Consider the following 72089-nt stretch of genomic DNA (forward strand, 5'->3'; position numbering starts at 1 on the left):
AGCAGGAACTTCAAGCATTTGAGAGTTTGGTTATCTAAAACTATGGAAAGCCTCAGTCCAGTCACACAGCCTTCTGTACCTAACATTATCTTCTTCCACCTGTACTTGGCAAGGCATCCTTACAGAAAGGACTGCACCCCCTGGCACTGTTTAACCCTTCATATCTTTCACAGGGGGATATCAGGTAGAACCACTGTATCCCTAAAGTGCTGGATTATTTTTATGTGGAGAAAAAAGCTATTGCTCCAGATAGTCTGTCTAGATTCAGGAAGACAAGAGCACATTGCTTGTGAAGGAAACTTTCCAGGTGAGCTTCATAAAATACAAAGCAGAGCAGGTGGGCATTTTGTCAAATGAATTTTTTTTTCAATTGAAAAATGGCCTAGTTTCAAAATCTTTCAGCCAAAGAGGTCAACATTTACATCATCAGAATGGTTATCAATTTTACTTACTACTAAATGAGTGTTCAGTAAACAAGCATTTTGCAATTTCAAAATCTGAAGTTTTGATCAAAATTTCAATTAAACACATTGCAGAGGAATCATGGAGAACACAGATGGGTCCATTTCAACCCTGTGAAATGAAAACAATTTTGAAATTTCAAAATTGTTTTCATTTTTTTTTATTATCTCTCCTACAATTACAAATCCTGATATATATGACTAACTCTACAAGGAGTCCTTTTATACCAGCTGAGGTGGAAGCCCACAAGGAGTTCTAGCTGAGTCAATGGGACTATCCCCATGTGTACAACTAAGCTCATAAACAAGGGTTTGCAGGAGTGGACGTCTTTTTTTAAAATGAAAGTTTAAATTCTTCAGAAATTGAGGAGGACAGAAGTGTTCCACCCAGGACTAGTTCATCCCAGCCTCGGATCTGCTGCTGACCCTGCTACCAAGTGACAGCAGGAGAGAAAAGGAAGTGTTAACAGTACCATGAATCTACAATTTCCACTGTACTGGGAAAAAGAAACAAGTCAGAATAAACTATGAACCACAGGGATTTCTGTTGCAATATAGTAGCTTTTCTCCCAAAAGCAAACTCTTGAGAGCAATAACGTAAGTAATTTTGTTTTTCGTGTACTGAAGTCTTTTGTACAATCTGTAGCACCAGCAAAACTAGCAGAAATCTTTCAATCAGACAGAAAAAGGAGTACTTGTGGCACCTTAGAGACTAACAAATTTATTTGAGCATAAGCTTTCATGAGCTACAGTTCACTTCATCGGATGCATTCAATCACACAGTAATTTTCCTCCTACATTAAATAGGAGCTAGTAGTTTCTGAGCAGTATTTGGGGAAAACTAGTCCTTTGTATACATTAAGTGTCAAACTCCCTACATGGTGGAAGAGGATAGAGTATTATGAAAACTGAAAAGAAATAGAATAGTTTCACTAATATAATATCATCCCATTTTTAGAATACATGATAAGAAGCAGTGTCAAAGGCAAAAGTAGTGATGTGCAGTATAAACTAATGTTTTGGCCATGCAACATGAATCCTTCGATATTACAGAAAGGTTTGAGAGTTGCTTATCTTTCTCAAAAAGAAGAGGAGTACTTGTGGCATCTTCGAGACTTACAAATTTATTAGAGCATAAGCTTTCATGGGCTACAGCCCACTTCATCGGATGCATACAATGGAACATATAGTAAGAAGATACATATATACACACACAGAGAAGGTGGAAGTTGCCATACAAACTGTAAGAGGCTAATTAATTAAGATGAGCTATTATCAGCAGGAGAAAAAAAAACTTTTGTAGTGATAATCAAGATGGCCCATTTAGACAGTTGACAAGAAGGTGTGAGGATACTTAACGTGGGGAAATCACAGAAATCTGATGTCATTCACATTATGGTGAAGATATTCCTCCCATTTGTAACTCTAAAGTTAGAAACACATTGATAAACCAGTTGCCCCAGCCTGTAAACTCTGAGAAATCTCTGGTGCATGAAACTTTTTGGAAAGGATTAGTCAGCAATGATAAGAAACAATTCCATCTTCATGATGGCCCAATCCTAACCTGATGGAAGTCAGTTGAAGAACTCCATGGACTTTCAGTCAATGGGTTTATAAAACCCATGTTAACGTCTTCAGCTATACTTTGACTCTCTGCAATTATTTTACTGCATTACAATCTGAGAACAGGTTTCAGAGTAGCAGCCGTGTTAGTCTGTATTCGCAAAAAGAAAAGGAGTACCCGTGGCACCTTAGAGACTAACAAATTTATTAGAGCATAAGCTTTCGTGAGCTACAGCTCACTTTTCATCCGATGAAGTGAGCTGTAGCTCACGAAAGCTTATGCTCTAATAAATTTGTTAGTCTCTAAGGTGCCACGGGTACTCCTTTTCTTTTTGCGAATCTGAGAACAGAATTCAGCCCTATATTTCTATTTACACTTTAAAGCTGCAGATATTAAATTCCTTCAAAGAAAAAACAGAGAGCAACTCTCCTGGTACAATATTAGGATTTTGAGATTTTGAAATTTGGCTTCCTTCTGATTGGATTGAAAAATCAAAAATTTGGGAGGAAGGAATTTTTCCAGAAATGAATATTCTGATTTTTTTTTCATTTTGGGTAGTTTGAAGAGTTTTGATTTTTTTTTTTACTTTGCATTCCATATTATAAATCTCCTCTTATTCGTATTACATACAAAAATAAAATATTTCAAAATTAAAACTCAAAACATAGTAGATACAGATTGTCAGCAGCAGCAACTCAATAGAGGAGGAGAAAGCATCACTGTGGTGTTTCAAAATGTCTCTGCTCTTGACCTAACATGGCCCAAAAGATCTTACAAGGAGTCCTATTATGCTCTTCTATTTCCCCCCCACTGACAGTATTGCAATCCACAGAGCTAAAATTCATATATAAGTGTTGTGTGAGTGTGAGAGAGAGAGACACACACATGCAGCCAGTCCATGGTTTCTTCAGACTTCTCAGCTGTAATAAAGATATCCTTCTCTCTATTTAGTCCATCTTTTCATGATAACAAGAACTTTGTCACTTACATGAGCCTCTTTAGTCTGCAAAAGTGGGACAGAATTCTGTGGCCAACAACTTTTTCTCCATTACAGCAACAACATGCAAGGTCGGGGAGTGAGAGAATTTAAAATGATATATGTGAGGTCCACGGAGGGAGAAACAGTTAATAGACTTTCTGAAGCACCCCACGAAATATTTGTTTCTGATGTTGTGCGAAGGCACTGAGATTTTTTTATTGCATCCAGCTCAATCTACTCCTGTATAGTCGGAACTAGGGCTGTCAAGCGATTAAAAAAATTAATCATGATTAATTGTGCAATTAAAAAAATTAATTGTGATTAATCGCACTGTCAAAGAATAATAGAATACCATTTATTTATATATTTTTGGATGTTTATTTTTGAGTGCAGTTATTATTTTGTAAATAATTCTACATTTGTAAGTTCAACTTTCATGATAAAGAGATTGCACTATATTATTTGTATTAGGTGAATTAAACATACTATTTCTTTTGTTTTTTACTGTGGAAATATTTGTAATAAAAATAATATAAAGTGAGCACTGTACATTTTGTATTCTGTATGGTAATTGAAATAGATATATTTGAAAATGTAGAAAAACATCCAAAAATATTGAAATAAATTTCAATTGGTATTCTATTGTTTAACGGTGTGATTAATCGCAATTAATTTTTAAATCAATTAATTTTTGAGTTAATCGTGCGAGTTAACTGCAATTGACAGCCTTAGTCTGAACATTTATATTTTCCAGTAAAAATTCCATCAAACTATAAAGATTTGTCTTGTCTTTTTTATACAAAAACAAGTAGAAATGGGCTATTATTAGCAGTATAGAAGAAGAACCTTCTTGACTAATTTAACAAGAACTAATGAGATTCACTGGGTGCAATTTATTAATAATACTCTTAGGGGCAAGTGCTGAAAACAGGTAATAAATATATACAGTGTTCAAAACTACTTTGAGTTTACATTCAACTCCTTTTGCTAAAATGTGACAGCAAAGGTAAAACTCGCACTCAAGAAAAGACAGACTCCATGCATGTCAATGCAACTGTTTGAGAAGCCAGGCACAGAACTAGATATTAGTACCGGAAGAAAATCTTTTGTAGCTAGTGTTTGAACCCTGTAGTAGTTTAGCATTTAGGGTTGTCAGGTGCACATTAAAACCTTAAGAGAAAAAAAGCTAATCATGTGTAAGCTGTAAATGTCTGTCCACTTATTCACTCTAATCATACCAAATTCCAAGTTATTGCAGAAAAGTTTGTATGTGTGAATACTCAATACTTTAAAAATGTGTGAAAATTTATAGAGCAATTTCCATTTGTAACAGAGCTGATGGAAAAAAAATAGAATATCCAATCCAATATTTTGATTTTTGTGATCATCCCAAATCAGGACAAACAGTAAGACTATCAAAACTTCTTATGGAAAGAAAAATTCCAAAAAAAATTCAATTTAGAAATGTCAGTGGTTTTGACTCAATTGAAATGTTTCGGTTTGTCTGTTCAAAATATTTAGTTTTGAGCCAGATCTACATTAACCTCTGCCACCTCAGCCACCACAGTGACTCGTGGGAGTGGTCATTCAGGACCCTTATGTCCCTGTTCTCATCATCCAAACTAAATCTTCCAGAAAGCAACGGTGCTTGTTTTTGGTGAAAAATGGGGGACATAATGCTGGTGTGAGGATTTGTGTGACTTTCTAAAGTAAGGTTTCAGAGTAGCAGCCGTGTTAGTCTGTATTCACACAAAAAAAAAGGAGTACTTGTGGCACCTTAGAGACTAACAAATTTATTTGAGCATAAGTTTTGTGAGCTACAGCTCACTTCATCACATTCGATGAAATGAGCTGTAGCTCACGAAAGCTTATGCTCAAATAAATTTGTTAGTCTCTAAGGTGTCACAAGTACTCTCTTTTTTCTAAAGTAAACTTGAGTTTAACTTCCCTTGTCGCATATACTTCAGTTTGGTTTATAGTGCCATTGGTTATTTTTGCTATATCTCCATCCTTTTGGAATTTTGAGATTTATTGTGAGCCTTCTATAGAAAACTGACATCTTTGTATTCCTTATGAGCTGTGCTGTGTGTTTCTCAGATACAACATTGGATCAGATTTTTAAATCTTCAGTGTCATTCACCTTGGTTAATAATGTCAAGTCAACATATTTTTCCTTGATAGACATTCACATTACACACAAACACCCCCCACTACAATTAATGGAGTGAAAGATTATATTACTGTAGGAGACCTACAGGTTTACACTATACATGGGACAAATGACTGGCTATAGTCATCGGCTTCTGTTATGCTAAGCATTCCTGCATGTCTCTTTTCTACAGAAGTTCTTGTCTGAGCTTCAGAGGCCTTGTCAGCTCAGTAATGTACATCATTAATGCCTTTTTAACCTTCCTTGTTCAAACCTCCAGACAGCTTAATTAAAATCCTTGCAAAGGGCTAATGGAATAAGCATTTCTATCAATGTCTGGCTTAATCTGACTACAGATGCCTGCAATTAAAATAGTTACTTTACAGCATATTCTGGAGAGTTTTCAAATCTGATCAGAAGTTATTAATTTATACATGTTTTCTTTTCGCAGAGATGGGCCAAATTGGAACTCCACAAACTTTGGGTGATGTTCAAATGGCGTGTGTGACCAGATCCATAGATAACTTGGGCTAGTCACCACATTTCTCACAGTTCTATTCTGCTCCTTTCACTTCATCCCAGTTGCCCAGGCCAAAGTTTTCAAATGTCAGTTCCTAAAGTTACCACCTAAATAAATATCTAGTTTAAATATGTGGCCAGATTTTCAGATGTGTTGAACTTGTTGGTGGGACAATTTAACTAAAGCAGTGCATGCTTTAGAAAACTGGGTTGCTTATTTGAAGCTGCCTGAATATGAATTTGGGGTGCCTAAATTTAGGTCCCCCCATTTGGAAATTAGGGCTTTCAGCTGCACAAGATATGAGGCCAATAAGATAACATGTATTAATGAGTATTAAAGGAAGGAAATCACATACAATGGTTAAGTTCTCAGGATATGAAAGAATATTCTCAAGCATTGGAAAGTGGCAAACAAGTAAATAAGGGTCAGTAGACAATTGTGGAAATTAGATTTAGGGGTCTCAAACTTTGCAACACTGAAGGTCACATTGCCACTCATTCAGTGCTGCAGGCCTGTACCTAGTTTACTTATTCACTTTCATCATATACAAAATAAAATCTGCCAAAAAACTCTATCACCTTGATAAAATCAGGACAGATCTTTGAGCACTTTGAAAAGTAAAGGACATAATCCAAAACGGAAGGAAATAGTAATAAATAAGAACGCCTCACAGAGTAATCTGATAGACAAACATATAGAATAATTAAGGCTACGATTTAGTCATGGATATTTTTAGTAAATGTCATGGACAGGTTACAGGGTATAAACAAAAATTCATGGCCTGTGACTTGTCCATGACTTGTACCCTTGACTAAATTTAGTGAGGAAGCCCTAGGGGGCCAGCAGCACCAGCTGGCAGGGGCCGCCAAGCAGCGGCTGCTCCAGCCACCCCCAGGACCACCCACCCACCCACCACTGTTCCAACCACTCTTGGACCACTTGGGACATTCACCTACTACCTAATTAACCTACTACATAATTAACACTGTGGGGTTGCTTTATCCTCACACCACCACCTTGTAGCTTTCAACTCTGTCTGCCATCTCTTCATTACAACTGGGTCCCAAAGATGCTGAATGAGAGGATTGTTATTTGCAAACTGGCTGTTAAACTAAACAAGAAAACCCATCCTTAAAATCATGTTATCATTTGCTTGTTGGAGAATGATCAAACTAATGCAAGGCAATTCTGAGCAAGAGTTGACCTCTAAGGTCTAGTTTTTTACTACAGCTGTTTAGTCTGTAGCAGCTCCACCAGCAGAGAATATTGAGGCAAATAAACAGATTGCAGTGGGTTGGGGGTGCTCTCTAACCCTTGGCTGATTTCCTATTGAACTCACTGACATTTGGAATGGATGGTCTCGATACTAACTATGTAGAAATAGTGCCCTAAGAGGAATGAATCATGAAAAGTAGTTACAAGAGACCTATTAGCTGTTCCAGCCTATGCAGGATGGATCCAGTATATTTTGTAGGGTTTTCTCTAGTCTAGTTGTAAAATATAACAAGCAATTGGGATGTATAGCTCCAAAAACATCTATCTTCCAATAGAAAAATAAACTGGTCTCTATAGGGACTAGGGAATTCAGCAGCTAACAAAAGCAAAGAACGATGGCCTTTTTGTTGCATTGCCACATTACACAAAAATAAGGCAACCCTGCTGTCACTGACATATATAGGCATTAGCTTTTACTGCTAGGCAAGGCTCTTTAAAAACTAGTTGACAAAGTAGGTTTGTCAGAACAACCGAGCCTGAGTAAAGTGAAAATAAATGTGTGCTGGCAGAATTAGAAAAAAGTAATGGAATAGGGATCTAATGCAATTAAAACTTAGCTTCCACTTTGCACAGCAAAGCATGGCAAGCAAACAAAAATTAACTCCACTGCTACAGCCTACAATCAAGATTCACCACCAATGTCATACAGTAAAGCTGTCATGTGGATGACAGTTGTATGACCATGCTACAGACTGGCTGGCTCAGCCATGCCTGTGACAAATCAGCTACTTCTCCCATCTCCCCATCACCGCCCAAGCTGATAGCCCTGTTTAATGATTGGGTCAAGCTAGCAAGTGGTCATGGGATACCGTCAAAGAGATGTGAGAGCTCAGTTGGGAGGACGGAGCTGCAGAAGAGCAGGTGGTTCCTCTGTTAGCCCTGGAGGAGGGTAACTCCGAGGCAGATGGCCTGGGGAATGGCTGAGGAGGGTAGCAAGAGGAAGGCTGGCTCCAGTAATTGGCTCTGTAAAAAGATGACTCCCATGGGGGGGGAAGGTCTGAGAGTCAGCACATTGTAGAAGAGCAGGAAAGAACTGAGAGCTGAGCCCATGAAAGGCTTCTGTTTACATTGCACTTGGGCCTATTGTCTAAATTTGTTACCAGCACATTGCCAAGGAAGTGCTGAGAGAGTTTCCCCAGGAGGAAACTGAGGCAGGGTGATTAGTTCAATGGTGGACCACAAGGGGGTGGTGTGGAGGCTGGCCCTGCCACGTAGAGTCATTGCTATTGTTTAATTAATATGTTGCACTTCCAAAAAACAGCACTATTCAACCAAGCGTCCTGATGTGTTTTTACAACCATCAATTAAGTTTCACAACAGCCCTTATTTTAGAGCTGTTTGCCATTTTTCACATGGAAAGCTTTTGCTACCAAAAATACAGTTTTATCAAACGTGAAATTTTAACAAGAAATTTTCATTTGATAAAGAGTTTCAATTTTCTGGCAGGAAGATCAAAATTAAAATTTTTATTTTGCATCAACACTTCAAAACAAAATGTCATTTTATCTTTTTGACAAAAGTTTTGTTTCATAGATTCATAGTAACTAAGGTCAGAAGGGAAAATTCTGATCATCTAGTCCGACCTCCTGCACAGCGCAGGCCACAGAATCTCACCCACCCACTCCTATGAAAAACCTCACCCATGTCTGAGCTATTGAAGTCCTTAAATCATGGTTCAAAGACTTCAAGGAGCAGAGAAGCCTCCCTCAAGTCAACCATGCCCCATGCTACAGAGGAAGGCGAAAAACCTCCAGGGCCTCTCCAATCTGCCCTGGAGGAAAATTCCTTCCCGAACCCAAATATGGCAATCAGCTAAACCCTGAGCATATGGGCAAGATTCACCAGCCATATACTACAGAAAATTCTTTCCTGGGTAACTCAGATCCCATCCATCTAATATCCCATCTCAGGGGATTTGGCCTATTTACCCTGAATATTTAAAGATCAATTACTTACCAAAATCCCATTATCCCATCATACCATCTCCTCCATAAACTTATCAAGTAGAATCTTAAAACCAGATAGATCTTTTGCCCCCACTGCTTCCCTTGGAAGGCTATTCCAAAACTTCACTCCTCTGATGGTTAGAAACCTTCGTCTGATTTCAAGTCTAAACTTCCTGGTGGCCAGTTTATACCCATTTGTTCTTGTGTCCACATTGGTGCTGAGCTGAAATAATTCCTCTCCCTCTCCTGTATTTATCCCTCTGATATATTTATAGAGAGCAATCATATCTCCCCTCAACCTTCTTTTAGTTAGGCTAAACAAGCCAAGCTCCTTAAGTCTCCTTTCATAAGACAAGTTTTCCATTCCTCGGATCATCCTAGTAGCCCTTCTCTGTACCTGCTCCAGTTTTAATTCATCCTTTTTAAACATGGGAGACCAGAACTGCACACAGTATTCTAGGTGAGGTCTCACCAGTGCCTTGTATAACGGTACTAAAACCTCCTTATCCCTACTGGAAATGCCTCTCCTGATGCATCCCAAAACCACATTAGCTTTTTTCACAGCCATATCACATTGGCAGCTCATAGTCATCCTATGATCAACCAATACTCCAAGGTCCTTCTCCTCTTCTGTTACTTCTAATTGATGCGTCCCCAATTTATAACTAAAATTCTTGTTATTAATCCCTAAATGCATAACCTTACACTTCTCACTATTAAATTTCATCCTATTACTATTACTCCAGTTTACAAGGTCATCCAGATCCTCCTGTATAATATCCCGATCCTTCTCCGAATTGGCAATACCTCCCAGCTTTGTATCATCTGCAAACTTTATTAGCACACTCCCACTTTTTGTGCCAAGGTCAGTAATAAAAAGATTAAATAAGATTGGTCCAAGACCGATCCCTGAGGAACTCCACTGGTAACCTCCCTCCAACCTGACAGTTCGCCTTTCAGTAGGACCCATTGCAGTCTCCCCTTTAACCAATTCCTTATCCACCTTTTGATGTTCATATTGATCCCCATCTTCTCCAATTTAACTAATAATTCCCCATGAGGCACGGTATCAAATGCCTTACTGAAATCTAGGTAAATTAGATCCACTGCATTTCCTTTATCTAAAAAATCTGTTACCTTTTCAAAAAAGGAGATTAGGTTGGTTTGGCACGATCTACCTTTTGTAAAACCATGTTGTATTTTGTCCCATTTACCATTGACTTCAATGTCCTTAACTAATTTCTCCTTCAAAATTTTTTCCAGGACCTTGCATACTACAGATGTCAAACTAACTGGCCTGTAGTTACCTGGATCACTTTTTTTTCCCCTTTCTTAAAAATAGGAACTATATTAGCAATTCTCCAATCATTCGGTACTACTCCTGAGTTTACAGATTCATTAAAAATTCTTGCTAATGGGCTTGCAATTTCAGGTGCCAATTCCTTTAATATTCTTGGATGAAGATTATCTGGGCCCCCCGATTTAGTCCCATTAAGCTGTTTCAGTTTCGCTTCTACCTCTGATATGGTAATATCTACCTCTATATCCTCATTCCCATTTGTCATGCTACCATTATCCCCAAGATCCTCTTTAGCCTTATTAAAGACTGAGGCAAAGTATTTGTTTAGATATTGGGCCATGCCTAGATTATCTTTAACCTCCACTCCATCCTCAGTGTTAAGCGGCCCCACTTCTTCTTTCTTAGTTTTCTTCTTATTTATATGGCTATAGAACCTTTTACTATTGGTTTTAATTCCCTTTGCAAGGTCCAACTCTACTCGACTTTTAGCCTGTCTCACTTTATCCCTACATGTTCTGACCTCAATTAGGTAGCTTTCCTTGCTGATCCCTCCCATCTTCCACTCCCTGTATGCTTTCTGCTTCTTCTTAATCACCTCTCTAAGATGCTTGCTCATCCAGCTTGGTTTACAACTCCTGCCTATGAATTTTTTCCCCTTTCTTGGGATACAGGCTTCCGATAGCTTCTGCAGTTTTGATTTAAAGTAATCCCAGGCCTCCTCTACCTTTAGATCCATAAGTTCTTCAGTCCAATCCACTTCCCTAACTAATTTCCTTAATTTTTGAAAGTCAGCCCTTTTGAAATCAAAAACCCTAGTTGCAGATTTATTTTTGTTAATCCTTCCATTTAGTTTGAACTGAATTAGCTCATGATCACTTGAGCCAAGATTGTCCCCTACAACCATTTCTTCTATGAGGTCCTCGCTACTCACCAAAATTAAATCTAAAATGGCATCCCCTCTAGTCGGTTCAGCAACTACTTGATGAAGGAATCCATCAGCTATCGCATCTAGGAAAATCTGAGCCCTATTATTATTACTAGCACTGGTCCTCCAGTCTATATCTGGGAAGTTAAAGTCTCCCATGATCATGCCGTTTCCATTAGTATTTACTTTATTAAAGACATTAAAAAGGGCTCTATCCATATCCAAATTAGATCCCGGAGGTCTATAGCACACCCCAAGCACTATCGTAGGAGAGGCTTTACAAGTTTTCTTCCCCAATGTAATTTTTGCCCAGACGGACTCTGTCTTATCCATTGCATCGCTTCTTATTTCTTTACATTCTACCTCATCATTGATATACAATGCTACTCCACCCCCTTTACCTTTGTTTCTGTCTTTCCTAAACAGCAAATACCCTTCAATACCTGTAGTCCAGTCATGACTGCTATTCCACCATGTTTCTGTTATCCCTATAATATCTGGTTTCACTTCCTGCAGCAGTAGCTCTAGTTCCTCCATTTTGTTACCTAGGCTCCTCGCATTGATGTATAAACATCTTAATTTTTGCTGTTTGGCCTCAGTCACATTTTGTACCCTATTAGGCACAGTCATTCTACAGCCAGTATAACCTATTAGACTAGTATCCACACCGCCCTCGCTCCTTATATACATTCTCCTACCCACGGCTGTATCCTTTCTTACTTCGTCTTCTTCCCTCTCAATGCTAAAATCTGGCGTGGAGATTTCGTGGACATCTCCCATCCATCTCCCCCTAATTCCTAGTTTAAAGCTCTCTTTATCAGTTGTGCCAGCCTCGATCCTAGAAGTCTATTTCCTTCCCTACTCAGATGAAGTCCATCCCGAGAGAACTGTCCTCTGTCCGTGAATGCCTCCCAGTGGCCATACATCCCAAAGCCCTCCTTATAGCACCACTGCCTAAGCCATCTGTTGACAGTCATAATCTTGTCACACCTTTGTTGCCCTTCTCTAGGAACAGGAAGGATCCCGCTAAAGATCACCTGAGCCTCAATTTCCTTAAGCGTCTTCCCCAGCCTAGCATAGTCTCCCTTAATATTTTCCGGCAACAATCTAGCAGTATCATTTGTTCCCACATGAAGGATAATTAGGGGATTCTTTCCCGCTCCCTTTAGGATCCTTTTCAACCTCAGGTCTACATCCCGTACCTTAGCACCCGGAAGACAGCACACCCTTCTATTCTCAGGATCAGCTCTAGTTACAGGCCTGTCTATTCTTCTCAATAAAGAGTCCCCTATCACATAGACCTGCCTTTTCCTGGTGACGGTGCTATTCTCCAGTCTCTCCCCTGTTCCCTCTGGCTGCAAGTTCTTTCCATTCCTATTTTCCCTTATAATCCTCTTCAACCCATCCTGTATCCTCCTGGGGCTCATATTTGGTGTAGTCTCCCTTGACTCTTCCGATTTTCCTATAGGACTAGCCTCTCTTCTCTTCTTCCTTACCCTTCCACCTTCAACAAGTGCCTGCTGAGCCCCTTCTTCATTTTCCAACTCTGCAAACCTATTCCTAAGCTCTATTTCTCCTTCACTAGCCCGTCTTTTCCTCTGCCTGGTTCTTTTAGTCACATGCTTCCACTGACCACTTTCCTCACCCAGTCTCCCCTCAAAATTCCCCAGCCCTGCTTCCATCCGTGAGTCTGAGCTTTTCCCTTCAGATACCTCATATCTTTGCTCCATCATCTGCTCAAACCCCTTCCTAAACTCAACGAGACTTTCCACCTGCATCTCCAAACCTCGGATCTTTTCCTCCATCAGCTCTATCAGACGGCATTTCATGCAGAAAAAACTCTTACCAGTTCCCCCCTCCAGGATCATGTACATACCACAACTTCCACATCCAGTCATCCTCAATGTGTCTTCCACTACAGGAGTCACTCCCACAGCTGCCTCTGTATCTGTCATTGCCTTCCCACCTAAATCCTGTTAATCTGGGAAACACAAGCCACACCAAAAAGACCACCCCCCCCAGCAAAAACAAACCCCAAACAAGCACCACAATACCTTCTCCTCCAACAGAACTCCCACTCAAACTCCCCTGTTTACAGCTCTGTTTGCTAGCTCCTGTGCCGCTGCAGCTGTCTGTTTCAGTTCCTTGGTTCAAAAAACTGAAATGGCAACATGTCAAAGAGGTAATTCAAAACTAAAATTTATTTTGTTTTGGAACATCCATTTGAAATGAAAAGCTTTTCATGTCCACATTTTCAAGCAGAATTTTTCTTCTATGAAATGTTGACATTTTTTCACCTTTCTGTTATTGATTCAGAACAAAAGCCAATTTCAAAATATGGAAATTCCCCAGAGGATGAAATTTCCATTTTCCAAATATGCAAGGTGTTTTATGATCACTTGTGTATACCGGTAACATTCAGAACTCCAATTTACTACTAGTAATGCATGGTTGGTTTAAATTACGGTCACATTGTGGCTGCCGCAGCTCAACTTTTCAAGGCTCTACATCCTATAGTCCTTATGTGGCTCAGAAGGGGCTACTCCAGAATCAAGCAAGCCCTCTGCTCTATATGCCAAAAAAAATGAATAGTATTAATTAATGCCTATAAATACACGTTTACAATACACTTTCTACTCATAAAGGTGATGTATGTGAGGTGCTGTAGGTTGTTGATCTGTTCCACCAAAGCACTTAAAATCATGGACTCGTAGGACTAGAAGGGACCTCGAGAGGTCATCTAGTCCAGTCCCCTGCACTCATGGCAGAACTAAGTACTATCTAGACTCTCCCTGACAGGTGTTTGTCTAACCTGCTCTTAAAAATTTCCAATGATGGAGACTCCACAACCTTCCTGGGCAATTTATTCCAGTGCTTAACCACTCTGACATTTAGGAAGTTTTTTCTAATGTCCAACCTAAACTGCCCTTGCTGCAATTTAAGTGCATTGCTTCTTGGCCTATACTCAGAGATTAAGAAGAATTTTTTTCTCCCTCCTCCTTATAACAACCTTTTATGTACTTGAAAGCTGGTTTCATTTCCCCTCCCAGTCTTCTCTTCTCCAGACTAAACAAACCCAATTTTTCCAATCTTCCCCCATAGGTCATGTTTTCCTTTAATCATTGAATCAGTTGTTCTTCTCTAAACTTTCTCCAATTTGTCCACATGTTTCCTGAAATGTGGTACCCAGAAATGGACACAATACTCCAGCTAAGGCCTTACCAGCACGGAGTAGAGTGGAAGAATTACTTCTTGTGTCATACTTACAACACTGCTGTTTAGACATCCCAGAATGATGTTTGCTTTTTTTGTAACAGTGTTACATGTTTGACTCATATTTAGCTTGTGACCCACTCTGACCCCCAGATCTCTTTCTGCAGTACTCCTTCCTAGGCAGTCATTTCCCATTTTGTATGTGTGCTACTGATTGTTCCTTCCTAAGTGGAGTATTTTTTATTTGTCCTTATTGACTTTCATCCTATTTACTTCAGACCATTTCTTCAGTTTGTCCAGATCATTTTGAATTTTAATCCTATCCTCCAAAGCACTTAAAGGTCCTTCCAATGTGGCTTTTCTTGTTTTATTTTTTGCCCACCTTATGTACAGTACAGAAGTCCTTGCTTGGGCAAAATTCCCATGGAAATATGAATAAATTCATCTCGCAGTTTTGTCTAAGAAAAGATGGCAAGATTCTAACTTTAAGAGCAAAGGGTGGGAGATGGATCATTGTCCCTGAATCCCATTATAATAAACTCCATTATATTTAGTATCTTTCTTATAAAGGTATCTTTGAAACTTCCCAAATGTCTAGCTTTTATTGATGGTATGTGTTATTTATTATTGTGGGCTTTTCAAACGCTGACTCCAAGAGGTTGTCAACAGTGATTCAGTGAACAGACAAATTAAATGGGAGCATAAAAAAACAACAATTTCTTACAGGTATATAACACTGTTACTCTCAATGCAGTTTACAGGATTAGCAGCTGGAATTACAAACCTATTCTAATATAAAGAATCCCTCCTCAGGTAAGTAGTCCCATTGATTTCAATCATGTAGCCCAAAAGAAACAATAGAATCATAGAATACCAGGGTTGGAAGGGACAAAAGGGTAAAATCAATGGGACTACTTTTATGAATTGTCCCTACTCACATGAGTAAAACTTCCTAGATCAAATATCATAAATGGATAAATTGTAAAAGATACTTAGAGATGAATTTCCCCTTCCCTGAAATGCAACCACCTCTAGATTGGAGGGGAGGAGTGGACAGCAGCTGTGTAACGTCAGAGCAACATTACCCATCACTTCATGATAGGATGTGAAAAGGGATACTACTATATTCAACTGAACTGAGGAGGGTAGGAGGTGGGAGTTAGAGAGACAGAAAATTTGGCCAAAATTTAGAATCATTACCCTTAAAGTGTTATAGGATCTTTAACAGCCACCAGTGATCAAGACTTTGGTTTTACCTACTATTCAAAAGTCTGTTGCATATAAAACTGAAGGAAAACATTAAGTGAAATAATGTAATTGAAAATAGTTCTCTTTTAGTACAAATATTCTACAAAGAACACCCTTTTAAAATACATTACTTTTTACATAAAATTGTTCTGGGTCAGAATCTACTTTCTTAATTTTAAACATGTAGGGTAATATTCTGCTACCCTTACTCACACTGAATAGTTCCTTAGTCCAAGAACAGTATAATTGATTTCAGTGCAACTGCTTCTGCAGTAAGGCTGGTAGACATTTGTCGTTCATACATGCAGTTAAGTAGATCTCTTATCTGTTTTGGTTTGCTGTTAGATCCAATGAAAAGGTATGAGGCTCCAATCCTGCAAACTCTTAATCATGTACCATAACTTTACTACCTTGAGGATTGGGGCCTTGGGGCCCAGCACTAAACCCTTAACAAAATGAGCAATCTGCAATCATGTGAGTAATCCCATTTAATCCAGATGGATTACTTGCCTCAGGAAGGATTTACTGACTAGTAAAATTTAGGCTGGGACCCATTAGGACAGTCTCAGCCAGTATAAATTGTCAGAGAGCTATTTAAGTCAATAATGGAGTATATAACAATCAACTGAGGATATGCCACATAGCATATATCCAGGCTTACTCTTCAGCTGACTTGTGCCATTTGGGTGATGCAAAGCAACTATAAACCCAGGTTTACTAGTCACTTAAAGCCAGCTGATAGTTGTTTTCCATCTCCAGGGCAGCACAAAATGTCTGAGCATACAGGTGAATCTAGCCTATTCTCTATACACTGAACTGTTTCTTTTGGATGATATTACACTTTCCGTTCTGAGGATTGTTTTTCAGACATTCGTCTCTTTCATCTGTAAATAGCTTAATAATATTCAGTATAGATTTAGGGTAGAGTAAGGGCATTTAGATGTTGAAAGATGCAGATAGGCATCTAAAGGGATTTTCAAGAGTACTGAGTGTGCAGGATGGAATTATATTTTGAGGACAGATAGCTGTTGTCCCTGCCTCATTATGTAAGAATGTCATGCAAAAAAATGTGTCTTATACCTGGTTATCAACAGATGTCTTGAATGGGATCAAGAGTGTTTTTACTGGCCAGGAATGAATACACAACGCTGCTTCTTAATAGAAGGGAGTGACACCTGCCAGTCCTGTGATAACCGCTAGTAGAAAGAGACTGTTACCAAATAAGCTGCTCACCTGACTATTGGAAGAGGTGGGAGCACACTCATTTACCTTCGAGGAAAAGCAGTACTTGATACAGTGGCCTACTATTCAAGTTTTTGGGAGGTCAATGCCCTGCCTGATACATGAAGCAAGTCAGTGATTGGCAAATGGAAGGCCAACTTTGTGAGAGATGGCATTCCAGACACAGTATTCACCAATTAGCCTCAGAAATATTCAAGGAATTTGCACTCAAGTGAGAGTTTGATCACCACACCACCTCTCTAGCACACCCACCGAGAAAAGGTAAGGTAAAATCAGCTGTGAAAACAGGTAAGAGACTGTTACACAAGGCTGTTTCTTGGAGTTCAGACTCCTTGTTAACATTTTTTGGCCTAAAGGAATACACCATCACATGGATGCCAAAACCATTCCGCACAGGCACCGATGGGATGAAGAATCAAAATCCTGTTACCAGTGAAGGGAGATGCACAACCAGAAGGATGGGGACTTCATTGAAAGGAGATGGCCAACCATCAGAGAAAGTAGTCACCAGAGCAGAGGTTGGCAAACTAAGGCCCACAGGCCACATCTGGCCCGTGGGACCCTCCTGCCCGGCCCCTGAGCTCCTGGCCCAGGAGGCTAACCCCTGGCCCTCCCCTGCTGTTCCCCCTCTCCCGCAGCCTCAGCTCACTGCATCGCTGGTGCAATGCTCTGGGCGGTGGGGCTGTGAGCTCCTGGGGCAGCGCAGCTGCAGAGCCGCGGCCTGACCCGGTGCTCTGTGCTGCGTCGCTGGCTCCAGCCGGGCAGCGAGGCTGTAGTGCCGCCATCCACCGGTGCTCCAGACAGTGTGGTAAGGAGGGGTTGAATAGAGGGCAAAGGAGTTTGAGGGGCTGGACAAGGGGCGGGGGTGTGGATAGGGGTCAGGGCCATCAGAAGGCAGGGAACAGGTGGGTTGAATGGGGGCAGGGATTCTGGGGGGTGCAGTCAGGAAGGAGGGGGGTTGGATGGGGCGGCGGGGGGCAATCAAGGGCAGGGGCTCTGGGGGCAGTCAGGAATGAGAGGAAAGGTTGGATTGGCCGGCATGGGGCAGTCAGGGGCTGGGGGTCCAGGGGCGGTCAGAGGACAGGGGGGTTGGATTGGGGTCAGGGGCCAGGCCAAGTATGGCTGTTTGGGGAGGCACAGCCTCCCCTAATTGGCCCACCATACAATTTTGGAAACACCATTTGGCCCTCAGGCCAAAAAGTTTGCCCGCCCCTGCACTAGAGTATGAAAAATCAGGCAATGCCCTACTGGCATTGGAGGCAGGCACTCCTGTGAGTATTCAGCCATTAAAGAGACACCAGAAGGAGTGGACTAAAGCAGGCGTAAGGGGTGCAATGGCATCCAGGCCATAGGAGGTGACTACACAAAAGGGACAAGTGATCCGAACGAACAGGAAACACTTACGAGCCAGTAGGCACATCATCCAAAGAAAGTCTATAGAGATCATCCCAGAACAGAAACACAGATCACCATCCCAGAGGCCACCACCACAGGGAAGGAGGAGACTCCACAGAGAGATAGTTTGGTCTCCTCAACAGATACCACACTGGAGTAACCTATCTGTCTCCTTATCACCTGTCTCTAACTCTAGCAAACTGTCTCACAAATTATCTAACTGATGAGTCTGTGGTAAAGACAAGACTCCAACTCAGCTATGAACTTTCTGACATGGGGAAAGGGTCTGGGCATCATTTGTTTGTTTTTAATGCTTATATTTAAAAGTTTGTAAAATAGAGAAGATGTATCATGATCAGTGGAACAGGAATCAGAGGGTGCACGTACCCTGGAGGAACTGTTATCAAGGGGACAACAGTGGAACAGCAAACAAGGAGAGTTAGACTTGAATGACACAGCCATATGGCCGGAGCAGTCCACAGAGTTTAATAAATTTCCACTTGTTCAACTTAACTTGCATTCAGCTTCACCCTTTGCAAATGAAACAACGTGGGATTTCTATGCAGCAATTACATAAGAAGGCCCACAGTCTTTAGAGTTGCCTCTGTGTGTTTTTGTGTGGGTCATACCGACAGTGGCTGTTCTTTTTTGCCCTGCGATCACAGTAGCTCTGCAGAAAGTTCCTACCACATGAGTATTTTCCCACCTTGAACTAATTTTTTTCTTTGTGTTCTGTGGCATACAAGTATGCAGGCTGGAAACAAGAATTGGGGCCACAGTTTATAAATTGCAAGTGAAATGCAAGTGCCTTTACTTCTGCATCTGCAACCCAGAGTCAGATGGAAGATGTGTCCCACTTAGTTCTTTCATGCATCTTCAGTGTGGAGTTTGGATATTAGCAATTTTTAAAAGCATGTGTATTTATGTAAAGGAAAATGGACTATTTTTAATGTAAAAAATGATTAATCTCAATTATTCCATTGGGGTACAGTGTGTACAGAATAAAATTATATTAAAATTAAATTATAAATTCTATATTCTTCATACTTAAATACTGTGCTGCCTTATACAGAGATATTCATGTAATTATTCAAAGGTTTGACCTTCAAGTCATTTGTCCTTTCTGTCCCATAAATTGAATACAGTATTTGACTGCAATATCTCATAGGCTCTTGTACGGGTTAATTTAGTAACTGCATCTAAAGTTCTTTGTAGATATAAGAGTCTACATTTGTTATTATAGGAGTCCTACAGTGTGCAGCTTAATTTTAACTATAGAAATCTATTTTAGAAAGGGGGACTGAGACATATCAATTATTTTCCGTTTGTACCATATCCAAAGTTGTGCTAGTCACATCTTAGGACAATGAGTGAGAGACAAGGTCCCTGCCCTGAAGAGTTTACCATCTAGAGTATCAGTTTTGTGCCATTTTCTCTTAAATGGTAAAGAATGTGTTGTAGGATATTTTAGAAAAGGTTGAGACTTGATATGCATTAAACAGTCTTGAGAAATTATATAAATCAAAATTACAGAGGACAAAATGAGAAGCAGTCTGTCTGGGGAAAACTTTAAGGGGGAAGGATGTGGGTAAAGGAAGATGGATGCAGATCAGCAAATAATTTGTTTAGGCTCAGTCATGAGGTGCTGGGCACCAGCAATTTTCACTGAAGTCAATGTGAGCTGATAACTGCTAATGGGAGAGGGAGGATGATGCAGGGGTTTGGACCCTGGTCTAGGACTCAGGAGTCATGAGGACAGTTCCGTGCTCTGCTGCAGATTTCCTGAGTGACCCTAGGCAAGTCACTTAGGGCTTGTTTACAGAGTGCTGCAGTGTGAACTAGAGGGGTGTGAATTGTAGAGTGTTCTAACTTGTTGCACTCCAACTGCCCTGAGTGGATACTACTGGTGTGAACTAAAAGGTACCTCATGCACATTACAGGGTTGTGTTAATTCGACCCAGGTACCTTTTAGTTCACATCAGCATGGTCTACATGGGGCAGTTAGAGAGTTCCTCAATTCACACCCCTCTAATTTGCATTGGGGCACCCTGTAGACAAGTACTTGGTCTCCTTGCCTCACCACCCTATCCATAAAATGGGAATAATAGTACTTCCATACTTCACAGTATGTGTTGTAAGGACAACTACATTAAAATACTGAGGTGTTCATATAATGTAGTAATGAGGGCCATATAAGTACCAGGGATAGTGGCTCAATAACTGATTTGGGGCCTTTTAGGAAGACGATACGTTCACATGGACACAAGTAGGACTAAGGTATTGTTCTCAGAGGGCCTAATCCAAAGCTGTAGCTCACGAAAGCTTATGCTCAAATAAATTTGTTAGGCTCAAAGGTGCCACAAGTACTCCTTTTCCGTTTTAAAAGACTCGCGCTCGAGAGTAGCCAAGGCATGTAGAGCCGATTGTGCCTTTTGATGAGTCTGGTATATTAGGATCAGAAAGGTTAAACTTTGATTAGATTCTGAAAGTACTGTAGGTTTTGCTGAATTCTTACAACTCTCATTCTGAGGCAATTTATACACATATGCATTTGGAGAAGGGCTTTTGCTGAGCTCTAGCTCCACAGAAATTTATGCCACTTTCACTCTGGAAACTGAGATGATAATGAAGTGAATTTCATGTTCGCTATTCAAAGGCCATTTAGGCTCTTGATTTGATTGTTTTAGCAATATAAACTGCCTACCACTAGAAAAAAATAGTCCAACCTTTTATTCGGCTTTACAATGAGAACCAAGCTGGGGAATGTGTCTTAAAAACAAACAAAACCAGAAACTGAGAAATGAGCGTGCCTCTGCAGCTCAGTGCTATAATAACTTACTCTGTAAAAATCCATGTACTCAGTGTTCTGGAACAACAGGATAAATGAGTTAATTGTAGAGCTAAAAATTGTTTGCCAGATGCTGTCTATTCTGCTACCAACACCTGTTTCAGATCATGCTCTCGTTAATTAGAATATGATGAGCAAGCAGGCAAGTTCAAACACTGTACTGACTGTGTCTGTGTGGCAGATATGAAATTCCCATTTGTTGTTCTCCTCCATGGTCAGGAAGTCATTTATCTGTAATCTAATAGATATGTTTATTATCACAGCAATTTTTTAAAAAGTATTAGTTAGGGCTGCATTTTTGTCATGATAAATTAAGGAGGGAAATCATGGATTTTCCAAAGCCAAGTGTCATCTTAAAAGTTATAGTTTAAAAATATTAGAAATAAACAACTCTGGAGCCTAATCCAGGCTTTTAAATCTCTGCATACATATTAGGAAGAATTCAGTTTCTTTAAAGTTCTCTGCCATAGCCCCTTTATTCACACCAGCCCAAACAAGCTGTAGTGTATTGGATTTGGGTAGTACTGCTTTAAATAGTTTGAGAACCCTCTGGTATGCCTCATTGTCTTGCATTGCAGAAGCCACACACAAACAATATAAACATATACATACACATGTAGCCAGGCCTCATGCATTTGAATCTAATTAATAAACAGTTAGTTGGAGCCCAATTCTGCCCACATGGTTTCCTCATATTCTTTATGTTGTGTAAAGAGCAAAGACAACATGAGAAAACAAACACACACACACACACACACACACACACACACTTTCCTGTGAGCTCCTTGGATACCTAACCTGTGCCCTTTATGATTCTTCCAGGCCCCTTGAATGTCTAACCACGGCTCTTTCTCCCCACTTACTACTGCTGCTGCTTCTAGCTCTGATCTCAGTCACATTCATGGGGAGCCAGGGCCATGAAGACTCCTTCCTGCCCCTTACCCTTGCTGAGGTTTGCAGTGTAAAACAAAGAACTAACAAGCCTGAGTCATGCAGTTCATTTTGAGGGTATTTGGGTTGGGGGTTTGGTTTGAACTCATCTTTACATGGAATTCAGCTAGAGTTTAAGTTCGACTGCAAACTCCTCTCTCCCACAAAGGAGCAATTTTATTCACACAAATAATTATTGAGAGTTCACTTTTTTGGGTAAAGGGTTCACATTTTAGCCTTTAGTAATCCCATACAGGAACCTGGTGTGACACACTGTATCTCAACACAACACATGCACCCACATATTCACCACTATAGGATTATGATATGTTTTATACTGAGTATGCTTTGTGAGGTATCATTTAAAAAGTCATGATCTGTTGTACATTACTGTCCTGTTGAATTGTATGTATTACCACTGTATGTGAAGTGATGAAGTTTTTCTATATGTATGTTACTGAAATATGTTGAGAGTTTGAGAGACACTCACAGCTAGCCTTTCAATGGCAACAAAGGAGCAACTAATATCCCCAAAAGAGATTTACATCAGGACTGGCCAGCCATGTGTTGATGCCCATTAAGTAGAATCTACTACCCTCAGGGGGCCCCTCCTGGAGTCTCCTGAGAGAGCACATACATGATGGGGGTTGTCTAGACCCCGTGACACAGCAAGGATCTTTCCAGCACCTGGAAGAATTAAAAAATGAGGGGCAATGACAGCACCACTTTGCCTCTCTCCTCCCCCATCTTAACACCTGGAAACAAGAAAAAGAAAAGTCTGCTTGAACCGGGGTGAAGGGATGGTCTTAATTAGGCTTTCTAGTTAGTACGAACTGTGAACTGAATTCTGCCTGCAACGTCCAGCAGGGTGAGAAAAAAACTGATTCATTCAAATCTTGCTTAATCTGATCAAGTTCAGGATTTGGACTGCAATTTTACATTTTATTTCTTATGTAACCAACTTTGACTTCTCTGCCTAACACTTAAAATCACTTACAATCTATCTTTCTGTAGTTAATAAACTTGTTTTTATGTTTTATTTTTACCGAAGAGTTTGTCTAAAGTGCTTGGGGAATCTGCTCAGATCACAAAGGCTGATGCATGTCCACTAGCCTTTGATGAAGTGGTGAACTAATTAATGAACTTACGTTGTTCAAGTGAAGGTCTTGAGCAGTGTAAGATGGTACATTTCTGGGGTGCAAGGCTGAGACGATTTGCTGTGTCTCCATGTGTATAATTCATGAGAGGCTGTGAAAGCCTGCATGTAACTTTGGGTGTGCCTTCACATGCTAATGGCAGTGTGAGATCAAAGCCAGAAGGGGCTGCTTGTCACTAGCAGAGCAGTGTGACAGGTACCCTGATCCTGAGAGTTAAAGGGGATACAATGGGCCCAGGTAAATTGGTAAATTGCAGTTGGCAAAAGGCACGTGTTAAAAGGAATCTGGTGTGGGAGGGTGTGAAATGGTGGGATAGTCAGAGGGAGAGGGTCCAGATCCTAGATACCTGTTTAGAAGAAAAGAGCATGTTACATGAAAATATATGGCATGACATAAAAATGATCAATACTATATGTATACAGTAATAATGTTGGTATAAAAAGTCCCACTGAAATATTTATTTCTATTTCATCTCCCAAAAATCTAAAAGCTCTTGGAACCAATTGGGCTTCACACTATATTAAGCCCTGGAAAATATTCTATAAAGTAGTTAAACCAATAAACCTTTAATACCTGCAGCTATGCTAACATATTTCTTTCACTGGTGCAGTTTTCTGAGCTTCTACCAATAATGAGCACAGTGAGTTTCTTTCAAAAATTTTTAGAACAAGAATAGAATCATAGAAGCTAGAGACTGAGATTGGTAATAGGTAACCTTGTTTAGCACACTCCTCTCTCTTTTATACATCTTTTGTTTCAGTACCTTCCCCCTCCCCCGACACTTCTCACAATTGTATCTGCCTCCCTCTTTCTGTGAGCCAAATTACCTCACTCTCATTCTTCAAATTTCACCTTAAAATGCACATTTAAAGGTAGGTTTTCCCACTGTCAGCATCCATTCTGGCTGGCACCTAAACTTCCACAATAGTAACGAAGAAATATGTAAAGCAAAAACAACTTTTAGGATCTAGTCACTGCAGAACAAAACAAAATTCTTTCTGTAGTAGTTATACCTTCACATTTTTAATGAGGTCTCTCCTCGTTCTCTACCAACCTTAGTCATGGTTGTGTAGAGCTGGTTGAAAAACTTTTCACAGAACACTTTTTGATGAAACTACACTTTAAGATTAAATCTAAACATTTCATGGGACTGTGTTGATTTTGGAAAAAAAAAGTTTGAAAACATTCATTTCAACTTTATTATAAAATATTAAATATAATATTACAATTTAATATCATCAATATATTATGTCCTGACATCATCATACAAATTTGATTCCAAATCTAAATTTTACAGAATTTCTGGTGCCTGGTAAATTTTAAATTTTTGACTTTTCATTCTGATTCTGAATAAAACCAAAATTTTAAAATTCTGGATTTTTCTATGAGACAGAAATTCAATTTTCCTTCCAGCCCTATTGTGTTATCATTTAGAGTATAAGCATTATGTTAAATGCAACCTCATGGAAAGTCAATGGTACTTAGCCTGCTTCACTTTTGAAAATAGGATATAGATGCTTTTGAAAATTTTACCTCTAGGATACAAGTACTTCAGAGATGGAACCTTGTCCTTTTCTCTTCCTATGCAGTGCCACTCTGTAAATAATTTCCCTGCCCCAAAGGGTCATTTCCCACACCTGACATTCTCACGTGCATTGTCCAGTCGGGTTGCAGATCTACCAAAACTTGCTTAGTGCCCCAATCCAATTTCCATCGTCACATTAGGTTTGTAAATCTCTCTCTAGAAGTCAGTGTCTCGTTGTGAAACTGAGCCAGAAAGGGTTAAACAACTACCAGGCTTCATGACCCAAATCCAACCTTTAGAGACATACTAAAAAAGTATGTTACTGGTAATTAGGGCCATTCCATGTTAGATAAACTAGGGTTTTGGAATGCAAGCCTGTATTGTTAGAGAATTAGAGGTAAATACTAATTGTATTTATTATAGTTCCTGTTACTATATTCTAGTGATTCAGAGATCAAAAGGGAATATTAACATTTAGATAGAATATGAATGTAGTGATATCATTGTCTTTATTTCTTTTTGAAGTATGTAGTAAACTACATGTAAATGGTGGGAGATGGGCAGCTGCCTTATGCTAATCCATGAAGCTAATTATCAATGGTGCTTAGGAAATAGGAGGTCTTACTTCAAAGCCATGATGATCACCTATTGTTCACCTGAGGAATACCTGCTGTCAAGAGGCTGTCAGAGATCTATAAAAGAACTCTAGGGTGCTGAGCCTGTTAGCTCAGATCTGCTTAAGCTTCCTCAGGGGAAGTTTGAGTCACAAGACTGAGGTCTCCAGATCCAGTCAGAATCACCCTGATACTAGACATTGGCCTGTAACCTTTGGAACCAATTCTGAAAGAACTTTTTGCAACTCTGAGCTCACCATCTCTACTATTAAACTGATCTAAGAACTTTAGTCATATCTGTATGTATAATGATCTTTTAACCTAAACTCTCTTTTCTTTTTTTTTAATAAATCTTAGTTTAGTTAATAAGAATTGGCTGTAAACATGTATTTGGGTAAGATCTGAAGTATTCATTGACCTGTTGGGTAATGTGTCTGATCCTTTGGGACTGGTAGAACTTTTCATATGATGAACAAGATTTTCAGTAATCCTTGTCATATTTGACTTGACTGCCTGGGTGGGAGCCCAAGGCTGGATTATTTTAAGGGAGCTATGGTTTTGGCTTCTAGGTAACCAGTAAGGTATTGTGGAAGCTACTTTATTGCTGGTTTGGTGAATCTAAGTATTAGAAATAACCACTGGTTTTGGGGTGGCGGGGGGGAAATCATCTGCCCCATTCTTTGCAGTTTGCCCTAATTGAGCAATCTCAGTGTGGCCCCCTGGGATCCCAGTCATAACAGGTTAAATAATATTTAGATAAACTAGAAGTATTTATGTTTGCAGGGCCTGATTAAATTCAACCTACAGTATTTAAGGAACTAGCTGAAGCAATCTTGGAGCCTCTGCAGGACAGATGAGGTCCCAGAAGACTGGAGAAGGGAAAACATAGTGCCTAACTTTAAATAAAGGAATGAAAAGGACCCAGGGAACTATAGACTGTTCAGCCTAACTTTGATACCTGGAAACATAGTAGAACAAATTATTAAACAACTCATTTGTATGCACCTAAAAGAATAATAGGGGTATAAGGAACAGCCAGCATGGATTTGTCAAGAACAAATCATGACAAACTAACCTAATTTCTATCTGTGATGGGGTTGAACCAGTAGACATGATACATCTTGATTTTAGTAAGGTGTTTGGCACATCCCACATAACATTTTCATAAGCAAACTGGGGAAATGTGGCCTAGATGAAACTACTATATGGTGGTGAACAACTGATTGAAAAACCATACTCAAAGAAGTACGTATGAATGGTTTGCTGTCAATCTAGGAGGGCATATCTACTGGGGTCCCCTGTGATCAGTCCTGGGTCCAGTATTATTTAGTATTTTCATTAATGGATAATTGAGTGGAGAGTAAATTTAAAAAAATTGCTTACTATACCAAGCTTGGAGGGGATGCAAGTACTCTGGACGACAGGATTAGAATTCAAAACAACCTTCACAAATTGGAATTCAAATTGGCCTGAAATCAACAAGATGAAATTCTATCAATACAAGTGCAAAGCACTTCACTTTGAAAGGGAAAAATCAAATGCACAAATACAAGTGGGGAATAACTGGCAAGGTAGTAGTACTGCTGAAAAGGATCTGGGGGGTTATAGTGCATCACAAACTGAATATGAACAATAATGTGAAAGCTAATTGTATGGAGTATATTAAAAGAAATGTTGTATATAAGACATTGGAGGTAATTGTCTCACTCTCGTCAACTCTGGTGGTGAGGTCTTGGCTGGAATACTGTATTCAGTTTGGGTACCACGCTCTAGGAAAGATATGGACAATCTGCAGAGACTCCAGAGAAGAGCAACAAATATGATAAAAAGTTTAGGAAACCTGACTTATGAAGAAAGGTTAAAAAAAATCTGGGCATGTTTAATCTTGAGGCGGGACCTGATAACAATCTTCAAATATGTTAAGGGCTGTTATAAAGAAGATGGTGATTCATTGTTCTTCATGTCTACTAAGGTTTACTTGGTCCTGACTCCGTGCAGGCGGTTGCATTGATGACTTCTTGAGGTCCCTTCCAGCCCAACCTGTCAATGATAGATCTTTCAAAAGTAAGATTTTTTTTCTGTCCCAGCAGGATGTGTGTCATAGGAAACCAAAGACTGCATCTAGAGTGTACAGGAAGTGTGGCATCTCTACACTTCCGGGAGGATTAATTCTATAGCACAAATTACACTGGCATAGCTGTACAAGTAGGGAGAAAGCTTCCTTCATATCCCCTCTCCCTCCTGGCACAGTTAATAGCCAGAATGTGATAGCCTTTGTTTAACAGGTGAGAAAAATAAAGAAATACACCTGAAGGAAAATAGGATCAATTTTTTCTCATTTATAGACTACACATAATGGAGGGATACAGGCTCCTCTTAATTATTGCACATACACTACCATTAGCACTAATTAGAATTTACTTGCATGGACAAAGGGATGAACTTTTCATCAGCATAAAGTTTGCTACTGTCATCCTGTAAATCTTGAAAAATTAATGCTGAAAGGAAACTACAGTCTTTATTCTTGAAAAGTTAGAGCTGTTTATTATTTTGCCTGGTCATGAAGCTGCCAGTAGAGAACATCTTGAAAGGTAAATTATTAAAAGCTACTAACTAAAAGCCAGAATTGGAATGTGGTGATTGAACATAGCCTTGCAGAACGAACTGGGGGAAAATTTAAATTTTATGAACCCCATCTGCTGAATAAAGCTCTGAAATTCAGAGTACTGAGGCAATTAAAGCAGGCAATATGAAATCATAGCATTTCTTTTTTCTCTCTTGACTCCTTTTCCTGTTCACATGAGGTTGGAAGTGCCCACAGTCCTTTGCCCCTTTTTCTGGTCCAGAGCACAGATTCATACGTCTTGGAGTTCCAGTCCTTTTCTCTTCATATTTCTCTTGACAGAGTCTTCCCATCGTATCCTTGGACTCCCTTATTCTTTCTTGCTGTCCTCTTCCTCCCATGCTCTCTTTGCCGGTCATTCTTCTGCCACATATCACATGTCCAGCCCTCTTCAATCATACACTCCCCACCTTATCTATCACTGAGAGCCCCAAGTTCACCTTGTCCCTAATTTTTTCCATGCATACTGCCTATCCTCTGCTGGCCTGCCATCATCCTCAGCATATTATTTTCTATTACCTGTATCATCTTTTCTTTCATCTCCATAAAGACCCACCATTTCCAAACCATAGAGCAGGCAGGGTTAAACAGACACTTTTCTTTTTCACTTTGTTACTCTTCTTCCTCCTTTCCTACTTGCATAACTTCCAGTTTCTTTTTGTTTAACTTCAAACCATGGTTTTCAAACACAGATGCCCATTCCGAGAGCATTTACCAATTCCTCTTTGCTGTCAGTTTTATCTGGGTATCCACAGACTTGCTTCTTCCAATTAACTCTATAACTAGGATGAAGAGAAGTGGACTCATCACCTAGCCTTGTCTCAATCCCATCGTCACCTCAAAAATCTGCCATGTATTGTTATCACCTTACTCTTGACCCTCAGTACAGCTGATCCATCATCTCCACTTCTTACAGTCCTCCTCCCATCCATCTCAATACACCAAACACTAGCTCCCATTGAACCAAGTAATATGCTTTCTCAAGACTAATAAACGCTACATAGCAGTTTTACCTTCCATTTATAACTCTTTCACACTTTTGTCTCATTGCAAACACTGTGTTTATAGTACTCCTTCCCTTCCTAAGGCCACATTGCTCCTCTCCTATATTTTCCTCCACCTTTGCACCTCAGCCTCTCCTCCAAAACTCTCTCAAGGACTTTGAGAAGCTCACTTAACAGAGTAATTGACTGATAGGTGTTTGGACCATTTACGTCTCCTTTACCCTGGAAAGAGGCAGACTCAATGACATTCTCAAGTTATCGGGTAGCCTCCCTTGGTCCCAGCAAACAGATAATAATCTGTGAAGCCAATTTAGTTCAGTATCTCCAACTATCTGGATCATATAAATGGTTCTCATCTTCAACAACTGCTTTACCATTCTTCATCTTATTCAGTGTTTCTTCCCCCCTTTACAGAGAGCGATGCCTTTTGGGGCCTCCCCATAATTGTTGCGAGTGCAAGCACTGCCAACTCTTCTTCTCCTTTAACAACCTTTGAAAATATTTTTCCATGCCTTTGTAGGGTTAGTCACCACTTAGTTCCCATCCTTCACACCAATATTTTTTCATAACCCAAAACCCTATTTCCTACCATCATCTTCCTCAATTTTCTGTATAATACCTCTTCAGCAACTTCCTTTTAGCCTCCCTTTTTGCCTGTTTATATGCATTTTTGATTGTCTCATTTTGATAACTTGCTTCCTCAAACATGAATAATTCTTTAACTTCTCTTGTACATCAAACTTCCACCACTAGCTTGTTCTCTGAAAACCACCGTCTTACCACTTGTTCTGCCACATGTTACTATCACTACTTAATGAAACATTTTTGATCTTCCTCCATTCTTCTTCTTCCACTGACTTCATTGTTGTCAAAACATGAAAACCTTCCTTTACTTTTTGGCATAAGTCCTCCTTTATTCCATCCCACACACACATTATCACCACTACTATTTCATCTTCTTTCCTGTCTTCTCAGCTTGCAGTCAGATTTTAAACTAATACCTTATATTGTTCTGCCACATATTCACTCAGTATAACCTTTACATCTTTCACCATTTCATATGTTCCTTCTGTCAAAATATAGTCCAACTGAGCTTTACTTCCCCCCCCCCACCATATCCATGTGGGATCTTCTCTTGTGAAACCATCTATTCAGCCCTGAAAATCCTTTGAACAAACACCATTCAACCCACTCCTCTTCCCTGCAGTTCTTTTACTGCAGACAAAATTTACACACCAGTGTTTCTATAGGTCCCCTTCAATGTGGCAGTTTCATTTACTAACAAGGTGGTACTCTCAACCATAAAAACCAACTTTGCCAGCTCATATATAAAGCTCTCCTTCTTTTACATAGCTCTTCCTTGTCGCAGAACATATGCTGACATAACACAACACCCTACTTTCTGTCATCAACCATACTGTTATGAGTTGGTCTCCTTTTCTTTCTAACCTCATGACACACTCAGCAATCTCTGGGCCCACAATGACAACTATACCATTCATTTTCTTTTTTCCTCCAGACCAAAATATTTTAAATCCATCTTTCAAAATTTTATTTTTGCTTCCACATCACCTGTTTCCTGTATACATAGTAGACAGATTTTCCTTCTAGCCATTGACTTAACCGCTCTCTTGACCTCACCCAAATTTGGTTACAATTCCTAGGGCTTTGACAATTTGTTGCCGGTGCCTGGAAGATGGTATGTCAGTTCCCCAAATGTGGTAGCATGTTTTAAATGATTTGTGTGAAAAGAATCCATGATACACAAAGAAACTAGGAGCTAAGTAGCCCACTGGTGCATCCTCATGTATGTGTTCTTGTATGAGGGAGAATACATGGTGCTCTGGTATGATATAAAAATAATGAGCATAAAATTGGGATGGTTACTTTACTCATGAGTCTTTCTGCAACAACAATGAGGAGTCCTTGTGGCATCTTAGAGACTAACAAATTTATTTGGGCATAAGCTTTCATGTGCTAGAACCCACTTCATCAGATGCATGTAGTGGAAAATATAGGAGCAGGTATAAATACATGAAAGGATGGAGGTTGCCTTACCATATGTGAGGTCAGTCTAATGAGAAATCAATTAACAGGAGGATACTAAGGGAGGAAAAATAACTTTTGAAGTGGTAATGAGAGTGGTCCATTACAGACAGTTGACAAAAAGGTGTGAGTAACTGTATGGAAAAATTAGTATTGGGGAAATTAGGTTTAGATTTTGTAATGACCCAACCACTCCTAGTCTTTATTCAGGCCTAATCTGATGGTATCCAGTTTGCAAATTATTTCCAGTTCTGCAGCTTCAAGCTGGAGTCTGTTTTTGAAGTTCTTTTTGTTAAAGAATTGCCACTTTTAGGTCTGTTATTGAGTGACCAGAGAGATTGAAGTGTTCTCCAACTGGTTTTTGAATGTTATAATTCTTGATATCTGATTTGTGTCCATTTATTCTTTTGCGTAGAGACTGTCTGGTTTGGCCAATGTACATGTCAAAGGGGCATTGCTAGCACATGATGGCATATATCATATTGGTAGATGTGCAGGTGAACAAGCCCCTGATGGTGTGGCTGATGTGGTTAAGTCCTATGATGGTATCCCTTGAACACATATGTGGGCAGATATGGCAACAAGTGTCTCAGGAACTCTGCAAGAGCATGGGAGATCAGCATTCATGGAACCCTACCAATGGCATCATTTCCTAGAGTTGGACTTGATCTGCATACTTTTCATCCCCATCTGAATTATCCCATACTTTGTGAGAGTTCAAACCCAAGGTCTGATTTTTTCTCAGCTCCAGTCATAATACCAAGAATAAAAAGAGAACCACCATTTTTAAGACGCATAGAAGAACTCCATGACTATGAATTTAACCTTCAACTATTCTAAAGGAACTAGTTTTAGAACTCATCAGAAATTTTCCATTGGAACTTTCCCCCATTGGAAACTGCTATTTCATCAAAATCAGAACATTTTGCTGAAAGTTGTTGATTATGATGAAATTTCATTTTAAAAAATATCAATGAAATGTTCTAAAAAGTTTTGACTTTGTTTTGAAATGACTTTCAATTTTTTACAAAATATTGACAATAAAAATAAGTTGAAATCAGAACAAAATGTTTTGATGAAACTGAAAAAAATTTCTAAACATTTCATCAGAAGTTTCAAGTTTTTAATTATTATTATTTTGTTCTCTTTTGAAATGGAAAACTTCTTAAAATTGCAGCATTTCTCACACAATAGAAAATCCAGTTTCCTCACAACTCTACTGGCTTTATTAGCCAGCTTAAAAATACATGAGTGGGAGAGAGAGACAGACAGACAGTGTAATTTGGAACACTTAATCAGTGGCTAGATCATTTCCTGACATTTGGGTGGGATGGATTTGTGGGATTTCATCTCTGCATCACAATCTTGCCATTACAAGTTTGATTGCCCTAAACCAATCATAACATTTGTTGGTTATGGATTTGTGCATGTTGCCATGACTCTGTGTGATGCCTGCTGGTTTCAAATTGAAGGCTGAGGTCAAAGCCCCAAACTCTTTTGTATATACTTCCAAGTTCACAAGATACTGGCTTGATTCTCTGTTGTCCTGTAGTCACTTCCACCAGTGCAAGCTGGGAGTAAAATGCTACTAAATCAGAACAGCATTTTACAGTCACTTTGTACTGGTGTAGGTGACTATACAATGTTCAAGACACTGGAGAATCAGGTCCTGCACCTCAAGAAGCAGAGCCTTTTAGCATATTGTGGAGGCATTGGCTCAGTGCTGACAGAGAAGAGCATCGCTAAATCGCCAGCATCACTCTCTGCTGCAAATATTATATTTGGATTCTGAATGTATTAGTGGTTCACCCAGGAATGCACATCCTGTAATGAATTTTTAGATTGAATAAAATTGTGATATTGCATTGAACTGGCTAGTCTGCATGCGCACCATTCCCATTGGATGGATGGAATCGGAACAGCTCAGCTGTTCATCATAGGTCCTATCCTGTGCAGTGAACAAGGCAGGAGATGGTGGAAATAAATAGAATGTGATCATGAAATTAAAAACTATCATAACGTGTATGCACATGGGACCAGAATGAAGGCTGCAAAGGCAATTTTCATTATATCACTTTGTAACTTCTGAGTACTTGAATCTGCTGCAATATTAATGTTCTTTTAATGTAATTGCTTTTTTTTTAAACAGCCTGCAGCCTGCCTGATACACTAATGACAATGGGAATTCCCTAGCCATAAGAAGGTGGTATATCTAACAGCAGCAAGTTCTCACTTAACTTCACCTATCAAACCTTTTTCTTCTTTCATTGAGCCAGTTACATCATCCCATTACTTCTTTCTGCCTAACTTTTTAATTACCTTTTGTGTACCACTCTCTGTGTTCTCATTATGGCGTGACATCTTACAACACACTCTGGATTCATTTTAGCTCTCTCTGCTCAATACAGAATTATTCTTTGATACAATTAAATTGTTTTACACACATCCTAGGGTATTCCCTTCATCTTTATGTTCTCATTAGGCCTGTATTATTCCTCACTCACAGGAGCAAAATAAGGGCTCCTTTTTACACCTCTTGGTTGTGGTCATTGCTCATTAATCTACCCTAATTTAGTGTTTCTGCTCTGGAACACAGCACTCCATTCTGATTTCCATCTTTTTATGGTTTGAGGCTCCCATGGCCCTTGTCTCAATTACTACTGTGGGATTAAGAATTCCAAGGTATTTTTTCATTCTGTCTCATGATCAAAGGTTTTAAATAAGAACTGTACACACTCCTTTGTCAGAGCCTTCTACATATATATCGATTATAACTGGTACATGGCTAAGACACAATGGGCCAGATCAGCTACTGCAAATCAACATAGATCCATTGATTGACACCAGATAAGGATCTGGCTCATTATTCATTGGCTTTTACTATTCAATTTCAGGCAAATAGAAGAGCAGTGAGGAACTGGTATTGAATTACCCAATTTAGGGACCTGATTCTGCAAGTTTCCGAACATCTTCAATGCTCAGAATGAAGTCAGTGGGAGTTCACGGTGGTCTTAGGACTTTTCAGGATCAAACAAAGTTTGGTCTGGCTGCCTTCCACTTATTGTTCTTGGCTTGCACCAACTTTCCTGACTCAGGAAACTTTCTCCCTACTGCTTCACATCCCTCCTGCCCCAGAAAAATTCTTCCTCCCCTTTCATTGGAGCTTCCTCGCATTTCCCTTCCCCTCCTGAGAACACTGCATCCCTCAGGGGTCTCTGCTATTCAAGATTCATATCCCAGATCCAACTCCAGAATAATGAGACATTTCATCCTATCTGTATTCTCTGTAAATGTTGGCTATAAAATCCAAAACAGGAGAGTTTGTGCCCTCCCCTTTACTGCTTCTGTGAAAATATACCAGACGGCAAAATGCACTTATTTTTCAGCTCAGCTCAGCTCACATCTCCAGATTCACCAAATCCTGCCAGGATCCTCCAGCAAACAGAAGGCAGGAAAGACCTCATATCTCTGACTCTACTCCTGGGGGAATTCTGCGCCACTGTGCATGCACAGAATTTGTCCCACACAGATTTATTTGCTTCCCCACAGAAAAATGACTTCCTCAGGTTTGAAAGAAGTTATTGACTGAGTCAGCACTTATATTCAAGAAGATAGTTGAAGTAAAAATTGCCATGGGGACTGCAGAGAAGGATTCTCCGAAATGTAGTGTGAGCTGAGAGGTTCATTTCCTGAATTGCTGAGACAGAGGACCACGGGAACATAAGGAATTTCCATGTGACCATTATGCACAAACTATGCATGCTGAGAAGGTTATTTACAGAAAGTGCCAAAAGAAAGGACACATCAACGTGACCTGTTCCACAGTAGAATGACCAACAAAACACAGTTACCATCCATCCAAGAAGACACCTACCTAAGGAAGGACAAATGTCAGAAATTCATAATGTGGAAACAGGCAAGAGCTCTAGTGACAGTGATCAAAATCTAGCACTACACATGTTATTGCAAATTGGAGTCAGACATGGCATCTGGGTTACACCCTTGATCAAAGGAGTCCCTACAAGAATGGCACTTCATACTAGAGCTAAGTACACTACTAAAAGCATCACTCTGCCACCACTAGCTGAAAATAGGGGAAGATTAAAATAAGATTATCAAAATTGTCAGGAAATTGGGTGGCAACAACAGACCATAACATTAAAAACCATAAACTGATAATTAGAGACATGCTGTAAGGATGAGGTAATTGTTTATATTTTGGTATGTGTGGAATGTTGGCATACACCCAAGTAAAAGTGGAGCATGCTCAGCACAGAAGTAGGCTAAAGGTCACCTAAATAGGTCAGTCAAGCATGCTCAGTGTAAATATAGGATACTTACAGGATAAAAGTTACAGGCCATAATACTAAACAGACCATAATATTTGGTTACAGACCATAATATCCAAAATTGTCATAGAACACTGACTCGGCAAACAATTTTGAGTGAATAATAAGGGAAGATCGAAAAAGAACCGATAGAGAGATTGGAATGATCGGAATGTGAGCATGCTCAGAAAGGGTCTTCTGGGTGGCAGAACTGTCTATAAGGAAGGGATACAGAAGGGATTTTGAAGTCGTTCAGAGGGTTGAAGTAAAGTATGTTGTGAGAAGAATCAAAGAAGAAGATCAGGGTCAGAACTCTGGGGTGGTTTGTGAAAAGGAACAAGCAACATCAGCTGTAGCTCACGAAAGCTTATGCTCTAATAAATTTGTTAGTCTCTAAGGTGCCACAAGTACTCCTTTTCTTTTTGCAACAACTACAGCACCATTGACAGAACAGAACAGACCCTGATAGAGCAGAGGGAAAAAGCCTACAGAGCGTAAGCATGCTAGTTATAGTGTAAACATAAAATAGAAATAGGATTAATGGGTAGGTGTCTGTACAGTTAGTAAAAATGTGTTATGAATGTTAAACTTTATACATATAAAACAATGCAAGATCTAAGATTGCTGTCAGCAAACTGAAGGCGACTGATCACTGTATGCGGAGCGCAACCATTTAGTATTGCTCTAACTATATGTTATTACAGTTTGAGTACTTTTAGCCTGCCCCCAAGGACTGTGCTAATAAAAGGCATTTATGTTTAGATTATTATATCAGGGAATAACTAAATAAAAGATACTTTGTTTTGGAAAAGTACTGCCTCCGTGTCAATCAATTTTATGGGAAGGCTTCATCTGTGTCTTCCCAAGGGTAACTGGTTTAAAATATTCTGGGCAAACCCAGGTAATGCCTCTAGGGCAGGCCCCCTTTCACCTTGCAGAAACAGATTAATAGGTTAGTAGGCTACCTTGAAGGGAAACTCTGGTAAGCCAAGGAGGAGGCAATAGATAAACTATTCTGGGAGGCATATATCTGTTTTTGGGGTAGCAAAGTGTTCTCTTTCAATTTGATGGATAGGTTACCCATCACTAGTATCAGCAAACAAACTGCCAAGGATGACGTGCTCTCTCTTGTGAAGGGAATGGTGCTATGGGGCACAGTGCTGGACCAAAGTAATCCCAGGTTTACACAATTCAGGTTGACATGTCACGAATTATCTATAAATCATGGTTGCATCTTATGGGGAATGACAAAACAAGGAGCAATGGTCTCAAGTTACAGTGGGGGAGGTCTAGGTGGAATATTAGAAAAAACTATTTCACTAGGAGGGTGGTGAAGCACTAGAATGGATTATCTAGAGAGGTGGTGGAATCCCCATCCTTAGAGGTTTTTAAGGCCCATCTTGACAAAGTCCTGGCTGGGATGATTTAGTTGGGGTTGATCCTGCTTTGAGCAGAGGGTTGGACTAAATGACCTCCTGAGGTTTCTTCCAAACCTAATATTCTATGAATGGAAGTGATCATTCTGAAATCACTTCAAGCTCAGGTTTTAGAAGACCTTCATTAAGATATTTTGGCATTATACAGATGAAAGCCATAGCCCGGAGTCATGTCTGGTGGCTGGGGGTCGTCAAAGACATTGAGAGGAAGGCAAAGTGCTGTACATGTGAAATTCAAATACAAATTCAGCATGATCCTGGCCCAGCTTATGTGCACCTGTTGTCATGACCTCGGATTCCTTAGACATGTATTCACATGAACCTTGCCAGACCTTTAGAAGGTCATATGTTTTTAGTCATAGATTGTGCCCATTTGAAATGGCCAGCAGTTTTCAGAATGACTTCAACAGCTACTAAGACCATTGGGCATCTTTGTACCTTGTTTAGCCAGTTTGGTTTACTTTTATCATTGGTGACAATGGACCTTAATTCTGTTCTGAAGAATTTCAGAGGTTCTTAGCTTCAAATGGAGTTCAACACATATGCTCTGCTCTGTACCATCCTGCTACAACCAGACTAGCAGAATGCTTTATACAGACACTTTAGCATGCCTTAAAAGCTAAGATGTCTGTTTTGAGTCATCAATGGAAATTGGATGGTTTCTTGCTTGTCTGCAGGAATACACCACATGCTACTACCCAGGAGCCATCTGTAACCCTGCTCTTGAAATGATTTTTGCATAGCTGTTGAGACCAGCTATGACATGATGTTGCCTCACATGTACCTAAATCCCAAACTATGCAAATTGATCAATGACATGACACTTTTCATCATTCTTGACAAATGGGTACTCTGAGAACTTGTAAAATGCATGGGACCTGTTTCATTTCTGGTAAAATTATCCCATGGTACTTTGTGGAAATGGCATATGGACCAATTGTAGCATCAACAAGATCCAGAGTCCAGGAATGCTCCAGTAGGACTTTCTGTTCCTCCAATCAAACCTCATTCTGCTACAATTCCTAATTTTGATGACTTGGAAGAAAATTTGGTAGTAGATCCAGTCGATTCCTTACCATGGACTCTTCCCATTGTTCAGGCATTGCTGCCACCATCATCATATTATCCCAAGAGATAATGAAAACCAGTGGTGTGCCTGAATTTATAAATTGTTTAATTAGTGAGTGGCTATTCCAGGGCAGAATAATCCCTTAAAATTGGAGAGTCTGCGGTAGTCCACCCACAATTTAGTTAGGTTATATAGTGGTTTATATTAGCCACATAAATAATAATATATAAATAATAATATTTGGAAATGACTTTAAAGTAGTATGGAGGAATGTGATGTCCTGCCCCTTTAAATGTTTGGATCTGTGCTTACTCAGAGCAAGAGCCTCACTTTGGTTTCACTTTTGCAGCCAGAAAAATAACGTTTCTACAGCGGAGACTAAATCAGCTCCCCTCTGCGTTAATCTCCTTCTCTGCTGAGTCCATATACAACACACAGGAAGTCGGGGCAGAGCTGGGAATTTAACTCTGATCTCTTTAGATGCTACTGATCACAAGGCCACCTGCTTCACCAGCTCTGTCAATGCATCAACTCTTTTGAAGATGCTTATGAACAGCTTCAAACGTTTTTATATCAGATAATTTGAAGGAATCCATGTTGAAGGAGTTTGAAGGAATCCAGTGATGTTTGACTGATGTTAATAGGCAAGTTCCAGTTTGTATTTCATAGAAAATATATTTCTGCCTCCACCCACTGCAGCATTACGGTGTCAGGAAGGTCAAATGTCTCTCTATTGAGGGTTTTTTTTTTTTAATAAAACAGTAAACAAAACATCAATGTCACATTTTCTCTGGTGCCAAAAAGCTTCACAAAGGAGAAAAACCACTCATTTTTTTCCTATTAACCTATGTGAGCCACAATTTCATTACAGCTCAATGTTTTTTCCCCAGATGCTCACTGCACTGGAAAGTAATCGTTACATTTTGCCATATTCCCTCCCTCCCCCCTAGCCCCGCTGCCTTTGTGCAAAGCTGTCATGATTTTATACATGTTTGTGGAAAAGATTTAGCTAACAACCAAATCTTGTAGCTTGCAGGAAAGGACACATTCCCCCTCTTGAGCTTGAAGTACTTTATATTTTTCTTGGAGGAGAAAGGTGGTCTCAGGGAGACAGCACAAAACAAAAATTACTTCCTGAGTTGCAAGGTAATAAAATCCAGCGCAGCCTATTTTAACAACCTAAGGGACCAGCAAATGCCAATCACTCAGCAGAAGTAGTCTTTAAGCAAAGGTCAAATAATACACTAAAAACTACATGAGATGGTATGAAGTGAGTGCTTTTGACAGATATGGTTTATGGAAGAGGTTCTTAGTGGCTTTTCATTGGGCGTATTGTACTTCCAAGAATTTCCCCCTTTTCTGTGGCCCCACACTACTGAAGTTACATGATGACACTATGGGCCAGATCCTTAACTGGTGTAAATTGGCATAGCTCCTCTTCCATGGAGCTACTCCTATTTATACCATCTGAGTATGTGGCACCATAGATCACTATAGTACTTCAGGTTTGATTCTAAACATACAGCAGAATGAAAGGGAGTAAAATGAACAAGACTAATTAGGAACATAAAGATTAAATAAATGCAACAATGGCCAATAAAGTTCCATGTGGAGAAGGTATTTTTAGATGGGTCTGGTCTTTCTGAACTGGATACATGTTAGTTGCATGTGACAAGGAAGAGATCCTTCCTGCCCATAGAGCTACTGCATAAGAGGCGACAAGAGAAACACATGGAGAAATGTTCAAGACCCACAAGAAGAGAATCATAGAAATAAGAGATGAAAAAATATCTTTTTGGTCCTTTAGACCAATGTTTCTCAACCTTTTTAATATTAGGCACCAGCTTGCTGCCCTCCTAAACTGGGTCAGGGAGATCTCAGGGACTGGCGCCAGTCCATGGACTGGTGGTTGAGAAACACTATTTAGCCCATTCCCATGACATTGATTGTTCCTTACATTTCCTAGTGCTTTATCTGATCTTGTTATAGTCGCTCATTTGACGGGGCTTCCACCCTTTCCCTTGGGAAACTAGTCTACAGAAAAATACATCTCCCTGTTCAGTATTTTTTCCTGATAGCTAGACAACATAGGAGGAAGATGTGAAAATGCTTTTGTCCTTGACTGACTCAGGAACATAAGAATTGCCTTACTGGATCAGACTCAAGGTCCATCTAGTAAACTGTCTAGGACAGTGGCTACTACCAGATATGTCCAAAGCAGCTGTTAACAGCCCTGAAGTAGGCACATGAAGGATAAGCTGCATCCCACATTAGGTCTCATGCTGTTCTGTAATAGTTAATATAAGCCCTGACACACGAGGTTTAATATCCCCCTGCTCCTCAAAAAATGAGTAGTCCTTGTGGCGCCTTAGAGACTAACACAATTATTTGGGCATAAGCTTTCGTGAAAGATTATGCCCAAATAAATGTGTTAGTCTCTAAATTTATGCCCAAATAAATGTGTTAATCTCTAAGGCGCCACAATGACTCCTCATTGTTTTTGCTGATATAGACTAACACGGCTACCACTCTGAAACCAATATCCCCCAAGTTTTCTGTCATAATTAGTTATAACAACTCTGAACATTCTTGATATCCGTATAAATATCAATCCTTTTTTAATCTTGTTAAGTTCTTGGCTCAATGACTTCATGTGGCACTGAGTTTTAGTTTAATGATATATTATGTGGGAAAATGTTTTAGTTATTAATTTCCCCACCCTTTTACTTTTATTGAATTTTATTAAATGTGTTCCTTAAAGGTTCTTGTATCAACCTCATCACTGTAGCATTCAAGCACCTTCCCATGTCCATTAAACAAAATGGACTTGCATCTCTCCCCAGAGGGAGAAGTGTGCACACAATGTAGTGTTTTGGTAGAGTTTGGGGTTTGTATTTTTTGCCCCCTTGTTCTTGTGTTATGGGACAGGAAGATCAAAAGTTCTGCTCTACCTTTTCTAATATAATGTTGTGTCCCCTCTTGTTCACTTTCTTTCTAAAGTAATTTCCGTTTTTTCAATGCGTCTGAGATTTTTTCTATCCCCTTGATCATTGGTGCTACTCTTCTCTGAACCACCTCTAGTTCTGCAATATCCTTTTTTAAATGGGGTGACCAGTACACCACACACAATATATTCCAGATGAGGCCACACCACTGATTTATATAAAGACATATTCTTTGATTATGTATCAGCTCATTCTTTCTGCAGTTTAGCATCTGGTTTGCTTTTTTAACCACAGCTGCACATTAAGCAGAGGTCTTCACAGAATCCTATACAATGACACCAAAGGTTGATAGACTTTATCTGGAACCCTCTGAGATGTATGTGTACTTTCAGTGTTTCCCACCAATGTGCATTAATTTGCATTTATCAACATTGAATTTTATTTGCCATCAGGTTGCCCATTCAACCACCACAGGTCACCTGCTGGAGGAGTCTCTGCACCTTGAAGTCTTTAAACCATGATTTGAGGACTTCAGTAGCTCAGACATAGGTGAGAGGTTTATCACAGGAGTGGGTGGGTAAGATTCTGTAGCCTGCGTTGTGCAGGTCAGACTAGATGATCATAATGGTCCTTTCTGACATTGATATCTATGAATCTATGAATCACCTTGTTTAACTCGCTCTGAAGTTTCTCCCGGTCCTCTGCCCATGTCTAACCTAAATAATCTCGTCATCTGCAAATGTTTTTACCTCAACCTCCTTTCCAGGTCATTACTGAATATATTAAACACAGAATTTAGTGTGGAATTTTGAGGCACCCTGCTATTTACTTTTTCACATGATGAAACTTCACCATTTATTCCTATCCTGTCTTCTGCTTCCTAGCCAGTTTTTTTTAGTCCAAGACACCACTTTGACTCTGACCTCATGACTTTCTTAGTCGCTTGTTATGCAGGACCCTGTCAAGTCTTTTGGAAGTCTAAATGAATTCTGTTAACTGGTTCTCTATTTCCATTACTTTATTAACACAGTTAGAGAATTATGAGCTTAGTGGGATTTTCCTTTGCAGAAACCATGCTGGTTAGAAACTATATATCATGCTCTTCCAGGTGTTATATTATTCTGTTAATATTTCAACTCATTTGCCATGTACAATTGCATAGCTTACTAGCCTACTACAATTCCCTGGTCACCTTAAAGCCCTTTTTAAGTATAAGTGCAACATTTACTACACTTCAATCCCCTGAAATAGGGCACGAGAGATTAAATATTTGTTAGCAACTCAGCTACTCCATACTTAAGCTTTTAGAACTCTTACCCTCTGGGACTATTGACTTCTTGCTTTTAAAGTATCTGTCAATCTCATCTTTATTACCAGATAAGAGGAGATCTGAGATAGGTCTCTCCTCAACAGTCTCAGAAGTAAAGACTGATGAAAATAAATCATTTAGCTTCTCAGCAATGTCGTTTTTTTTAATTGCTGATTTAAACCTTGATGATCCAGCAAAGCTACTGATTCTTTTTCAAACTTCCTATGTCTTTGTACTTAAAGAATCTCTGGTTTGCTTTTACATCTTTAAGTTATCTGCTCATCAAAATCCATCTTGGCCTTTCTGATTGCCACTCTTAGTTACTGTCTGCTGTAATTTACAGTGGTCAGAGTCCAAAATTTTGAATGTTTTCTGTTTGGCTGATAGCCAATATGGTTAAATGGCAACGTTTGACAGGCTAACTCTTTGCCTTCCTAACTGCCTTTTAATTCAGCAGGACTCATGCTTCTGAGAATATTGTTTGGCTTTTTTTTTTTTTTAGGTGGCATCCATTCCATGTTAACAATTTCACTTCTCTGCCTACCTGTAGTCAGCACTAAAGAGCTAGCACAGCCTTTTTATACTCTTTCCTAAGTATTTTCACCACATTGGAGTCAGAGATGCCCACTACAATGCTCCTAATGGCCTTGTCCAGACTAGGATTTAAGGTTTGATGTTAGCACATTAGTTCACACAATTTAAAAGTCTAATGTAAAAAAGCTGTACTGCCTTGATCACAGGCCAAAATGGTTGAGATAAAGCCTAGAGGGAGCTAATGTCACACCTTTAAATTCTAGTCTAGACAAGGCCATTGTCTTTTCCAGACAGAGGAATGCCAGATATTGCACTGGCAACAGTAGTGCTCGATGATACTTCCCCAGTGTCTGACTGTTGAGGACAGGAGCATCCTATACACTGGAGATTCTTGGTGTGGCAGTGCCCATGGAGTTTCTAGTATCAAAGGCATCTAGTAAATTAATAGATTCCAAGGCCAGAAGAAGCCATTGTAATCATCTAGTCCAGTGGTTTTCAAAATTTTTTTCTGGCGACCCAGTTGAAGAAAATTGTTGATGCCCATGACCCAACAGAGCTGGGGATGAGGCATTTGGGGCATGGGAGGGGCTCAGGGCTGGGACAGAGGGTTGGGGTGAGGGCTGCAGGGTGGGGCTAGGAATGAAGGGTTCAGAGTGTGGGAGGGGTCTCTTGGCTGGGGCAGGGGATGGAAAGTGTGTTATTACCATATAATGAGACTCATCTTTTTTTTCCAAAATACAGAAGAGAAATATTTATTGAATACCTCTTCCTTTTCTGCATTATTATTGATAATTTTACCATTTCCATCTAGAAATGGATGAATACCAGTGTTAGGATTCTTTCTGTTACTAATATATTAAGTAGTGGAAATGGAAACATTTCAGATAATGCTACCATGGAAGTCCTGGGCTTTAATCTCTTTTCTCACAGCCTAAATTCTGGCCTCACAGACCTCTCTCCTGCCTTTCCCTATGTGAACCTTGGGTGACCACAGCTACATGCACTACCCTGCAGACACCTCCTTAGCTGAGCTAGAGGGAGCTTGGATGGGCACTTAGGGAAGTTTCATCTGCTTCTTTTGGCCAGAAGAAGTTCATCCTGTGTAGATCTTTGAGGGAGTTGATACTTTTGTCAACTGAGCAGATACTGGAGGACTCTCTGAAGGAAGCAATCAACACCAAATAACCTTGTTTAAAGACACCATTAAGACTGGAAGACACAGCATTTGACCTAAACTGTCTGTATCTGTTTGCAAAGCCCATGTCACTTCTTACACACACACACACACACACACACACACACACACACACAGATAATGATCTGAGATTTATCTAGCATATGTTCTTATCCTTTGTGATGAAACAAATGGCCATGCTGGGTCAGAACAATAGTCAGGCTAGCCCAATATCCTGTCTTCGGACAATGGCCAGTGCCAGATGCTTCAAGGGGAATGAACTGAACAGAGCAATTATGCAGTGATCCATCCTTCCTTATCCCAGTCCCAGTTTTGGCAGTCAGAGGTTTAGGGACACCTGGAGCATGGGGCTACATCCCTAACCCTCTTGGCTAATAGCCATTGATCTCCCATGATATTATTGAATTCTTTTTTTGAACTGAGTTATAGTTTTGGCCTTCACAATATCCCCTGCCATGAGTTCCACAGGTTGACTGTGCATTGAGTGAAGAAGCACTTCCTTATGTTTGTTTTAAACATGCTGCCTATTAAATTCCTTGGGGATGATCTCCTGAATGGGTAAACAACACTTCCCAATTCACTTGCTCCATAAGGATAAAAAGGCTAGAGCCTCATTAATGAGCTCTCAGTCTAGCCTAGCAGGCCACTTGACTCAGCACACAGCCCCCCAAAAGACCACAATGTAATCTTCAAGCAAGCACACTGCAAACAACTCACCCCAATGATCACATAGTCTCTCCTCCTTCACCTGGTGAACTCCCTTGCAAAACTCCCCCATCCACTGCTCCTGTTCACTAGCCCCCAGTCCCCACAACCCTGCCCATATTTAGGCACAGGCTGAATAACAGTTTAGTACCCATGTGCTGAGGAATAGCACAAAGGACAGGCACTACTGAAGTCCCACTTAAGCCTCATTTTGAGGACATATGTGTGTGATTAAACTGGCCCAGCACCATGTGGCTCTAATCTTGACTGATGCCGCTAGGTATTATTGAAATACTATTTAAATAGCAATAGCAATTTTATTCATAATAAATCATTCAGCCAGCTCTGAATCTTGATCCAAACCCCCTTAAAAGCCAAGGAAAAAGACTTCCATTGACTTCAAAAACCCTTGGAAGACACCACTGGAATATCCAATATTACCCACCCAAATATTCAAAAGTCATGAGTCACCTTTCCCAGCCTGCCCCCAACAAACATATGTATTGTCTTAAAAATCCTGACCACACTATAGAAAACATATTGGGTGCTTCATATTTACCTTCTAGTTTTAACTTAGAGGGTGAACTTAGGTCACTTTTCAAGGTTTACCCCATGACCATGAGGGATAGAAACATTTTTATATGGGAAGCTGAGAATCTCATGTACTCCCCTGATTTCAAGAGATGGGGCTTTAAGAAACACACCAAATATCATGAGATTCACAATAAAAATCACAAGAGCTGGTGACACAAAACATCTGTGTGGATAGGTTTTCACATGATTTCCTATCTGATCACACACAGTGTAATTCATGTATATTACCTAGTCTCAGCACCATGTAACATTTGTTCTGCTTTACCACATATTTCTCTGTATCAAGATTACCATATTATTGTTTAAAATATTCTTCTATGCAGAAGTTATTATGGCTTTCATTTAATCCTTCTCTCGTCATGCTGACTGGTTGCAGAGTCTAATTCCCCTGTTTGTTACAGTTAGGGGTTCTCTTTTGGTCCAAATACAGTGACATTTTAATTAAGAGCCTCTCTCTGCTCTTTGTCAGGTTTCAGCTGCTTTAATTTGTTTTTGTTCTTAGCTGTCAGACAGATGCTGTATGGCTACAGTGAAGATTCTGTTCCCCTCTCCATTGCTCTTCCTGTCTTCTCCACCAGAGTGCTCCATCTCAGATCCATTTCCCTCGCTTTAATTTTTCCTCTGTCATTAGTGGAAATCATTGCACTGTTTGATGTAGATTCCCCTGTACACTGCATTCGAGTGCTAAGGATCTAACTATCCTCTCACAACAGTGTAAGTCAGGAGGAACGTCACTGACATCAATGAAGCTATTCCGGCACAAAAAAAAATCTTGTAGGAAAAAAGAACCAGGCCCTCTAGGTTTAATTCTTTCAGTGACACGGCAATAGCGTCTAAAGGAACAAAATATGGACACCGTGTAGAATCAATCACATGGGTTTGTTACACACAGCACTGGTGGAGTGTCACCTTGCTTATTAGGCTTAGAGACACTGCCAAACAATGTATTACAAATGGATTATATGGATTTTCCATGGGCGGAGGGAAATAATAGGGTAGGCAGTCCTAAACCCTTGGATAGGTCTAGCAGCAAGACAAGATAAGCACAGTAGCCAATGGTCAAAAGCTTACATAAATGTCTCCGCCCATGGTTTCAGGTTTACACATGACACTTAGTACACCAGTGTTTTCCTTTAAACAATATAGAGAGTGTGTTAGTATAAAATATATATATTGAATTCTGATTTGGGATCCATAGGAATGAAGTAGCTCCCTTGATTGTCCAACAGGTACACACCTAGGAGTTAAACCAAAAGGACAAAGTATATAGCAATAAAGATTGTCTTTTAGTTGTTCATTTGTGTTTCTAAGGCAGGCACTGGCAATGGCTTGGAGGAGAGAGGTGCACATCTGTGAGAGGGAGGATATCATATCACATACTGATATGTGTGAACCTCTTCCATAAACTCAAGGCTGGTATGTAGAAAGGCACCTCTTCTACAGAAGAAACAGGGCCCCTTTCATTCCTTTGGTCTGTTTGCAACTTTGAGATAGAGCCCCAATTATAATATCCACCTGGCTTCTTGTTGACCAAGCTTAGCTTAGCAAAAAGCACGGTTGTCCTTTGTTTGTTCTGCTTCTTAGCTAATACTAAAAAGAAAAGGAGTACTTGTGGCACCTTAGAGACTAACAAATTTATTAGAGCATAAGCTTTCATGAGCTACAGCTCACTTCATGCTCATGAAAGCTTATGCTCTAATAAATTTGTTAGTCTCTAAGGTGCCACAAGTACTCCTTTTCTTTTTGCGAATACAGACTAACATGGCTGCTACGCTGAAAACTGTAAGGAGAGTGATCACTTAAGATGAGCCATCACCAGCAAGAGGTGGGGGGGGGAAGGAGGAGAACCTTTCATGGTGACAAGCAAGGTGGGCCATTTCCAGCAATTAACAAGAAGATCTGAGGAACAGTGGGGCGGGGGAGGGGAGAAATAACATGGGGAAATAGTTTTACTTTGTGTAATGACTCATCCACTCCCAGTCTCTATTCAAGCCTAAGTTAATTGTATCCAGTTTGCAAATTAATTCCAATTCAGCAGTCTCTCGTTGGAGTCTGTTTTTGAAGCTTTTTTGTTGAAGGATAGCCACTCTCAGGTCTGTAATCGAGTGACCAGAGAGATTGAAGTGTTCTCCAACTGGTTTTTGAATGTTATAATTCTTGACATCTGATTTGTGTCCATTTATTCTTTTACGTAGAGATGGTCCAGTTTGACCAATGTACATGGCAGAGGGGCATTGCTGACACATGATGGCATATATCATATTGGTAGATGCACAGGTGAACGAGCCTCTGATAGCGTGGCTGATGTGATTAGGCCCTATGATGGTGTCCCCTGAATAGATATGTGGACACAGTTGGCAACAGGCTTTGTTGCAAGGATAGGTTCCTCGGTTAGTGGTTCTGTTGTGTGGTGTGTGGTTGCTGGTGAGTATTTGCTTCCGGTTGGGGGGCTGTCTGTAAGCAAGGACTAGCCTGTCTTCCAAGATCTGTGAAAGTGATGGGTAGTCCTTCAGGATAGGTTGTAGATCCTTGATGATGTGTTGGAGAGGTTTTAGTTGGGGGCTGAAGGTGATGGCTAGTGGCGTTCTGTTATTTTCTTTGTTGGGCCTGTCCTGTAGTAGGCGACTTCTGGGTACTCTTCTGGCTCTGTCAATCTGTTTCTTCACTTCAGCAGGTGGGTATTGTAGTTGTAGGAATGCATGATAGAGATCTTGTAGGTGTTTGTCTCTGTCTGAGGGGTTGGAGCAAATGCGGTTATATCGTGGAGCTTGGCTGTAGACAATGAATCATGTGGTGTAATCTGGATGAAAACTAGAGGCATGTAGGTAGGAATAGCGATCAGTACGTTTCCAATATAGGGTGATGTTTATGTGACCATCGCTTATTAGCACCGTAGTGTCCAGGAAGTGGATCTCTTGTGTGGACTGGTCCAGGCTGAGGTTGATGATGGGATGGAAATTGTTGAAATCCTGGTGGAATTCCTTAAGGGCTTCTTTTCCATGGGTCCAGATGATGAAGATGTCATCAATGTAGCTCAAGTAGAGTAGGGGCATTAGGGGATGAGAGCTGAGGAAGCGTTGTTCTAAGTCAGCCATAAAAATGTTGGCATACTGTGGGGCCATGCGGGTACCCATCGCAGTGCCGCTGATTTGAAGGTATACATTGTCCCCAAATGTGAAATAGTTATGGGTGAGGACAAAGTCACAAAGTTCAGCCACCAGGTTAGCCGTGACATTATCAGGGATACTGTTCCTGATGGCTTCTAGTCCATCTTTGTGTGGAATGTTGGTGTAGAGGGCTTCTACATCCATAGTGGCCAGGATGGTGTTTTTAGGAACATCGCCCCACTGTTCCTCAGATGTTCTTGTTAACTGCTGGAAATGGCCCACCTTGCTTGTCACCATGAAAGGTTTTCCTCCTCCCTCCCCCCCCCCCCCCCGCTGGTGATGGCTCATCTTAAGTGATCACTCTCCTTACAGTGTGTATGATAAAACCCATTGTTTCATGTTCTCTGTGTGTGTATATAAATCTCCCCACTGTATTTTCCACCAAATGCATCTGAGGAAGTGAGCTGTAGCTCACAAAAGCTTATACTCAAATAAATTTGTTAGTCTCTAAGGTGAGACAAGTACTCCTTTTCTTTTTGCGAATACAGACTAACACGGCTGCTACTCTGAAACTTAGCTAATACTGTTCACTATTTGCTAGGCCTCTGTCTTCTTAACCAAACTCTGGATTTTGGGCCTGTAAAAAGAGCTGACACAGTCTATATATCAGGTTGTAACATAAACAGCATATGGATTTTAGCCCTTCACATCTAAATGTAGAGAGTAGGAGACAATAGTCCTGATTCACTATTCCATTATGCCAGTTTGATGCTGTTGTCACTTCACTAATATCAATGGCATCAGACTGGAGTAAAACAAATCCAGTGACACTGCTTGACAACCACTAGGCAATTCAGTTCTGGCTATATTGTACCATCAATCCATGCATGCCAGTCCCCTTAATTCCAGAAGGTACTGTATCCAATCCCCATAGTCCAAGACAAACATGTACATTCATAGGTACTTATTCCCTGCTTGTCCTCATACACAGAGGCCGTCAAGAGTGGAACCTCAGCTTGAATTTCATGAGCCAAACCGATTCCTGGTGTATATGGAACTCCATAGGTTGACCAGATGTCCTGATTTTATAGGGACAGTCCTGATTTTGGGGGCTCTCTCTTATATAGGCACTTATTACCCCCACCCTCTGTCCCAACTTCTTACACTTGATATCTGGTCACCCAAGAACTCCACCACAATTAATGCAGCCACATTTGTTTGCAGCAGGCTTAAAGTTCATTCGGTTAGTCAACAGCAAACTGTGGGCTAAATTCTGCTACCCTTCCACACGCTGACCAGTGCCTTACACCATTGTTCGTACTGGAGCATCAAGTGTTTCTGAACGAGTGAGGGGAGATCGAGCTCTGAAACACCTAACAAAACTTTAGTGCAGCAAGGACACCAGGCTGCCTCCTTCACCTCACTGCCCCTCCCACTCCCAAAGCTGGCTCCACCTCCTAATAGAATACAGTCATTTTCCATTCCCCAGCCGCTCACCAATCACTCCCACCTGCAACCCAGCCAGTGGGAGAAATGAAGTGCACATACAGGACCCTTCATTTCAGTGGAGTAAAACACTACTCAACATGAATAAAAGAGAGCAGAATCTGGCCCCAGAGGTTATTTTCCATTCTCCCTCCCACTCCCATTTGTTTCCTTTTGCTCTGTTTTGCATTAAAAGGCATAGCCTTTACCTGTACAAATCAACACTGTGTTAATAGTTAAGCAGCATAATTTTTGCTCAGAGGGTTTTGACATTTGTGAAGGAGCCAGTAGTGGGGGCACAGGCACCCCTTGAGCACCTCCTTGTGGTGGAGTATGGATCTAGTAAGGGCTAAAGTGGGCTCTAGGTCTCCTGGGTTTAGGAATTTCTTCTCTACAAGTCCCTGGCTGAGGTAGGGAGGGGAACCCAGGCCCACCCACTTTGCTGGGCTCCAGCTTAGGGCCCTCATTTGAACAGACAGAGCCAGCCTTTCTCAGGCCCTTTTTCTTCCTTGAGCTACTTCCTACCTCTATAGTCTTCCCTTGCCTCCAATCCTGTTTCTTCCTTTTTGCAGTATTTGTTTGTCTGGCAACTTCTCATCAGTCGGCTGGAGGGATCCACTCTCGGCAAACCCTCTCTCTCACACAACCACCTTTTGCCTCAGGAGGTTTTTCTCTAACTGAGGACCTTAACCTTTTCTCATGTCCAGCTGCTTCCCAGCCTCATTAACTGACTCCCAAAGACTCAGTGAGTTAACTACACTCAGGTGAACCTGAGCTGCCTAATTCCCCTTGAAAAGTCTGTCAGAGGTAGGCTGGGCCCCAACCCCTTCAGAGGGCCAGCTACCCTCTGACAGAGCCAGTAAGGTCTATCTGTGGAATTTCTCAATTTGCAATGGCTCCTTTTCAGCTATTACTCCCTGTCTTGTCCACTCTAAAGGTGAGAGATTAATAGGGTTGCCAACTGTCTGTCGCACAAACCCAAATACCCTTGCCCCACTCCTGCCCTGCCCCTTCTCCAAGGCCCCGCCCCAGTCACGCCATTGCCCTCCCCCTGTTGCTCGCTCTCCCCCACCTTCACTCACTTTCACCAGGCTGGGGCAGGGGGTTGGGATGTGGGAGGGGGTTCAGGCTCTGGAGATGAGGGGTTTGGGGTACAGGAGGGGGCTCCAGGCTGGGGCCGTTGGGTTCAGAGTGTGGGAGGGGGTCTGATCTGGGACGGGGGTTGGGGTGCGGGAGGGGATGTGGGCTCTGGGAGGGGGTTTGAATGCAGGATGGGGCTCAGGGCTTGGACAGGAGGTTGGAGTGTGGGAGAGGGTGTGGGGTGCAGGCTTCAACCAGGCAGCGCTTACCTCCGGTGGCTTTAGCAGTACTGCAGGCCCTATTAAAGATGAAAATGGAAAGACTCTCAGTACAGAAGAAAAGCAAAAGAAAGAGAGGCAGAACACTTTTAGACTGTTTAAATAGACCAAGACCACAGAAACTAATAGAAATGTGTGAAGATGGCCTGTGGAGACAGCTGATATTGGTGTAAGAGATATTACAATAGAAGAAGTTACAAAAGCCATTGATAAACTCAAAAATGGGAAAGCAGCTGAGAATAACATTACTGAAAAGATGCTTAAAGCAAATGAAGAAAAAACCTTCCAGACTTTCCATGTAGTTTTAGATAGAATATGGAAGGAAGAAAAGAACCTAACTCAGTGGAATGTCAGGCTTATAGTAAAATTGGCAAAGAAGAATGACATTACCAACTGCCATAACCGGAAAGGGATCACATTACTTTCAGTTTCTGGGAAAATCATGTGCAATGTGGAACATATCAAGAAACAAATAGACCTTCAACTTAGAGAGGAACAAGTAGGTTTTAGACCATGTGTGTGCCATGTTGTTTTTCTCAGATACAGTATAGAACCAAGTGTGGAGTGACAACCACCTCTCGTGATCAATTTTGTAGATTTTTCAGAAGGCATTTGACAGTGTACACGGAGACAATCTTTGGAAAATTATAGAAAACTATGGAATGCCAGGAAAAATAATTAGGATAATCAAGGATATATATGATAATGCCAGATGTGCAATCAGAGATGGTGACATTAGCCAATGATGTACATGACAATGAGAGTAAGGCAAGGGTGTATTATGTACCCACTGTTGCTTGCACTGCTGATTGACTATGTCATGAGGAAAGTAACTGCAGAAGGCAACTGAGAAATTTTATGGACAAATGGTAAAGCATGATTGCATGACCTTATTTTTGGAGATGGCGTTCTGCTGATTAGTTCAACACATCACTTAATGGAAGAAAAGACCCCGCTTTTGGCCAATTCAGCAAACATACAAACAGCTGGTTTGGTCATGAAAAATAGCAAGACAAAATATATGTATATCAGTGTCCCAAAAGTAACCATTACAGGACAAAAACACACTAGGGGCATGTCTATGCTGCAATAAAAGACCCACAGCATGGCCACAGTGTACTTGTAAGGCTTAGATTGGACTACTGGTCACTGGGGTGTGCCTTCCCAGCATTTCTCTGATGACCTCATCAGTTTCTACAGAATTTAAGCTTTCGTTTAAATGAAAAAGCAGTTAGTATTTATGACTATGGGGGTATTGTTTTAAGCATCAACTGATGGCTCTGCAGTCAGACAGACTGGGAGGAGAACTCTTCAGGTCAAATGGGGAGCCCCACCCCATTTTGTATGAATAGTCCTAAACCAAGCAGAGCCATTAATTGGTCAGAAGTCCATGTGATAGGATGCAGGGAACAGAGGCCAGTGGATTTCTTCCTGCATGGATTCACAGGAGAAAACCGTCCCATAGAGAGTGAGCATGGGTCTCAGCTGTTCTGCACCAAGTCATTCTGTTGGGGAAGGAGGTTTCATTTTTCCCCAATTCCTCTAGGATCCGCTCTGGAACTAAATGGCTTGAAAAGGGACTTCAACATTTGGTCTTCAGAGGGGGGCAAACTGGGCCTGTGTGTACCAATAACGTGTTAACTCTGGAGCCTAATTATGCAAATTCAAATGTCACTGTTATCTATTTCATGGCTGTTAATTTAAGCAGTTACTCCCAGCTACTCTAAGATTGTGGGTGATGATTCAGCACAGCTTCTCTTCATGCCCAGTGTAATCTCTAATAATGGGTTCATTTCACCATACAGTGCAAAATGGTGGACCCTCTTGTGGACTCCACAGTCTATACTTGAACAGCATTCAACAGCTTTTCCAGTCTCTGAGGCAGTGCCAGAATGTCTGCAAACAATAATCAAGATAGAGACTCCAAATTATTTCACTTGTCTGTGACATTGAGGTTGATTGATCATCCTTGGGTTTGCTTCATAGCTTTTTTTTTTTAATTCAGAATTCTGCAACCCCCCATTTCAGTTCATATAAATACTAATGGAGATATATATCCCCTCCTTTTATGGCACAGTTCAGCCACTAACTCAGAGTGCTAGCATGCTAAATTTATATTTTGGTTTATCTTTTTATTCTGATTGCTTGGCTGAGATGGGAACATAATCTTTCTTTCAGCTTCTGGTCTAGTGCTGGATGAGTTCAGACTAATTACATCACTAATTCTGCCTCCATATGTGATTGCCCTAAAAGAGAGACACACATGCATAGTAAAAGTAGAGTGTGTGCCTGAACAGACTCTAAATACTGTCAGTCAGAGTAATCTGCAGTGAGATGTTTTATGGAATACATAGGTAAGGGAGATTTTCACAAAAATGTTAGTACTAGATGCAGCCAGAAATTTCCTGTTAGAAAAAAAAAACCTCCATGAAAAGTGGTCATGGTTTCCTCTGTTCAAAACAATATCTAGGTCTGTGGTATCTTCCAAACTCGACCCACAGAATAAGCTCCTCCCACTTGAGACATTAAAGTGAGATGCCACACATTGTGCAGATATTCAAATGATGATCATATATGCTTTCTGGGTGCTCAGTAGGGTTCAAATACATCCATGGGCTCTGCTGTGCTCCTAAATCTTGACTTTCATGACTAAATCATGCTTTTCATTAGCAGGAAGCGATCCCATCCAATCATAGCACCAAAATGAGATGTCACTCACGATATACTGTGTAGATCTCTTTATATAGATAGTCATTCTTCTTTCTTCCATGCTTTGACAAACAGTGAAATATTTTAAATGTCAGCATTGTTAAGTCTTACCACCATTAGCATCTGAGTTAATTCATTAAGATAAATAGTGCAGTTCACACATCAGAATGTCCATACTGGGTCAGATGAATGGCCCATCTAGCCCAGTATCCAGTCTCAGACAATGGCCAGTGCCAGATGCGTCAGAGAGAATGGAGAGAACTGGGCAATTATCAAGTGATCCATCCCCTGTCATCCAATCCCAGCTTCTGACAGTCCAAGATTTACGGACACCAAGAGCATTCATTTGTGCCCTTGACCATCTTGGCTAATAGCCACTGATAAACCTATCCTCCATGTGTGCATCCTCCACACATCTCAGGGATTTTTTTTAAATCTCTTTCCAATCTCAGGTAGACATCATTGTATCCCTTACAGTCTGAGCAGCTGAGTGACCTCTGATTTGGGGGAAAACACAGCCACTATATCCATGAGGGTTTCTCTCTCTCACTTATCAGTGATCTTCCCTTGATTAAAATGTGGTGGTTTTTATATATCTTAATGGTTTTGTCTCCTCTCTCTGAGTAGTTCTATTTCATATCATAGCTGGAATGAGGTCTTATAATGGGGATTTCCTTTCTTCTGGGAGAAAGACGCATCAATCATCTTTTGATTTTCCCTTTGTGCATTGCTCTGCTATGATGGGGTGTACAAACACACACAGGGGAACCAGGAGTTAAGGAGCAGCTCTGGTTACAGGAGACTCTGCCCATCTGTGGCTTCTAGGCATGTTCTCAGTGGAGGTGGAGCTTAAAAGGACTCAGCACTGCTCAGTCAGGGTGGTCAGTGCAAGGGAGCAGGCATGCACTGGTAACTCCTACAGGAATCCAGTAGGAGTTCCACATTGCCCTGAAGCAAATCTTAACCTAGAGCCACCAGCCATTGCAGAAGAGACAGTGGACCATCTGCTCATGGGTGTGGAAAGGAACCTCCTTTTCCCCTTCTAGGTGGATAGATTGCAGTCCTTTAGCCAGGCCTTCACTGTACCTCTGGAGAGGCGGGGATGCAGTAGGAAGTAACACAGGGAGTAGGCTGGGTGATACCATGGGTCCTGGGCCAACACCTGAACTGCCTGCCCCAGGGCCCTGGGTTGGAACACGAACGAGCAGCAGGACCTGGGTTCCCCTACCTCCAACCCTGCAGACTTGAACCCTGTAGGTGCTACAGCCAGCCCCTGGACTTGACCACTAGGCACTACCCCCAACTCCTGGATTTGACCACTAGGTGGTGTAGCTAGCCAGTGCTCTGACCACTGGAAGATATGGCCTAGGGAGATGGTCTCCCATGATGGCTACATGTTTCTGAATTAAAATCACATCTCATTATAGGTCCTCATCTCTCTAAGATTGCCAGATCATTCAGCTATTTTGATCTGTCCTCTCGGTATATGCAATCCCTCCTAGGTTTTTTGTGTGTCGGGGGTTAATCAGTTTGGATTTTACAGTGAGGAATACTTTCAAAAATGCAGGTTCTAAGTCTGATCCCTGGTATCACTTGGTATCACCTCTTGATCTGAGCTAAAGCTTATCACTGCTGGCCATTTTGCCCCAGTGCCATTGCTCGAAATACTCACTGCTTCTGACCTCACTCTCCACTATCAAATTTATCCACTAGCAAATGGGATCTGCCAGCCAATTTTAATAACATCATAGTATTTCTATAGTGTCCCAGTTTTCATACATTAGTGTTTCAAAAGCTTTACTCAAATTAAAGATACATTCATATTTTGCATTTTTCCGCATCCACCCTGTAATTACATCAAGAAAGCCAACTGGGTTTTCAGACATGATTTATGTCTTATGAACTGATGGTGGTTATTGCTCAGTAGGTTCCTTCCTCCAAATACTTATATTTAAAGTCCCTTGCTATCCTTTCTAAGATAGTGAAGTCAAGATTAGTTGTAATTGGTTTCCTGGGTCTCTGTAGACTGTCCTTTCTCCATCCAGATATCACCCCACCTGTGTTCCAAGATCCAGAACATATTGTTCTTCATTAATGTGTCTTTTGCAGCATATATTTACATGACACTTTGCAGAACTAAACAAAGTCACTGTTGTATGTATTAATTATACATATTAATCACCGCATAATTTTATTCTGTACTATATTAATATTGGCAGAAAGATGATTTTGTAGTCAAGGGACAGAACTGGGGCTCTCAGGAAACTTGGTTCAATGCCTGGCTTTGCTTCAGATTTCCCGTGTAACCCTACACAAGACACTTGCACTCTATGTCTCAGTTCCACACCTGTCAAATAGGCATAACAATGATTCCCTAGCTCACAGGAGTACTGTGAGGATAAAATTATCAGGTGCCCAGATATTCCAGTGAAGAGAGCTATAAAAGTAGATGGACACTTCTGAACGTAGGTTCCCTTCTTGCAGAAAGAATGACATTTCTGCCACTTATTACCACCCTTCTATGGCAGGAAGGTGTGTAACAGTCTGTAGCTTTGAGATAATATCCTACAAATGTGGAAATAAAATGTTGTTTAACTAAGGGCGGAAATGGATGCTCAATAATAAGGGTCTGTGTGATGAGGTAAGGACCCACTCCCAACTTCTGCTCTGACTTCTATCCTTGAGGGGGCCATTTGGGATCTGGGGCAAAAATTGGGCATTGGTCCTGCTTTGAGCAGGGGGTTGGACAAGATGACCTCCTGAGGTCCCTTCCAACCCTGGAATTCTATGATTCTATGATGTGATGCAGTTGTGAAAAAAGGCTAATGTTCTGGGATATATAAATAGGAGTGTCATATGTAAGACACAGGAGGTAACTGTTCCACTCGGCACTGGTGAGGTCTCAGCTGAAGTACTGTGTCCAATTCTGGGCATCATACTCTGGGAAAGATGTGGACAAATTGGAGAGAGACCAGGGGAGAGCAACAAAAATGATAAAAGGTTTAGAAAACCTGACCTCTGAGGAAAGGTTAAAAAACATGGGAATGTTTAGACCTGGAAAAGAAGACTGAGGGGGGACCTAATAACAGCCTTCAAATATGTGAAGAGCTGTTATAAAGAGGACTATGATCAATTGTTCTCCATGACCATAAAAGGTAGGACAAAAAGTAATGGGCTTGATCTGCAGCAAGGGAGATTTAGGTTAAATATTGGGAATAGCTTTCTAACTATAAGGGTAGTTAAGCTCTGGAATAGACTTCCAAGGGAGGCTGTGGAATCTCCATCACTGGAGGTTTTTAAGAACAGGTTGGACAAACGCTTATCAGGATGGTCTAGGTCTGCTGGGTCCTGCCTCAGCACAGGGGGCTGCACTTGATGACTCTGAGTCCCTTCCAGCCCTACTTTTCTATGATGCTATAAATTGTTAACATTGCAGGAGCTGCATTGTGCTAGGCACTAGATTAACATAATTGCAACAAAATGGTGCTAGCTCTGATGAGCTTACAATCTAAGTCTCGACATAAGATACAAACAGGAAGGAAGAACAAGGTAGCAGTGAGACTATGTTGTAGTTGTTCAATTACAAAGAAAGAAACAGAGTACAACACAATAAGGCAAAAATGTCTGTTTTTTATCATAGCCCTCCAAATCAGGTATCCGTGATGCATGTAGTTTGATATCTGTTAAAGCTGGTGTTGTGTACAAATGTCTAAAGCACTTACAAATGATGACAGTTCCCACCACCTTGCTACACACCTCTGTTCAGATACAGCTTGCTATAGGGGTTCTCTCATGGAGATCTCGCTTTAGTTCTTTCCTTAGTATTAAATAATGGCTTCTTTATAATGTACTCAAAATCAAATCTAGGACTAAGTCCATTTTTACTCATTCCATATTTATGTGAAATGCTCACTGAAATAAGTGGGAGTTATTTATCAAACCAACAACATAACGAACATTTCCCTGTGCAACGTAATTTATATTTACCGCTCTGACATTACAGGGACAAGTACAGAATAAATGTTGAGATATGTATTATTAGTGGAACTTGCTGGAACATTTCTGATGAAGTTCATTTAATTGAAATAGGCTGTTTTGACAAAGCCAACATGTTTCACAGAGACGTATCGGTTTCAACGGAATTTTTGTCAGGAAGGGGTTGAGGTTTTTCTCTTCTGAACAGAGAGAGAGAGAGAGAGAGAGAGAGAGAGAGAGAGAGAGAGAGAGAATTGAAAACTTGAGTTTTTCAATAATAAAAAAACACATTTCAATATGTTTTCACCAAATAGAATTTTACTTAATGTTTTGTTCTCATTCCAATACAAGAAGAAAACAAAATGTTGAAACTCAATGTTATCATGAAATAGATTCTTCAGGCCAGCCCGAGTTATCATTATTTATTCTGAGTATTGCAGTACCATGTTGTGCGGGGTGTGCTGTACAAACACATACTAAAGACAGCTCTTGCCAAATTCATGCTCAGTGTAGCTCAAGGCTTTAAAGCCTGATACCTCACGTCCTTGCAGAACTAAACTGTTTACAATCTAAACATTAAAAGAATGGTGCCTGCCCGGAGTGCCCTAGAGCACAGAAAGCATGCAAAGGGGTCCAGCATACTGTCCACTATGCAGCTGGCCAATGAGTAAGGACTGGGGAGGGGTGAATCTTCTTTGGGGTGTCAAATGTTTCCAGGGGAGTTATTAGGGGGCAGTGCTTGCACTCCCCTGAGCACAGTGACTGCAGTTTTGGCCAGCCCTTATGAGGGCTAGACAAGTGGAGAAAGGCTCCATACTCCCTTCATGTAACAGCCAGACAAAATCTACCCCTCAATGTTTATAAAGCCAGTTGAGATCCTCCAAAGAGAGGCATTACTACTATTATTATTTGTATTTTCTATAGTAGCAAAACCAAGACTGGAACTCTATTGTGCTTGGCACGTTACATATAGATACTCCACTCTAAAAGGCTTACACTCTAAATAGTTAAGACAGAGGATGGGAGGTGAAACAGAGCCACACAGAGGAGAAGTGACTTGTGCAAGTTCACACAGCAGCTATAAATATTTCCAAATGGAAAAAGTACTACCAAACCTGATCAAAGGAAATACTGTGGAAACAAAAAGAAAAGGAGTACTTGTGGCACCTTAGAGACTAACAAATTTATTAGAGCATAAGCTTTCGTGAGCTACAGCTCACTTCAGCTGTAGCTCACGAAAGCTTATGCTCTAATAAATTTGTTAGTCTCTAAGGTGCCACAAGTACTCCTTTTCTTTTTGCGAATACAGACTAACACGGCTGCTACTCTGAAAACTGTGGAAACAGACTCCGCAACTCATTGCCACAGAAGCTGTTGAGGCCAAGAACTTAGCAAGATTCAAAATGGGGTTGGACACTTAGATAAGAATAGCCAGAGTTGTTATAATTAATAAGAATAAATATTTTTGAAAGGATACTAGACCTCCTGCTTCAGGGCTTAAAACAATTTCTAACTATGATTAGAGCTCAGAATAAGATGTAATATGAGGAGGTGCAGATTATTTGCTGAGGGGTACTTACACTTTCCTCTGAAACACCTGGTACTCATTACTGTCACACTCAGAATAATGGACTAGCTGGACTTCAGGTCTGGTCCAGTATGGTAATTCTTGCATTCCTAAATGGAAGAGCCAGGGCTAGAACTCAGGCCTCCTTACTAAAGCTAGGTAAAATTTTTCATCCAAAACTTGTTTTCTCCAGGAAAGAAATGTATATTTGGGGACACCAAAATAATTTGGGTTGATTTTGCCAAATTCTTTTGATGAGGAGAAAAAAAATCATCATTCTGGAAAAAAATCTAGATGTTTTGTTTCAATATTTTCTAAGGAAAATATTTCAATTTTTCAGTTCAAAGTGACTTCTCACATAGAAATTTCCTTTATTAGAAGAGCATTCAAAAACATTTCAAAGTGGTCAAAATCTCAAAATGAAACATTTAATTTGACCCAAAATGATTTTTTGATTCACTGAAAATTTTAAAAAAGCCTAGTTTTTGGGTTGACCTGAAACTATTTTATTTTATTTTTCAGGATTGCTAGCAAACCAAAAAATCTGTTATTTGCATAGCTCTTCTCCTGACTCCCAGTCTAGTGCCTGACCTATCAGCCCCTGGTTTTTCCTCTTACAGTGTTTAAACATTCAAAGCAAGTCAGCCAGCTGTTCAAAATACTATACTGGTAAATGCCGTGCTCTCTGATTATCTACCCTACCCTTGGATACAAAAGTTACTATGGAATATCACTGACTCCTTTAGCCATGGCAGGCTAGTGGTTTAGCTTACTATCTCTGGACAGTAGCACTTTTCTCCCTGGACAATGTAACCTCTGTACATGGATTAATATAGGGAATTATATTGCTGATCGATTAAGTATTGGAACCTTCACCTCCTGCAAGCCAGATTTCACTCAGGATGGTTCCTTGATTACAGGCTGTGTATACAATTTGCAAATTATCATCAGGAGTCAAATTCCAAACTCAAAATCTTTTCATATCCTTGCTTGAAACTGTTCCAGAATTTTTCAGATTATTTTTTACAACTTTATTTAAATTGTACCTTTCCCCTGCTGACCCATCAAAGTGGTTCCCTCAATGAAATTGGCACCGTGCACAACTGGTGCAGTAATACTTCAGAAGCTGCACATACTTGGAAACAGCTGTAAGCACATAGCTGCTGAAAGAATCAGAGCTGGGTCTGTGGCACTTGGTGAGGAAATCTTTCCAGCAAAGGTGTGGAGGAAACCCACATCTGATCACTGATTACCTCACATGCTGAACTGCCCAGAACTATCCTTGTTTTACAAATACACCTGAATTGCTCATCAGGCAATCTGTCTGCACAAAAATTGTACATACATGTGATACACCTGGGTTAAGCCTATGCATGTATCCACAGCTCCACTTAGGCCAACAGCAGGGATTGCACCTGAGTCCTTCAGAGCTAAAAGCAAGAACCTCTATTGTTTGAGTTTAAAAACTGCATTAGCTGAAGGCTCACAAACCTCCTTAGGCTGACCAGTTACAATAAGGTTCATATGCTTCCCCTGCCTATAGAAACTCCTCCTGAGATCAGGCCACATTTTCGGCTCTACTATTCCACTGAGGTCAGCATCAGGGTTTGACCCCTGGATCTTCATCACTGAATGTATGAGGCCCCTACAGCTTGACCAACAGGACTAACTCCTCCAGCTAGCACCTGGATTACAGGCCGTTTAGCAAAGGACAAAGACCCACCCTCTAGCATAAGTTGCACCTGCTCAAATGGAGGCCAGGATGAAGCCCCTATGAAACTTTGATCCCCCAAGTCAAATCTACTGTACTTTATGTAAAAAGAAAAGGAGTACTTGTGGCACCTTAGAGACTAACAAATTTATTTGAGCATAAGCTTTCGTGAGCTACAGCTCACTTCATCAGATGCATTTGGTGGAAAATACAGAGGGGAGATTGATATACACACACAGAGAACATGAAACAATGGGTTTTATCATACACACTGTAAGGAGAGTGATCACTTAAGATGAGCCATCACCAGCAGCGGGGGGGGGGGGGGAGGAGGAAAACCTTTCATGGTGACAAGCAAGGTAGGCTATTTCCAGCAGTTAACAAGAACATCTGAGGAACAGTGGGGGGTGGGGTGGAGGGGAGAAATAACATGGGGAAATAGTTCTACTTTGTGTAATGACTCATCCATTCCCAGTCTCTATTCAAGCCTAAGTTAATTGTATCCAGTTTGCAAATTAATTCCAATTCAGCAGTCTCTCGTTGGAGTCTGTTTTTGAAGTTTTTTTGTTGAAGGATAGCCACCCTCAGGTCTCTAATCGAGTGACCGGAGAGATTGAAGTGTTCTCCAACTGGTTTTTTAATGTTATAATTCTTGATGTCTGATTTCTGTCCATTTATTCTTTTACGTACAGACTGTCCAGTTTGACCAATGTACATGGCAGAGGGGCATTGCTGGCACATGATGGCATATATCACATTGGTAGATGCGCGGGTGAACGAGCCTCTGATAGTGTGGCTGATGTGATTAGGCCCTATGATGGTGTCCCCTCAATAGATATGTGGACAGAGTTGGCAACGGGCTTTGTTGCAAGGATAGGTTCCTGGGTTGGTGGTTCTGTTGTGTGGTGTGTGGTTGCTGGTGAGTATTTGCTTCAGGTTGGGGGGCTGTCTGTAAGCAAGGACTGACCTGTCTCCCAAGATCTGTGAGAGTGATGGGTCATCCTTCAGGATAGGTTGTAGATCCTTGATGATGCGTTGGAGAGGTTTTAGTTGGGGGCTGAAGGTGATGGCTAGTGTCGTTCTGTTATTTTCTTTGTTGGGCCTGTCCTGTAGTAGGTGACTTCTGGGTACTCTTCTGGCTCTGTCAATCTGTTTCTTCACTTCAGCAGGTGGGTATTGTAGTTGTAGGAATGCATGATAGAGATCTTGTAGGTGTTTGTCTCTGTCTGAGGGGTTGGAGCAAATGCGGTTATATCGTAGAGCTTGGCTGTAGACAATGGATCGTGTGGTATGATCTACTTGACAACAGAAGCGTTGCAGCTCACTTGGTGCTGTTTGGGGGAAAAAATCAGGTCTCACACCTCGGGTGACTGTGACTTTCAAAACACAAGCTGCAATTTGCATCACTGTGTATCACAAAGATCAATGCACTAGCAAAATCTCAAGAGCAAATCAATGTGTGACTTATTTCCCAAGGTCTTTCTCTTATCTCTGTTATCAGCCATGCCACCTTGTGCTAGGAACCTGTCAGTGCTTGCTGTCAGCTCTAAGCAGGGTCATTTGGTGTAAATACTTGAAACAGAGACCTCCAAGAAACACAGAGGGTATGTCTACACTGCAATTTAAATCCCATAGCTGGCCCATGCCAGCTGACTCGGGCTTAGGGGCTGTTTAATTGTGCAGTAGACGTTTGGGTTCAGGCTGGAGCCCAGGTTGTAGGACCCTGCAAGGTGGGAGGGTCCCAGAACTTGGGCTGCAGCCCAAGCCCGGATGTGTCCACATTACACAGCCCCTTAGCCTGAGCCCCTTAGCCCGAGCCAGCTGGCATAGGCTAGCTATGGATGTCTAATTCCAGTGTAGATGAACCCTTAGGGGCTTCAGGAAGTGATGTTGGTGATCCAGTAGGTGGAAATTTCATCCATAGATAATATTGGTATTGCTCACTTTCCAATGGAATACAGGCAGTGGCTGGGTTCAGGTGGTAAGAATTAGAAGTAGCTCCATTGAATCAATGGAATGACACCTGTATAACACTAGTGTAAGTGAATCAGACTTCTGCTGCATGGCATAGAAGCTGTGCCTTGTTTGTAATGTCTTATACTAAAGTGGAGATGGTTTTCCAAAAAATTAGCATATACACTCTCAATTGAAATTCTGCAGTTAGAATCTCAGCCTGTGGTTATATACACTGCTTTATACTTCACTGAGAAAAAATGATTACATTCTCTCTGATTAGTTCCCTTCCCCAGGAGGATGAAGATTACATCTCCGTGATGTGATGGGTAAACCACAGAAGTTTGGTAGATTTGGTTCAGTTTGGATGCTTACCCAACCTATACAAACTTACATTATGAAGGCTCCCCCAAACCCACCGACCTGCTCTGAATAATCTCTACCTCTCTAAAAAGTCCTGTTTCCTCCTACTTTTTTCCAAGATTGTCTGAAGGAGGCTAGGCAGCCTTTCAAGCCCTCTTCCCCTGGCTGTGGGTGGGTAACCACTCCAGGAGGAACCTTCTCCTCCCACTAGACACAAAGATTATTCTCTCCCCTCTTTTTTCTTGGGCCTTATCATTCATTTTTTCTACAAATTAGAAAACAAAAATGTAAATCCTGTCACTTTAAAGACTGAATTTTCCTCAGTCTAAAGCATCTCACCAGGGACAATGGATGTGTAAAGCAGTATCCAGTCACCTTGCCTCTTAAGGCTGATAAAATACAGGTGAGAACAAAGATTCTGAGAGAGGAAATTAGAAAATACCTGTATAGGTAAACAGGAGGATGTTTCATAACACAGGGGACAATCATTTATTTTCTCTTTACAATCTCTATCGCACTTCCCCAGTTGAGCACCTGCTCACATATTGCATTTTTGGAATGGTAATGCTATCTCATCCTGGTATGATATGAGCTCTCTCATACCTGAAACATCACAAATAGTCACAGATTATAAAACTATAGTTATAAAGTTTGCAGATGATGCCATGCTTTGGAGGATAGGATTAGAATTCAAAATGATCTTGACAATCTGGAGAAATGGTCTGAAATAAATAGGATGAAATTCAATAATGGCAAATGCAACATACTCCACTTAGGAAGGAAAAAGCAATTGCACAAATACAAAATGTGAAATAACTGCCTAGGAAGGAGTACTGAACTCCTGGGGGTTATAGTGGATCACAAACTAAATATGAGTCAACAGTATAATATTCTTGCAAAAAAGTGAACATCATTCAGAGATGATAAGCAGGAGTGTTGTAAGCCAGGCATGAGAAGCAATTCTTCTGCTCTACTCAACACTGATACTGCCTCAATGGGAGTACTGTGTACAGTTCTGGGCAGCACATTTCAGAAAAGATGTGGACAAATTAGAGAAAGTCCAGAAGAGAACAACAAAAATGATTGTCTAGAAAACATGACCTACAAGGAAAGATTGAAAAAAATATGGGTTTGTTCAGTCTTCAAGTACATAAAAAGCTGTTATAAAGAGGAGGATAATAAATGGTTCTCCTTAACCACTGAGGGCAGGAGAAGAAGTAATGGGCTTAAATTGCAGCAACAAAGATTTAGATTAGATATTAGGAAAAAATGTCCATACTGTAGGTGTAATTAAGCACTAGAACAAGTTGCCTAGAGAGATTGCTTTCTTTGACAGGGTAACAAGCCCTGTGGATGGGGGGAAGCAGTAGATGTGGTATATCTTGACTTTATTAAGGCTTTTGATACTGTCTCGCATGACCTTCTCATAAACAAACTAGGGAAATACAACCTAGATGGAGCTACTATAAAGTGGGTGCATAACTGGCTGTAAATCATTCCCAGAGAGTAGTTATCAGTTGTTCACAGTCATGCTTGAAGGGCATAATGAGTGGGGTCCCACAGGGATCGGTTCTGGGTCTGGTTCTGTTCAGTATCTTCATCAATGATTTAGATAATGGCATAGAGAGTACACTTATAAAGTTTGCGGATGATACCAAGGTGGAAGGGGTTACAAGTGCCTTGGAGGGTAGGATTAAAATTCAAAATGATCTGGAAAAACTGGAGAAATGGTCTGAAGTAAATAGGATGAAATTCAATAAGGACAAATAAAAAGTACTCCACTTAAGAAGGAACAATCAGTTGCACACATACAAAATGGGAAATGACTGCTTAGGAAGGAGTACTGCGGAAAGGGATCTGGGGGTCATAGTGGACCACAAGCTAAATATGAGTCAACATATTGTAACGCTGTTGCAAAAAAAGCAAACATCATTCTCGGATATATTAGCAGGAGTATTGTAAGCAAGACACGAGAAGTAATTCTTCCGCTCTACTCTGTGCTGATTAGGCCTCAACTGGAGTATTGTGACTTCTGGCATGGTCAGGGCGTCCACATGCCCATCCGGCTACCTTTCATAGATTCATAGATACTACGGTCAGAAGGGACCATTCTGATCATCTAGTCTGACCTCCTGCACAGCGCAGGCCACAGAATCTCACCCACCCACTCCTATGAAAAACCTCACCCATGTCTGAGCTATTGAAGTCCTTAAATCATGGTTTAAAGACTTCAAGGAGCAGAGAAGCCTCCCTCAAGTCAACCATGCCCCATGCTACAGAGGAAGGCGAAAAACCTCCAGGGCCTCTCCAATCTGCCCTGGAGGAAAATTCCTTCTCGACCCCAAATATGGCAATCAGCTAAACCCTGAGCATATGGGCAAGATTCACCAGCCAGATACTACAGAAAATTCTTTCCTGGGTAACTCAGATCCCATCCATCTAATATCCCATCTCAGAGGATTTGGCCTATTTACCCTGAATATTTAAAGATCAATTACTTACCAAAATCCCATTATCCCATCATACCATCTCCTCCATAAACTTATCAAGTAGAATCTTAAAACCAGATAGATCTTTTGCCCCCACTGCTTCCCTTGGAAGGCTATTCCAAAACTTCACTCCTCTGATGGTTAAAAACCTTCGTCTGATTTCAAGTCTAAACTTCCTGGTGGCCAGTTTATACCCATTTGTTCTTGTGTCCACATTGGTGCTGAGCTTAAATAATTCTTCTCCCTCTCCTGTATTTATCCCTCTGATATATTTATAGAGAGCAATCATATCTCCCCTCAAGCTTCTTTTAGTTAGGCTAAACAAGCCAAGCTCCTTAAGTCTCCTTTCATAAGACAAGTTTTCCATTCCTCGGATCATCCTAGTAGCCCTTCTCTGTACCTGCTCCAGTTTTAATTCATCCTTTTTAAACATGGGAGACCAGAACTGCACATAGTATTCTAGGTGAGGTCTCACCAGTGCCTTGTATAACGGTACTAAAACCTCCTTATCCCTACTGGAAATGCCTCTCCTGATGCATCCCAAAACCGCATTAGCTTTTTTCACAGCCATATCACATTGGCAGCTCATAGTCATCCTATGATCAACCAATACTCCAAGGTCCTTCTCCTCTTCTGTTACTTCTAATTGATGCATCCCCAATTTATAACTAAAATTCTTGTTATTAATCCCTAAATGCATAACCTTACACTTCTCACTATTAAATTTCATCCTATTACTATTACTCCAGTTTACAAGGTCATCCAGATCCTCCTGTAAATATCCCGATCCTTCTCCGAATTGGCAATACCTCCCAGCTTTGTATCATCTGCAAACTTTATTAGCACACTCCCACTTTTTGTGCCAAGGTCAGTAATAAAAAGATTAAATAAAATTGGTCCCAAAACCGATCCCTGAGGAACTCCACTGGTAACCTCCCTCCAACCTGACAGTTCGCTTTTCAGTAGGACCCGTTGCAGTCTCCCCTTTAACCAATTCCTTATCCACCTTTTGATGTTCATATTGATCCCCATCTTCTCCAATTTAACTAATAATTTCCCATGTGGCACAGTATCAAATGCCTTACTGAAATCTAGGTAAATTAGATCCACTGCATTTCCTTTATCTAAAAAATCTGTTACCTTTTCAAAAAAGGAGATTAGGTTGGTTTGGCATGATCTACCTTTTGTAAAACCATGTTGTATTTTGTCCCATTTACCATTGACTTCAATGTCCTTAACTAATTTCTCCTTCAAAATTTTTTCCAGGACCTTGCATACTACAGATGTCAAACTAACTGGCCTGTAGTTACCCGGATCACTTTTTTTTCCTTTCTTAAAAATAGAAACTATATTAGCAATTCTCCAATCATTCGGTACTACTCCTGAGTTTACAGATTCATTAAAAATTCTTGCTAATGGGCTTGCAATTTCAGGTGCCAATTCCTTTAATATTCTTGGATGAAGATTATCTGGGCCCCCCGATTTAGTCCCATTAAGCTATTTCAGTTTCGCTTTTACCTCAGATATGGTAATATCTACCTCTATATCCTCATTCCCATTTGTCATGCTACCATTATCCCTAAGATCCTCTTTAGCCTTATTAAGACTGAGGCAAAGTATTTGTTTAGATATTGGGCCATGCCTATATTATCTTTAACCTCCACTCCATCCTCAGTGTTAAACGGCCCCACTTCTTCTTTCTTAGTTTTCTTCTTATTTATATGGCTATAGAACCTTTTACTATTGGTTTTAATTCCCTTTGCAAGGTCCAACTCTACTCGACTTTTAGCCTGTCTCACTTTATCCCTACATGTTCTGACCTCAATTAGGTAGCTTTCCTTGCTGATCCCTCCCATCTTCCACTCCCTGTATGCTTTCTGCTTCTTCTTAATCACCTCTCTAAGATGCTTGCTCATCCAGCTTGGTCTACAACTCCTTCCTATGAATTTTTTCCCCTTTCTTGGGATACAGGCTTCCGATAGCTTCTGCAGCTTTGATTTAAAGTAATCCCAGGCCTCCTCTACCTTCAGATCCATAAATTCTTCAGTCCAATCCACTTCCCTAACTAATTTCCTTAATTTTTAAAAGTCAGCCCTTTTGAAATCAAAAACCTTAGTTGCAGATTTATTTTTGTTAATCCTTTCATTTAGTTTGAACTGAATTAGCTCATGATCACTTGATCCAAGATTTGCCGCTGCTGGTACCACCCCGCACACACCTATGAGCCCTGCGGGCCACCGAGGCAATTTAAAAGGGCCCGGGGCTCCAGACCACTGCCACTGCCACATTAGCAGCGGCAGCCAGAAGCCCCAGGCCCTTTTAAATTGCCCGGACCCTTGGACAATTGCCCTCTTTGTCGTCCCCCACGTCGGCGGGCCTGGCTGACCACTTCCCTGCAGCCCCTGTTGCCAGTCTTCTGCTTTGGAGAAGCCCCAGCCATCTCTCACAGGAAAGCTTCCCTCTAATTAGTTTCTTCAGCCTAACTCTCCCCCCTTTGCATCCTAATTGGTTGATTGAGCCCACCTGGCCTAACTCAGCCCTCTCAGGGCCATTGTGGGGAGTACACCCTATCACACCACACAACAGCATGTCCATGCAATGACAATAGGTTTTCCTTCGCACCTGTGCTTCTGCCCTGATCTGGAGAGATCAATCCTAAGGCTCAGCCTCCATTTGTATTCTTGGTCTTTCTATTCATAAGTGTTGGCAAGGGTAGATCTTGTTGGGAAATTTTCAACAAACCCTTTTTTTCATTTGAAAATGTTTATTCGTTGAAAACAAAACTATTTTGGTGAATTGTTTTACTCAAAAAATTTTTGGAAATTGTCAAAACATTTTGTTTCATAGAATCATAGAATATCAGGGCTGGAAGGGACCTCAGGAGGTCATCTAATCCAACCCCCTGCTCAAAGCAGGACCTAATCCCCAACTAAATCATCCCAGCCAGGGCTTTGTCAAGCCTGACCTTAAAAACCTCTAAGGAAGATGATTCCACCACCTCCCTAGGTGACCCATTCCAGTGCTTCACCACCCTCCTAATGAAAAAGTTTTTTCCTAATATCCAACCTAAATCTCCCCCACTGCAACTTGAGACCATTACTCCTTGTTCTATCATCTGCTACCACTGAGAACAGTCTAGATCCATCCTCTTTGGAACCCCCTTTCAGGTAGTTGAAAGCAGCTATCAAATCCCCCCTCATTCTTCTCTTCTGCAGACTAAATAATCCCAGTTCCCTCAGCCTCTCCTCATAAGTCATGTGCTCCAGCCCCCTAATCATTTTGTTGCCCTCTGCTGGACTCTTTCTAATTTTTCCACATCCTTCTTGTAGTGTGGGGCCCAAAAATGGACACAGTACTCCAGATGAGGCCTCACCAATGCCGAATAGAAGGGAATGATCACGTCCCTCCATCTGCTGGCAATGCCCCTACTTATACATCCCAAAATGCCATTGGCCTTCTTGGCAACAAGTGCACACTGTTGACTCATATCCAGCTTCTTGTCCACTGTAACCCCTAGGTCCTTTTCTGCAGAACTGCTGCCTAGCCACTTGGTCCATAGTCTGTAGCAGTGCATGGGATTCTGCCTTCCTAAGTGCAGGACTCTGCACTTGTCCTTGTTGAACCTCATCAGATTTCTTTTGGCCCAATCCTATCTAATTTGTCTAGGTCTGTCTGTATCCTATCCCTACCCTTCAGTGTATCTACCACTCCTCCCAGTTTAGTGTCATCTGCAAACTTGCTGAGGGTGAAATCCACGCCATCCTCCAGATCATTAATGAAGATATTGAACAATATTTAATATTTTTAAATGAAAAATTCCAGCTTTCCATGTCAAAAAGACTTTTCATTTTGAAACGTAAGCTAATTGTAGTAAAAAAAAAAAAAAGTAAATGGCCTAGACTGAAACAAAACATATCACTTGACTCAAAACAAACAATTATTTTCTCTTTTGAGATTTGGACTTTTCATCCCAAATTTGTGTCCAAATGAGGACAGTAATTTTTTTATATCTCAAAATATTTCACAGGATGAGAAAAACCTTTCCTGCCCAGCTGTAGACAGGGGTGCCAGTTGTGAGGGTGATATTTTGCTGAAGTAGATACATTCCCACAAGGAACCAGAATGAAATGATCAAACTCAGATGTGGATTTTAAAAAACATTATTGTATTAACCAGCTAGTACAGTGAGGAAGAGAGTGATTTAAAAGGCTACTACAATTAGCTCATGTTGCTATGAGGGTGTAATTGTGTGTCCCTTAAATGTGTGTGTGTGTGTGTGTGTGTGTGTATTATTATTGTTGAAATAATTACCCCTGAAGGAAGGTCCATCGGTATCACTTAATGATTATGGCAACAAGTTGGGCATAAACTGCAGTGACAAGCCAATGTCACATATTTATTTAAAATTGCACAACAGACCAATTGAAAGAGCATCAGTATATTAAAAAACAATGACTTATTTATTGTGGTTAAGCTACATTGAAAAATTGCTTTCCCCTGGTTGCAGCAGTGGTCCAAAAATAACACTTGGTAATAAATGCTAAAACCTTTGGTATTCTGCTCCCAAGTTTATGCACTCTGCTCGCCTTTCTATTTCACTAGGCAGAATAAAATATTTTGCTTTTCAGTTAAAAAATGAAGTCACTTGAGTCAAAAAGTCTGCCTAACTAATGCTCCGGGTTACTGTGCTTGAAAATAGGTTGGGTTTTTCTCCCCTCTCGGTGATAAACACAGACAACAAAAGTCATTTGATTAATCAGGCAGTCTGAGGGAAAGAGAAGCCTTTTCTAGTCTTCTACTGCTTATACAAATTTACCCTTTTCCCCCCTATTGCTTGTGTGGAAAAAGGACTATATAACTTGAAAGTTAATGATATGAGATATTATAGGATAAGTGTAAAGTTAAAATGTATGATGGGGTATGTTGTGGGACAAAGACCAAAAAGAACTTATGCTGCTGGGTGCAGAGTTATACAGTAGTTATACAGAGTTATACAGTTAGAAAAAGCAGCCAAGAGTCACCTGGTATTTACAGGGAAGTGTCCTGAGAGAAGCTGGCCAGGAAAGACCAGGTTGTGACAGCTTGGGACAAATGCTCTGAATGTCAAAACCAAAGTGACAGGTTTCAGAATAGCAGCCGTGTATCCGCAAAAACAAAAGGAGTACTTGTGGCACCTTAGAGACTAACAAATTTATTTCAGCATAAGCTTTCATGAGCTACAGCTCACTTCATCGGATGCATGCAGTGGAAAATACAGTGCGGAGATTTACATACACAGAGAACAAGAAACAATGGGTGTTACCATACACACTGTAACAAGAGTGATCAGGTAAGGTTAGCTATTACCAGCAGGAGAGCCGGGGGAGGGAGGAACCTTTTGTAGTGATAATCAAGGTGGGCCATTTCCAGCAGTTGACAAGAATATCTGAGGAACAGTGGGGGGGGGGAATAAACATGGGGAAATAGTTTTACTTTGTGTAATGACACATCCACTCCCCATCTTTATTCAAGCCTAAGTTAATTGTATCCAGTTTGCAAATTGATTCCAATTCAGCAGTCTCTCACTGGAGTCTGTTTTTGAAGTTTTTTTTGTTGAAGAATTGCCACTTTTGAGTCTGTAATCAAGGGACCAGAGAGATTGAAGTGTTCTCCAACTGGTTTTTGAATGTTATAATTCTTGACATCTGATTTGTATCCATTTATTCTTTTACATAGAGACTTTCCAGTTTGGCCAATGTACATGGCAGAGGGGCATTGCTGGCACATGATGGCATATATCGCATTGGTAAATGTGCAGGTGAACGAGCCTCTGATAGTGTGGCTGATGTCATTAGGCCCTATGATGGTGTCCCCTAAATAGATATGTGGACACAGTTGGCAATGGGCTGGTGACCCCATTTAAATGGGGTTGCCAGGGCCAGCATTAGACTTGTCAGATGACAGGATCAGGCCCTAGAGTTCTTTTTATGGCAGCCTATGATAGCCTCTTGACAGCAGATAACACAGCAGACAGTCCTTGGGTGAAGACTAGGTAATATACATTGTTGCTGTGAAGTATGTATGTATACGCATACATAATTAACATAAGGCAATTATCAGTTCAAACTATCAAGGCATTCCATTATGGCACAGACAACTTAAGCTGAAGACAATGTAAGCAATATTATTTCCTGCAATATTTTACATCTTTGATTTTAAGATTAACTGAATCATCCCTATACATAATATAATACAATTAAGACATTACAGGGAATTTGCATCCACAAGCTAATCTGGTTACATTAACTTCTAAC

This window comes from Dermochelys coriacea, chromosome 3 (assembly GCF_009764565.3).
Source record: "Dermochelys coriacea isolate rDerCor1 chromosome 3, rDerCor1.pri.v4, whole genome shotgun sequence".
NCBI classification, from domain to species: Eukaryota; Metazoa; Chordata; order Testudines; family Dermochelyidae; genus Dermochelys; species Dermochelys coriacea.